Genomic DNA, 72,089 nt, shown 5'->3' with positions numbered 1-72,089 from the left:
CATGATAATCCTACTCCCCTTGCTAGTGATGGGTTAGGGGCTGGGTATGTGACTCACTTGTGTTCAAAAGAGGTCTGCTGGGGACATCTGGGAAGGGTTTCCCCATGGGTTAAAAGACACACACGAGAAAAGATGGTCCCTCTACTCCCTAGACGTTCCTACTTCTTCATGAAGGACTTTACACTGCAGCAGCTATCTTGTGACCAGGACAGGAGGTGAGAAGGCAATGCTGATAAACTGATCACCTCTGATGCTTCATTTTCCAACGCAGAGTTTCTCATTATTTAAAATAACAAACATCTTCATCGTTCATGCCAGTGGTTCTCAGTGTGTTGCCTCCACACCAGAAGCGTCAGCACCACTTGGGAGATTTTTAGAAATCTAGAATTTCAGGCACTACTGTTGACTCTTGAACATCACAGGGGTTAGGGGTGTCGACCCTCTAGGCAGTCAAAAGTCCACATATAAAGTCGGACCTCCATATACACGGTTCCTCCGTATCTGAGGTTCCCGAGTCTGCAGATTGAACCAACTGCAGATTGGATCCTGTAGTATTTCCTACTGAAAACGATCCATGTGTAAGTGGACCCATACAGTTCAAACCTGTGTTGTTCAAGGGTCAGCTCCACTTCAGACTTATTGAATCAGAGCCTCTGGGGAAGGGACCCACCAGTCTATGATTTAACAGCTCTCCAAGTGATCCTGATTCGTGCTCAAGTTTGAGAACCATGGGTTTAAATCCTTTAATAATATCTGACCACAGGGCTTGGAATTTATTTGATAGGCAATTGAGAATTTCTAGATTGTTTTCAATAGAAAACATCGCGATATGCTTATCGGGTGACCTAGAGGAACTAGTCCCCAAATGGCAGCTAATGTTTAGTGACCATGACAGATCACTTGACACCTTTTTGTCTCAGCTATATTTATTATAAAATGAGGTGATGGCAGTTCACAAACCATGTAGGGAACCTGTTAGCCTTCCATGCTAGACACAAATCATATATACACCAATTAGCTCACTGGAAGCTTTTATGTTTTCTCTCTTGGTTGGACACCAAAATGTTCTATTCCATCTACTATGGTTATCTAAACAACCAATTATATGGTGAAGGGTGATAATTACTAAAATATTCTGCTCTTTTATTATGAGGACGGTAAAGTAAAAGGGTGACATGCATTTTCTGTGAAATTTTGAAGCAAAGACTGGAGAAAATGTATGAAACTCCTATAATTAAAATGCTAAGCTTAAAAAGACAGGTTTTCAGAGTATAGGAGATATTTGAGGATATAGAATGCAGCTTTATACTTGACCACAAGTACTATATTGAGACAACATGGGATTCCATCCCTTTGGTTAAAAACAGGCCAATACCCTACAAAGAATACTAGTAAAGTTCATACGTGCATGAAGAAAAATAAGATAACAACGAATACAAGTTTGAATGCTAATTAAGCTTGTTTCCCTTTCTTTGATGATTTTTAATTATATTCAGCTGCAGAGTGAACCAATAACCAAAAATTTAGCGAAGATCAAAGTAATCAATAAATAAGTACATGTAGTTCACCAAACCGTACAAGTTGGTGATTTGAGGTCTACCAGGATGAAGGCACCAAGTAGCTTACAACAGAGCTGTGTTCACCTCCAACAAAACACAACTTTTGCTGCAGCTGTTTTGGAATTATTCTATTTCCAATAATATAATTATGACATTGCTCTCATAAAGGCCACATTGCAAGATCCACTATTTTCTATTCCAGGTTGTTTCCTACTCAACGTGGTTTCTAAGTTTAGCTTAATAATCCATTCCCCTTGACTTGGTCAGGGAAGAAGAGGCAGTCAGTGTAGGGTTTATGAACATTGGCTCTGGAGCTAGTTTGCCTGACTTCCCAGCTCATAGGGTAAAATGAGCTAATATACATAAAGTGCTTAGGACAGTAGCTGGCACAAAGTAAGTACTCAATTCATATTAACTCTTAACAGAGAGCAGTCTTAATCTTTCTCTGTCCTCAGGAGAGTGTCTAGACATTACCAGAAGAGATTTTTTCAAACTGAAATGTATTCAAAATTAAAAACTTACTCCTTAGGAATTTTGAGAAGTTCCCATAGGGAACGTGGCTACTCTTTACCCCACCATCAAGTCCCCAGCACAAACACAATCTTCACTCCCTTGAAAATCATCATTAGACTGAACCTGTTATTCTTCAGACTACTTTATGTCGCAGGAAAGATTATGGATTAGGTTTTAACTACCTTTCTTTCCTGACTATGTGGTTTATTTGACAAGCAAATAAACAAACAAAAAACCCTAAAGTGAGTATAGTATAATTAGAAACAACATAAAATTTTAACAGATTACATCCAATTTTTGTCCATTACTTAATTACAGAATGCTATGAAAATTACTTGGTCTCTCCTATAATCAGTTTCTTTATCTTAAAATGGGGGATCATCCCCCTTCCTCGTTGGATTAGTGTAAATGTTAAATGAGATAATCCCAATCAAAAGCACTTTATGAGCTATAAAGAAATATGTATATATATATATATATATATATATACACACACACATATAATTCTTTTTTTTTTACATCTTTATTGAAGTATAATTGCTTTACAATGTTGTGTTAGTTTCTGCTGTATAACAAAGTGAATCAGCTATATGTATACATATATCTCCATATCCCCTCCTCTGCATCTCCCTCCCACCTTCCCTATGCCACCCTTCTAGGTGGTCACAAAGCATAGAGTTTATCTCCCTGTGCGATGCAGCTGCTTCCCACTAGCTATCTATTTTACATTTGAGAGTGTGTATAAGTCAATGCTACTCTCTGACTTTGTCCCAGCTTACCACTCCCCCTTCCCGTGTCCTCAAGTCTATTCTCTACATCTGCATTTTTACTCCTGTCCTGCCCCTAGGTTCTTCAGAACCATTTTTTTTTTAGATTCCGTATGTATGGGTTAGCCTACAGTATTTGTTTTTCTCTTTCTGACTTACTTCACTCTGTATGACAGACTCTAGGTCCATCCACCTCACTACAAATAACACAACTTCATTCCTTTTTGTGGCTAAGTAATATTCCATCGTATATATATGCCACACCTTCTTTATCCATTCATCTGTCGATGGGCATTTAGGTTGCTTCCATGTCCTGGCTATTGTAAATAGAGCTACAATGAACATTGTGGTACATGTATCTTTCTGAATTATGGTTTTCTCAGGGTATATGCCCAGTAGTGGGATTGCTGGGCCATATCGTAGTTCTATTTTTAGTTTTTTAAGGAACCTCCATACTGTTCTCTATAATGGCTGTATCAATTTACATTCCCACCAACAGTGCAAGAGGGTTCCCTTTTCTCCACACCCTCTCCAGCATTTATTGTTTGTAGATTTTTTTAATGATGGCCATTCAGACCGGTGTGAGGTGATACCACAGTGTGGTTTTTTTTTTTTTAATTAATTATTTATTTATTTATTATTTATGACTGTGTTGGGTCTTCGTTTCTGTGCGAGGGCTTTCTCTAGTTGCGGCAAGTGGGGGCCACTCTTCATCACGGTGCGCGGGCCTCTCACTATCGTGGCCTCTCTTGTTGTGGAGCACAGGCTCCAGACGCACAGGCTCAGTAATTGTGGCTCACGGGCTTAGTTGCTCCGCGGCATGTGGGATCTTCCCAGACCAGGGCTCGAACCCCTGTCTCCTGCATTGGCAGGTGGATTCTCAACCACTGCACCACCAGGGAAGCCCCCACAGTGTGGTTTTGATTTGCGTTTTTCTAATCTTCAGTGATGTTGAGCATCCTTTCATTTGTTTTTTTGGCAATCTGTATATCTTCTTTGGAGAAATATATGATTTTGCTTTATATACCATCTCTCCTCAGTACTTAGAAGAGTGTAAAATAAAAATTTACTGTATGAATGAGTGTTTAGCTACTGGTCCACAGTCTGGCCTCTGAACTATTCCAGGATTTTTGTTTGTTTTATTTTGTTTAGGTACAGAAATGCCTTCATAGAATTTTTGTCTTTTATATTTCTTCTCTGGAACATATTCCTAAAAGTAGTGTTACCAAGGCAAATTGTGTCTTCTTTATGACTCTTATTTCGTATTGTCAGATTACCCTCTAAAACCACTGGGACCATTTATAGCACCTCCAGGAACACATGCTCATGCCCACTTCCCTTGTCAACAGTGGAATGATTTTTATCATTTCACTAATACAATAGATGCAGTAATAATAATCAAATTTGGGAGAATAATTTCTAAGTGGACTTCTAGGGCAATTGGGACAGATTATTTACCCTCAGAATTGATCTGGCACATTAAAAGTAGGTTGGTATTTTATTGGTAGATTTAGTTGTTTTATAGCCATCTAAAACTTGAATTCCTTTTATTGCTAATATGCCTAGACATTTATCAAGGGTGTCCATATATCCACATAAAACATATGGACACTAGATTGTAAAGATATACATTAAGTACACTAAAATGGGAGCACGAGATCTAAGTAAATATTTTCTTCCAAAGGCTGCCATAAGAAGTTACCACAAACTGGTGGCTTGTACCAACAGAAATTTATTCTCTCACAATTCTGGGTGTCGGAAGTGTGAAACCAAAGTGCCAGCAGAGCCATGTTCTGTCCAAAGCCTCTAGAGGAGAATCCTTCCTTATCTCTCCAGCTCCTGGTAGCACCAGGCGTTCCTTGGCTTGTGGCTGCAGCACTCCAGTGTCTATCTGCTTCTTCACATGGCCCTCTCTGCTGCACCCACCTGTCCTCTCCTCTCTGTTTCTTTTAGAGATGCCTGTCATTGGACAATCCAGGATGGTCGTATCTTGAGATTCCTAATTACATCTGCAAAGACCCCTTTTCCAATTAAGATTATATTCACAGGTTCTGAGGACTAGGACATGGACATACTCTTTGAGGAACACTATTCAACACACTACAATAGACATCAATGATAAAGGAGTCCTGCATGGACATGCACATGAGAACTTGGTACCACAAATTTAACCAATTGTTTATGTTAATTTTTCTCTGTTAAAATAATTGGTATGGTTTCTGTCTCCATGATTGGTCAGTGACTGATGCAGCAATAAACTGGTCTTTTTTTCCTCCAGCTTTATTGAGGTATACACTTATACAATGTTATTTGCCAATTAAGGTATATAGCATGATGATTTGACATATGTATATATTGTGAAATAATTACCACAATAAAGTTAGTTAGCACATCTGTCACCTCATATAGTTGCCTTTTAGTGTGTGTGTGGTGAAAACATTTAAAATCTACTCTTTTAGCAAATTTCAAGTGTACATTTCAGTATTGTTAACTCTAGTTACCATGCTATAAATTAGATCCCTAGAACTTATCTTATAACTGAAAGTTTTTACCCTTTGACCAACATCTCCCCATTTCCCCAATGCCCCAGCCTCTGGAAACCACTAATCTGTTGTGTTTCAATGATTTTTACTTTTAAAGATTCCACATATAAGTGAGACTGTATAGTATGTGTCTTTCTGTCTTTTTTCACATAGCACAATGCCTTTAAGTTTCATTCATGTTGTCACAAATGACAGGAATTTCTTTTTTGTGGCTGAATAATATTCCAGTGTGTGTGTGTGTGTGTGTGTGTGTGTGTGTGTGTATGCACATACACATACCACATACCACATTTTCTTATTCACTCACCTGTTGATGGATAATTACATTGTTTCCATGTCTTGGCTATCATGAATAATGCTGCAATGGACATGGAGGAGTACAGATATCTCCTCAAGATAGTTATTCCATCTCCTTTGAATTTACACCCAGAAGTAAGATTGCCGGATCATATGATAGCTCTATTTTTAATTTTTTGAGGAAACGCCATCCTGTTCGTCACAGTGGCTGCACCAATTTACATTCCCACCAACAGTGTAAGAGGGTTCCCTTTTCTCCACAACCTCACCAACACTTGTTACATCTTATCATTTTCATAACAGTCATTCTAACAGGTGTGAGGTGGTAGCTCACTGTCTATTTGACTGGCATTTTCCTGATGATTAGAGATGTTGAGCACCTTTTTATGTACCTGTTGGTCATTTATATGTCTTTTTTCAAAAAAATGTCTATTCAGATCCTTTGCCAATTTTAAAATCAGATTATTTGTTTTTTTGCTATTGAGTTGTATGAGTTCCTTATATATTTTGGATATTAATCCCTACACCTTGCACTTATTTTTTCAATAAACATGAATGGAAGCCTTCTATTTATCTGTAACAACACAGGCACTATATATACAAAGATGAAAATAATAGTTCGTGAACCTGAAAGTCTCCTGGTGACCCACTGGAGGAGGGAATGAGATATAGCTGCTCTCTCTTGCGTGATGACAACAATGAAATATCCATGATATTCTCTCGTATCACTTTAATGATCTTCCTTCCTCTACTTCAAAATAGTTTCAAAAACCTCTGTATTTTCTCAACATACTGATTAACATACACTATTAACCACAATTGTACTCTGATCTTTACCTGTGTTTCTTTAGTTGACATTTAAGCCTTCTACTTTAAACCTGAAAGTTTGATCTGTTAGGTCAGTTATCATCTTTTTTTCCTACTAGATGAAAAGAAATTCTACTAAGTGCCCACAGATACCTCTGGGAGGGCCGGCTCTGCAAATTCCAACTCTTCCAATTCCAGACTCTTCCAAAGATCTCTAAATGGGAGCCACAATCCATCACTGTATGGAAACCAGTGCTTCAGAGATAAGCCCAGCTTTCAAACTGCTGCTTCCCAGACACTATGGACTCTTGCTAGAAAATAAACTAAGTTGGTGTCAATGATCCTAATCCCAAGTTGGGCACATTTCAAAAATTCTCTTTTATCAAAGTTAATGTTGAAATGGTGTCACAGAAATCATTTGCATTCACCTATTTAAAGGGCAAGAGGATATCTTCTAATTAACTATACAATGAAAATAAGAGAAGAGACAGGACTTCCAGAATGGCAGAACAAGGAGCTCAGTGAAAACTCTCCCTAGAAAAACAAAAATTTAACTGAGAAAAAAAATGTTTAACCATTTGAAGTCTCTAGAAAGTGTCCTAGGAGAATACATCAAATGGAGAAACATTCATTCATGAAAATCTACTAAATCTTGTAAGGATTATGAGTCTCTGACTCACTCTCTTACATACCCTTCTTATCCAGCTCTGTGTACAGACCTCTCCACCAGACACTTTACTCCAGGCAGGTACAACCAAAGCCAAGTCACCAAACAAGTAAACAAACAAATAAGCAAATAAAACAACAATTCCTGGGGGGGGGGGATTGGTATCCAGAGCTGCTGCAGTATAGTATCTAAAATGTCCAGTTTTCACCCAAGAATTATGAGACTTGTAAAGAAAAATACAACTGTGACGCATATACACGGGGAAAAAATGCAGGCAGCAAGATCTGCATTTGAAGAGGCCCAGATGGTGGACACAGCAACCAGAGACCTCAAAGCAGCTATTAAAATGATGCCAAGAGAGAAAAATGAAACCACGCTTAAAGAAAGAAAGGTATCGTGACAATGTCTCTTCCAATAAAGATGGTCAATGAAAAGATAAACATTACTAAAAAGAACCAGATAGAAAAATACAAAACCAAAATTAACAATTCACTGGAGGGGCTCGGCAGTAAATACCAGCAGCTGGCAGAAGAATCAGCAAACCTGAAGACAGATCAATAGAGATGATGTGAAGAACAGAGAGAAAAAAGTCTGAGGAAAAATCAAGAGTCTCAAAGGAGTACGGGACACCATACACACAAATCAACATACATGTAATGGGAGAAGAGAAAGAAGGGAAAGAAAAAAATATTGAAGGAAATAATAGCTAGGATCTATATTTACTGTACTACCATTACGTGTCTAAACTATCTAGCCTCCTTAGGGACCCCCTTCGCAGTCATTGGGTCCTGCTTCCATCCTCGCCCCTGGGACCCGCTCCAGCATCTCCATTCCTGAACTCATTCCCTCAATCCCGCCAGGCCAGACTGCTGGCTTTCTGCCCAGTCACTGCCTATCTGCCCTGTCACTTTGGGTTTCATGTCACCTACTCTCTTCCTGAGCCCATATTGACCTGGCAACCTACAAACACCAGTTTCCCCTTTGTTCTACATTTCCCTGTCTGCCAGAAGCAATTCCTTGCTCCTCAGTGGTACCAGGTGCCACCCCTGAATCCCAGCCTTGGTCAGAATCAGGAAGAGAGTTCAGACGTTAAGAACTAAGCCATATATTATCTCTAATTTATAGCAAAAGTCCTGAAAGGCAGGTATCTTCTGCCCATTCTGGAGATAATAAAACTGAAGTTTAGAGAGGCTAAGAACCTTGCCAGTAAATGGGAGAGCAGGGAAATGATCTCTACCTTCCTACTGTACAGACCACCTCCAGGTCTTATGGCACAACTCCTTTATTGTTTCTACTATACTCATGGGTTATAGTGTCTAACAGTTTTCTCTTATTACTGTAACAAATTATCCACAAACTTATTGGCTTAACACAACACAAGTTTATCATCTTATAGTTCTGTCGGTCAGAACTCTGCTTCAGGTCACACTGGGTTCACTCAAGGTGTTGACAGGCTGCATTCCTTCTGGAGACTTAGAGGAGAATCCGGTCCCTTGCCTTTTCAGCTCCTAGAGACTGCATTGCATTCCGTGGCTTTCAACCCCTTTCATGTTCATGGCTAGCTGAGTCTTCCTTCCATAGCATCCCTCTGATGCTGATTCCTCTTCTGCCTCCCTCTTCCACTTTTAAAGAGCCATCTGAAGAGCCTGGGTCACCTGGGTAATCGAGGCTTAATCTCCCTACCTTAAGGTCAGTTTACTAGCAAGCTTGATTCCACTGTTTTTTTTTTTTTTTTACATCTTTATTGGAGTGTAATTGCTTTACAATGGTGTGTTAGTTTCTGCTTTATAACAAAGTGAATCAGTTATACATATACATATGTTCCCATATCTCTTCCCTCTTGCATCTCCCTCCCTCCCACTCTCCCTATCCCACGCCTCTAGGTGGTCACAAAGCTCTGAGCTGATCTCCCTGTGCTATGCGGCTGCTTCCCACTAGCTATCTATTTTACATTTGGTAGTGTATATATGTCCATGCCACTCTCTCATTTTGTCACAGCTTACCCTTCCCCCTCCCCGTATCCTCAAGTCCATTCTCTAGTAGGTCTGTGTCTTTATTCCCATCTTACCACTAGGTTCTTCATGACCTTTTTTTTTTTTCCCCCTTAGATTCCATATATATGTGTTATCATACGGTATTTGTTTTTCTCTTTCTGACTTACTTCACTCTGTATGACAGACTCTAGGTCCACCCACCTCACTACAAATAACTCCATTTCATTTCTTTTCATGGCTGAGTAATATTCCATTGTATATATGTGCCACATCTTCTTTATCCATTCATCTGATGATGGATTCCACTGTTAACCGAATTCCTCCTTGCCTCATAAGGTAGCATAGTCACAGGCTCTAGAGATTAGGATATGGACATCTTTGGGGCCATTATCCTTCCTACCATGTAGAGTGATCCTAGCTAGTCACTATAACGGTGCAGCAATCCCAGTTCCCTCCCCACAGCCCTCCTTATTTTTCCATCCCATATCTTACCTACCCCCACACCCTCATCCTCCAGGAGGTTCTATCGTTCATGGAGTCCTTCCTGTTCCACCCCTTTTCTTGCCAGCACTCCCATCACAGTTCACAGGCGGTCTCCCTCTTTCGTTTTGGTTTCCATACATCCTGGCTCCATGGAAAGCCTAAATTAAACTAAAATGCATGTGTGGACATGTACACACGGCTGTATATAAAATAGATAACCAACAAGGACCTCCTGTAGAGCACAGGCAACTCTGCTCAATATTATGTAACAACCTAAATGGGAAAAGAATTTGAAAAAGAATAGATACATGTACATGTATAACTGAATCACTTTGCTGTACACCTGAAACCTACACAACATTGTGAATCACCTGTACTCCAATATAAAATAAAAAGTTTAAAAAATAAATTAAAAAAAGTAAAATGCATGGGATGATAATTGTTTAACTTGTTACTCCTGCCAGAAATTATTGACATTTTAATAGAGTCCCCAGCCCTGACTTAAAGCAAAAGAAAAATTAGATTCAATCTGATTATGGGGTGTTTCAGGGGTTTATCTGTTTGTTTCTATATATTCTGGGAGCTCAGGTTTTCAATGAATCCAAGTTTTGTCCGTCAGAATGCTCATGGGCTGTAACAGTTAAGCTTTTTGTTCTTGTTGCAAGTGGCACAGCTGGGCTTGTCAGTCATCCTTTTGCTGTGGCCAAGCAAAAGAAAAATTTACTAAGAGAATACAATAGCTATGAACCAGGATTGGAAATAGAGCAAAAACAAAGTAAGAAGGAACGATTAGAGGGTCTTGTAAGGACACTTTCACTGAAAAGAAAAAAATTCTAAAGTGCCAGGGTTTTTGTTTGTCTTGTTTTTATTCCCTGTGTTATTCTCAAAGAAAAGATTGTGAAAGTTGCCAGCTGGCCAAGCTTAGTTTCGTGCCCACCCCTGGCTCTACTATGGCAGTAAAAGGAAAGATTTGGTAGAAGGAAACTAAGAGCTACGGGGGCATCCCTTTAGTTTCATTTATGAGAAAGCAGATATGGAAAAGTGTATCAACCAGAGTTCAAGTAGAGAAGCAGAACCAACAGGAGATATATATTAAGAGATATATCGCAAAGAATCGGCTTACATGATTGAGGGGGCTGGCTAAGTAAATCCAAATTCTTCAGGCCATCTGGAAGGGAAGGCTGAAACTCCTGGGCACACTTTCAAGCTGCAGCCCACATGCAGAATTCTTTTCTTCCCCAAGGGAAGTCTCAGTTCCCTTTATAAGGCCTTTCCACAGATTGAATCTGGCCCACCCAGATTACTGAGGATAATCCTTATTTAAATGCAACTGATCTTGTACTTCTGTAACATCTACGAAATATATTCACAGCAACACCTAGGTTAGCATTCGGTTAAAGAACTGAAGACAGTACGGTAGCCAAGTTGACACATCAAAAGACCATCACAGGAGAGGAGGAGCAGAACAGGGCACCTCAGTTTAAAGACTCACCAAATATTACCCACAATGTGGGAAAGATAATTTACCAAAAGACAATGATGGGATCATACTGGGGAAAAGTCTATGGATGCTGAACAGCCAAAAATAAACGCCCACTATAGAGGCTGGAGAGGATTGCAGAGAGGAGTGGGCAGCTCATGGCAGCAAGGGGGCTCTTTACCAGCCTGGATTTTTCTATCAAACCTCCCTTGACATATGGCCACCCAATGAGCTACTCTATATATCTTTGAGGCATCATGGTCTTACTTATCATCTTTAATTCCTTAATGCAGAGAAACCTTTATGAAGTAAGTAACTTAAGATTATCAGGCACATGGTGAGTTTAGTTGTAGAAATTATTTTGAAGCCATAGATGCCTATGGGAACCCTCAAATTATAACATATTAGAAGTTACCGTTTCAGTCAAGTGCTTCCTTGAGTTAGAAAATCACTGAAGTGTATCAATCTTTCTATTAACAACATATCCACGGGGACTGAGAGAAATTCACCATCCTCAAGGAGAACTACTCCGTGTTATCAGCACAGAACAAGTATGAGACAGACATGATAAACCTGAAGTCTAAACTTCAAGAGGTATGTCTGCCAAATAATAAATCCAGCTGATGTCTAAATTCCTCAGGATTTCTGAAAATGCAGAAAATAAAGCTGAGCTGGAACCTCACCTTTGTCTGTTCCATCACCTGAACTGTTAGGTTTTTTCCTCTCCTACCATTCGTTTTGCAAGTTTGGATAAACTCTCCCTTTCTTTGTTGCCTATCATCTCTCCCGCTTTCATTCCCTCTAAACACCATTTCTGCTGCATCTTCAAAAGCTTATCTCCTCTCCACAGCTGTCTGTTCAAAGTTGAGAGCCTGACACTGATTTAAATAGCTTGAATTGCTCTGAAATAAATTCCTCAGGGCAGAGAACAATTTCTTATGCATTGTCAATAGCTAAATATGGTGTTTGTGTTTCATAAACACAGTATGAATATAAATAACAGAAAGTCCTAAAATAGGGTAGTAATTTCTGTATATATTAATTAAAATCTGATGCTTTGGAGTGAACTCTGAGCACTAAAAATTTATCAGAAGGTGAAGCTCTAGTCTACTGTGTGGGAGAGAGAGTCTTACAAACAGAAAATTGCACATCCTTTCAGCATAATATGAATGTCCAGGGAACTGACTTTTTATTCCACTATGCCTAGACTCTCCATGGTAGAGAATACTGACTGTTCACGATTATTCCTTTCCCCTGTGGCCTTCCTGTGGGTAGAATAGACTTCCTAGCTCTACTGACTTTGGGCTTACCCATGTGATTTGATTTAGCTAGTGGAATGTAAGTGGACATGGCATGAACAGAGGTCTTACATGTGCTTCCATGTTTTGCTTTAGCCTCCTGAATTTCACCATAAGTTCAGAACTCTCTCACAGTTCCAGAATGAGGAGACACGTGGGACATACCTGGATCCACCCAAAGCCTGAGTCCTAATCCAGCTGACCCCAAATGATCTCAGCTAAGCCCAGCAGAGCCACAGCTGACTTATAGACAAGAGAGCAGGAAATAAACATTTATTATTATAAGCCACTGAGATTAAGGGGTGGCTTTTAATATAGTGCATTCAGAGCAGGGACCAAGGAATATATTCCCCAATCCTCACATAATTTCAATGAGAAGAAATGAAACATTAGGAAAGATTGACTCTAAAGAGAAGTCTGCTCCTATTTATACTTTCCTCTGATCTCCCAAGCCAATCTCCTTCCCCAAACTCAGTCTCAGAAAATTTCAAGCCACTCCATGAGATGAGATGAGCCTGTAGTCCTTTTTTCAAGCATTTTGTTGTAATAAAACACCTTGGACACATGCCCAACTAATGAATAACCATTAGTCTGCACAGAGATATAAATGAATACTCCTGGAAGAAACGCTGTTATTCATTGTGGTAGCTTGTCTTCAACATGCCGCCCCCCTCCCCGATGAATCATGCTTCCCAGTATTTATGCACTTGTGTAGTCCCCTTCCACATTGAATATGAGCTAGTCCTGTGAAACCAAAAGAATGCAGCACACCTGACACTTGGTGACTTCTGAAACTATGTTATAAGAAGCTTTGTAGCTCTTCTTTGGATTCTTAGAACACTCATTCTACAGTCCTGAGCTACTATGTAAGCAGTCTAATGCTCCTGCTGGAAAGACCATATTGGAAAGACTGGAACTCATGGAGGAGAGAGACTAAGCTGAGACCAGTCTTCCAGCTGTCCCTCCCAAGCTACCAGGCAAGTGAGACCCCAAAAAAGTGAAGCCTTCTTGGACTATCCAAAACCATCCCAGCTACCAGCTGCAAATGACTGCGTGACACCAGGTGATGCCACACCCAGCCAAGCCCTGCTCAATTCTTGACCTATAGATTGTGAGCACAATAAAGTTGTTTTTGTTTTAAACCAGAAGGTATGGGGTAGTTTGTTATACATAACTGATACCCAAAACATTCATTTACATGCTTTACCAAAGTGACATAATAACTAGTTATAACTATCGTCAACATTTGTAACTGAGCAGGACCCTTTGGGGCTTTCCCAAGAGAGAGCCCCCCCCCCCCATGTCCTTCACCTGCCTCTTGTCTGTAGAAAATCTTTAGCCTCCTAGACCCTCCCTGAGTTCCAAAGAGCAAACTTGATCACAGATGTGAGAAAATGCAGAAAGAAAGGAAACAGCCAAGCAAGATAAAATATTGGTGGTTTAGCCAATAAACAAAGTCAAGGACCTTTAGTTCCTCCTCAAGGGCTATAGAGAATATTCTGAGCCATGTCCTTTGAGCTGTTTTGCAGATACTGAAACCCCCACCAGGTGGAAGAAGTTAACTGTATGCTGCCCACAAGCACATAGACCCCAGACCAGTTGGCCCCAGAAGGTTGATGATGTTGACTCCTGATGACCTCACCACCAGCCAGTCAGAAGAATGTCCACGAGCTGACCACAGCCCACAAACCACCCTTCCCTCACCCTGCCTTTAAAAACCTTTCCCTGAAAGCCACTGGGGAGAACAGGTCTTTTAAGCACTAGCTGCCCGTTCTCCTTGCTTGGTGCCCTGCAATAAACCCTGCACTCTCCTTCACCACAACCTGGTGTCAGTAGATTGGCTTTACTGTGTGCGGGTGAGTGGACCCAAGTTTGGTTCAGTAACACATTTACTAAATGTTGCTATATGTATGCTATGCACCATGAATCATTGTTTAATTTCTTCCTCACTTTAATATAAGCACCTATGAAATATGTAACATAATTATTGCCATTTGGTAAGTGATGAAGTTCTGACACAGTGATATTAATTAAAGTACCCAAAGTCAGATGGGTAGTAAAGTAGTGGAAACAAAGTCTTATCTAGGAAGTATCCCAAGTTCTGACCCCTAACCACAATAATTAATAATTGGGGGAAACCCAGAGCTTTGATTTCCCAGGGCAGTGCTTTTTTCACTTAGCCAGTTCACAGTAACCAGACAGCCAGTTTATAAGCCTTTTGATGAGAGTTACAATGTTGGCATTTGTGCAAAGAAACAGACAGGAAATTAAATTACACTTATTAAAGGAAAGGCTGGTTTAGACCACTTGAAGATCTGGCTCCAAGTTTTTGAGGTGTTGGAAGAGGGGCAGAAGGCCAAAAGAGTTTATGCAAAAAAAAAAATGATATTGCCAGCTGGCCAAAAAAATTAGTATTCACAACAAAGACAACTACTACCTGCCAGTTCAAGAAAGAAACAGCAGAATTAAGAAGAATTATGAAGCAAAGTACTTTTCCTTTCTGGGTGGACTTGTCATGAGGGCCTGATTTAGCTGAGTGTAAAATTCAATTATGTGACTCACTGACTAAGGTTTTCACAAGACTGTTGCCTCAAATATAATTACCATTGCAGCCAATAAGTATGCAAAGTTTTTCTCGTTGTTTACAAAAAATAAAGAATGTGAATCTAAGAAGAGTACAGGGAGTCTAAGATTTCCAGGTAATATGGAAATGATGGATTTTCTTCTTGGCTGTGACTGATAGCAGGAGATCTTCCGATTGTTGTCCTCAGGTGGCCTTGAAAGGAAGATCCCTGACCCAGGGTTCCATCCATTTCTGCCATTGAGAGGGCTTGAATCAGTGTATAGGCCACTGCTAACTATAGAAAATAACAGATCAGTCAAAAGCATGGTTCAAAAAGATACATGCACACCAACGTTCACTGCAGCTCTATTTACAATAGCCAAGGCATGGAAACAACCTAAATGTCCATCAACAGACGAATGGATAAAGAAGATGTGGTACATATATACAATGGAATACTACTCAGCCATAAGAAAGAACAAAATAATGCCATTTGCAGCAACATGGATGGACCTAGAAATTATCATGCTAAGTGAAGTAAGTCAGACAGAGAAAGACAAATATCATATGATATCACTCATATGTGGAAGCTAAAAATAAGGGTGCAAATGAACTTATTTACAAAACAGAAGTAGAGTAACAGATGTAGAAAGGAAACTTATGGTTACCAAGGGATAAGGGTGGGGAGAGGGATAAATTGAGAGATTGGGATTGACATATACACAATACACACTACTATAAGTAAAATATGTAACTAATAAGAACCTGCTGTATAGCACAGGGAACTCTACTCAATGCTCTGTAATGACCTGTATGGGAAAAAAAAACTAAAAAAAAGAGTGGATATATGTATATATATAACTGATTCACTTTGCTGTACACATGAAACTAACACAACATTGTAAATCAACTATACTCCAAGAAATACTTGAAAAAAAAAAGCATTGTTAAGGATGCCTTCAGTTACAGCAAGCAAACCAAACTGAGGGATGGACTACAAAATAACTGGTTTGTCCTCCTCAAAAACTTTGCAAAATTCGAAGAAAGACTGAGGAACTCTTCCAGATTAAAGGAGAATAAAAAGATATGACAATCAAGGGCAACATGATATCCTGAAATGAATCCTGAACCAGAAAAGGAAATTACTATTCCTCTTTTGCTTAATAAGACATCAGTGGAACAACTGGTGATTATCTAATACTATAGATGAGATGACAATATGCTATCAAATGGAATTTCCTGATTTTTGGTTGTGATTTTGATTGTACTGCAAATGTTTTTAGGAAATACATACTGAAGTGTTTAGGGGTAAAAAGACATTGACTTTCTCTCAAATTGTTCAGAAAAAAAAGATCTTTACTCCATCTGGAATTTATATTTGTACTTAATGTAGATGGGAGTCTAATATTATTTCCTCCATCTGCATAGAACATCGAGTCAGCACAGTTTATTAAATAATTCATCCTTTCCCACTAAATTAAAATATTGCCTTTGTCATATATTCTCATATATAATTAAGATCTATTTCTGGAATGTGTATTTTGTTCCATGCATCTACTTTCCATTCCAATGTCAACATCATAGCAATGTGGCTTTATGATTTAGTATCTGGGAAGGAAAGATAGCTCACCTTCTTTTTCATATATCTTTTCATATATATAAAATGTATGTATATATATACACATATATATCCTTAATACATGAAATATATATGTATGTACACTTGTATATGTGCATACATATTAATGTGTATATACATGTGTGTCTATTCAAATGTGTATGTACGTTTATGTGTATATTTTGTATATACATTTATATATATAAATATATATAGCATTTGTGAAAATGTGTGTGCAAGTATGTTGCTATACTTGGGCATTTCCTCAAAATAACCTTGTAATTCTAATTTCAAATGCATTGAATTTATGTGTTCACTTTTGAATGAATTAAAATTTTCATGTTATTCTATTTTTATCATCCAAGAACATATAATACTTTACCATTTAGCTCTTGGTTTTATCCTTACATTAGTCTTTATAATTTTCTTCTTTCTTTCTTTATAAGTCCTGTGTCTGTCCTGCTAATTCCTAATATGATTTTGTCATTATTATAAAGATAATATTCCAAGTCCATTTCTAAATGCTAATTATTAGAATAGAGAAAACGTGCTTTTTGCCACCTTACCAAATTCACTTATTTTAGTAGTTTTTTACTCTTTGCTTTTCTAGACCTGCTGTCAAATCTTAGCAGATAAGATGGTGTTACAGCAATAAAATCTTGGCAAGAACATAACATTATCTTTTCTTTTTCAGTATTTGTATCAGTGTTCCTTCATTTCTTCTCTTACTTCATTTTCTTGGACCTCTAAATTAATATTGAATAAAAATAATAAAAGGTTTTCCTATCTAATCCTGAGTTTATTTTAATGTTGTTTTATTGTTTCAGCATTTAGGATAATTTTTGCCATTGTTTTTTGGTAAATAGATTTTCATTACATTTGGTTTCTTTCTAATGCTCTTTTACCTAATTTTAATAGGAGTGGCTCCTGGATATTAAATATTTTTAGCAGCTTTTAATATCTAATAGGATTATAATAACTTTCCTAAAGTTATATATCACTATTTTTCTATATTAATCCCTACCTCGCTATGATAGTTTAAACTTTTGATCAATTACTGGATTCTACTCACTGATTTTATTTGGAAGTTTTGCCTTTATGTTTGTGAGTATGACATAAGTTTCCTTCTTTACACTGTCGTTTCTTTATCAGTTTTCACCATTAATATGATGCTATTTTCATGAATAAAGTGGGGTAATTTCTATCTCATACTAGGGGATTACCTTAAATAAAACTGGAATAATTTATTTTTAAATATTAGATACAACTTATTTTTGAAATCTATCGACAGGTGCCTTTTTCAAGGCTAAATTTAGCACCTTCTACCACCTTTAATCAACTATTCAGTTGTCTACATTTTCTTTGAAAAATAATTTATAATTTTCTAAAAGTATCATATTTGTCTAGTTTTTCAAAATTGCTACCAAGATCCTTCCTATAGTCAGCTCTTCAGTTTTTCTTCTATTGCATGGTTGTTCCTTTCCATTCCATATTTTTATAATTTCGCCTTTTCATTGTTTTCTATAGACTTCTTAATGGTTTAACTAGTTTTGTTTTTTCAAAATCAGTAATTTTATTTATCCTCCCTCATATTGTGTTTTTGCCCCACTACTTTCATTTTTAACTTTATTAATTTCCTATTTCTTCTAATTTATTTTTTTAAATGGGTAATAAGTTAATTCCCTTTAATTTTCAACTTTCTTCTTTAATATTAAAAGGGTTCAAGGCTACACTCATTTGCTATGAGTATGGGTTTGGCTGTGCCATGTGTTTCCAGTTTGCTTTGCTTTCTATTCTAGTTTGCAATTTTCTTTCAATTCCCAGTTTCATTTAATAGTTATCTAGAAATGCATTCTTAGTTGCTATACATTAAAATTCTGGGGTTAGCTTTATGTCATTTATTCTTAATAATTGTTTCATTCAATTTCTAATATCTGTTATATTATGATAGAAAAGGTGGCCTATAAAATCTATATATGCAAAATTTCTTTGGGCCAAGTAAATGATAAATTTTTGTAAATATTTTATAGATGTGTAGAAGAAAGTATATTCTTTAGAAAGATGTTAAAAATCTCTTTATTACATTTATTTTCCTATGCTGTTGCTTATTTTGTGTGTACAAGATATGCATAATTCAAAACGAGGTATATTGAAGTAATCCAATATATTTATATTTTTATCAAGTTCTCATATTTTTAAGTTTTTCTTTATCTCTCTTAAGAGCTATTGAGTTGTTCAGAGCATTCCAGTTCCTGGTTGGTATACGTTTTTCATAAACTGTACCTTTAATTGTTACCCCTCACGACTTAGTTCTTTTAACCTTAAATTCTACACTGATATTCCTTTGGCCTCTTGTGCTTTCTTTTTTCTTTGCATTTTCTTTATATGACTCTTTAAAATCATTTTGAGTATTTTTCTTGCAAATAACAGTTAACTATATTTTTTAAGTTATAAAATATATAACTATATTTTTTAAGTCAGTTTGATACTTTTAATCAGAGAATTCAGTTTTCATATTTAGTGAAATCATTGACATACTTAATTTTATTCCTTCTCCTTTATTTTCAACATTCATTTTACTTACTTTTCTCTCTTATTTTTTTTGGTTTGATGATTATTGCTATTTACTCTTTTCCTATGCTCATTTGGAAATTTTACCAATAGATTTTCCCCCCCAATTCTTTAATGATTACCTTATCAATATTTCTCTACAATTATTTGAAGTAAAAGTAAAAACTATTTCCCTCAATAAAATGCTCCATGTCCTATCATTTTCCACTTCTCCATAGACTACACATTTAGCATACAGACATTTGTTTCTTTGACCCTTCCATCAAAACTGAAGAATTTGAATGATTTTACTTCCTCAATCTTTTCCCCCTCAGCTCAGGTCCTAGGACTTACTGAGAATTTAATAATTTTAGTTTTAACTGTTAGTTGAATTTCCATTGCAGTGTGTCTCTTTCTCTGTCATATTTATCACATTTGGCATTTATATCACATATTCTCAGCCTGTCATTCTCCATCTATGTCTAAGTAAACACACAAATAAGCACTTGTTCATTCTCAGATTTGTTGTTCACAATTTCCACTTCATTTCACATTTCCTTGGCTTGATTACTCATTTCTTCTTCACTTGTTCATTTAGAATCTCTTCTAGAACACTGTGTTTTCCTTAAAGATTATATTCTATAAATTATCATAAAGTCTTAATTGGATTGTTTGGTCTGCCAGGTCAATTACAGTTTTCTGGGTAAGAGATTCTCAGGTTGAGTTCCTGAACCTTCTGTTGTCTCTAAGAACTATGCTACTGTTTCCTAGATTCCAGTATTGCAGATTGGAAATAGCATAACAGTCTTAATTTTTTCCCCTATGTGTAACTTGATCTTTCCCATACGAAGGTTCTCAGAATTTCCAGGTGTGCTTATGCACCTGTCTTTTCTCATCCATACCCCTGGACCTAAATATTTTCATTCTGTGACTTGGGTCTTTCAGAGACATGCCCTTCTTAAGTTCTATGTGCATTTAGGTGTCCAGGGTCTATCTTCCATGTCACTTATCTTTTTCATCATAACTTCTCTTCATGTTTTTGCTCTGCGTTTTAAGATATTTACTCTAATTGATTTCCTGGACTACCAAGTCAATCTCAACTCTGACCATCCTCTCCTTCAATTAAACCAAAAACTTTTGCACAGAAATTGTTTTTAACTCCAGAAAATCTACTCTTCTATTGCCTTGAATACTTTATTTTTTTCAAGTTGTCATATGACTCCTCCAGTCTCTGTTTCACTAGATGTGCATTCTGGGTTGTTCTTACTAATCATCTTTCTAGTTTCTGGGCACCTTAAATTTTATTTTTCCAGAGAGTCTAAAGTTTAATACCTGGAGTTTCTGAAGTCTGGGAAGCAGTGGAAAGCTAAATGCTCTCTACTCCATGAGTCTCTGAAGGCATCACAAAGAATCCTTTGCCCAATCCCTGGCTGCTTTCACTCACCCTCAGAGGCAAGGAGGACCATCCACCCAGTCAATTCTTCTTGGCCTCCTGAGCACCATGAGTCCAGCCCCCCCACACGGAGATGTTGACCTTCTATCAGTGGGCACACACTGAGGTGAGGTCATGGTTTTCTCAAGCCTTGGCATTTCTGATCCTCACTTCAGTTCCCTCTGATACTGGTCTTTAGGATCTCATCCACCAATGAAGGCAAAAAGCTTCCTACTCCTTTGACCCACCATAACTCCTGCAGAACCAAAGCTTCACTTACAACAAGCTTCTTTCAGCCTCAGTAGTCATTTGGTCCATGTGGGAAAGACAGGTTGGAAATAGGATTGAAAGAAAAGGAGCTGTTGTCTTCCCAGAATATCCCTTTTCTTTACAGTTCTCAATATTTTCCCCATATTTTATTTTGTTTGATCTTTACAACACTGTGAGATAAAAGTTTGAACCCTGAAATATAGGCTCATTGCTATTTCCACTTAAAAAATAACATAGTAAGCAGAGAGAAAAAAAATTCAGATTGGTCCTGCTTAGGTGTGCGTGGTTACTTTCCAACATCAACATACTCAGGTTCCAAGACCTGCAACCAGCTATAATATCTTTGCATATTTTGAGAATGCAATCTCCAAAGGGAGAAAAACCAGAGGTGTGGATAAGTGGACATGGAACAGCTCACACAGTTTGGGGCTGTGAGCTCAGTACCATTAAGATATGCTCTCCTGGCAGGACTGTACCAACACACGGTCACAGTTAACTCTCCTTGTCATCTCAAGTCTAGCACAGCTGGCAGTATAGATAAAGGCACATGGGCTACTCTCTGGGTTATATGAGAATCAAGACAGGTACGGTTATTGAGCTGCATGAGCTTTTTGTATATTTTGGAGAATAATCCCTTGTCAGTCGCATCGTTTGCAAATATTTTCTCCCATTCTGTAGGTTATCTTTTCATTTTGTTTATGGTTTCCTTTGCTGTGTAAAAGCTTTTAAGTTTAATTAGGTCCCGTTTGTTTGCTTTTGTTTTTATTTCCATTACTCTGGGAGATGGATCCAAAAATATACTGCTGTGGTTTATGTCAAAAATTGTTCTGCCTATGTTTTCCTCTAGGAGTTTTATAGTATCCAGTTTTACATTTAGGTCTTTAATCCATTTGGGGGTTATTTTTGTTTGTATGGTGTTAGAGAATGTTCTAATTTCATTCTTTTCCATGTAGCTGCCCAGTTTTCCCAGCACCACTTATTGAAGAGACTGTCTCTTCTCCACTGTATACTCTTGCCTGCTTTGTTGTAGATTAATTGGACCATAGGTGCATGGGTTTATTTCTGTGCTTTCTATCCTGTTCCATTGATCTATATTTCTGGTTTTGTGCCAGTACCATACTGTTTTGATTACTGTAGCTAAGTTGGTACAGCCACTTGGAGAACAGTACGGAGGTTCCTTATAAAACTAAAAATAGAGCTACCATGTGATCTAGCAATCCCATTCCTGAGCATATATCTGGATAAAACCATAATTCAAAAAGACACATGCACCCCAATGTTCATTGCAGCACTATTTACAATAGCCAAGATATGGAAACAACCTATTCATTTAATATATGAATGGATAAGGAAGATGTGACATATATGTATATATATATATGCACATATACACACTGGAATATTACTCAGCCATAAAAAAACAATGAAATCATGCCATTTGCAGCTACATGGATGGACTTAGAGATTATCATACTGAGTGAAGTAAGCCGGTCAGAGAAAGCCAAATATCATATGATATCACTTATATGTGGAATCTAAAAAAAAACAAAAACAAATGAACTTATTTGCAAAACAGAAATAGACTCACAGACTTAGAAAACAAACTTAGGGTTACCAAAGGGGAAAGGGGGTAAGGGAGGGATAAATTACGAGTTTGGGGTTAACAGATACACAGTACTATATGCAAAATAGATAAACAACAAGAACCTACTGTATAGCACAGGGAACTCTACTCAATATTTTGCAATAACCTATATGGGAAAAGAATATGAAAAATAATATAATATATATATTATACACATATAATATATATATGTATAACCGAATAACTGTTGTACACCTGAGACTAGCACAGAACTGTAAATCAACTATACTTGAAGAGTGGGTTTGCTGGGTCATATGGTAGTTCTATTTTTAGTTTTTTAAGGAACTTCATACTGTTCTTCATAGTGGCTGTATCAATTTACATTCCCACCAACAGTGCAAGAGGATTTCATTCATTGCAGCACTATTTACAATAGCCAGGACATGAAAGCAACCTAAATGTCCAACGACAGATGAATGGATAAAGAAGATGTGGTACATATATACAATGGAATATTACTCAGCCATAAAAAGTAACGAAATTGGAGTCATTTGTAGATGTGGATTGACCTAGAGTCTATCATACAGAGTGAAGTAAGCCAGAAAGAGAAAAACAAATATTGTATATTAACATATATATGTGGAATTTAGAAAAATGGTACAGATGAACCTATTTGCAGGGCAAGAATAGAGACACAGATGTAGAGAACAGACATGTGGACACAGGGGAGGAAAGGGAAGGTGGGACGAATTGGGAGATTAGACTTGACATAAATACACTACCATGTGTAAAACAGATAGCTAGTGGGAACCTGCTGTATAGTGCAGGGAGCTCAGCTCGGTGCTCTGTGAAGACCTAGATGGGTGGGATGTGGGCAGGTGGGAGGGAGGTCCAAGAGGTAGGGGATATAGGTATACATATAGCTGATTCACTTCACTGTACAGCAGAAACAACACAACATTGTAAAGCAATTATACTCCAATTAAAAAAAAAAACTATACTTGAATAAAAAAAAAAGACAGGTATTGATAAAAGCTCTTTCTTCTTGATATACATCCTTTTTCAAACTCTAAACAGCATCTAACAAATCTTTAATCAATACAGGGTACAAAAGGACAGGTGTTGGTTTTCAAGGCATTTATTTTTTAGTTAGGATCTACACGTTAAAATTGAAACATGAAGGTGACTCGTGTATGCTCCACTTAAAAACAAGAGAAACTGCTTCTTCTGACACAATAAACCGTAGGCATTTTTGCCATGCTCCAATGTTTGAACAAGTAAGGGAAAGTATAGTGGATATCCCTTTATTTTTGAGATATGCCTCTCACCAGTGACTTGAATAGTGTAATAACTCTTGGTGAGCTTGCGAGTTTCTTTTACCCTCCCTTCTCTTTTCCTTAGCTCCTGTTCAGAGTTATCACCCTGGAGAACTGATGTTGCACACCCAGGATTATAACTTGGTTGCTGGTGACAGCTTAAAAGGGAATGCCTCTTAGCAATTTGTATTCTAAAATGTCCTCCCCTATGTTCTCATGGGAAACCTCCTTAAACAGTTTCAGGTCTGCAGAGTCTTGCAGAAAACACAACAGCGTTCAGGTTTATGGACAGAATGGTACAAGCTGCTCCCTTCATAAAGCAGCCCTCTCTAACCACTTTTTTTTTTTTTTTTTAACTTTTTGGCCACACCCCGCGGCATGTGAGATCTTAGTGCCCCGACCAGGGATCAAACCTGCGCCCCCCCTGCAGTGGAGGTGCAGTCTTAACCACTGGACAACCAGGGAAGTCCCTAACCACCTTTATAACTTACTGTCTCAAAAACACCACAGGAACAATTAGTCCAAGAAAGAGAAATATAAACACTAATAATAAGAAGTAGGGACTTCTCTAGTGGTCCAGGGGCTAAGGCTCTACACTCCCAATACAGGGGGCCCGGGTTGGATCCCTGGCCAGTGAACTAGATCTCACATGCCACAACTAAGGCCCGGCACAGCCAAATAAATAATAAATAAATAAATATTTTTTTAAAATAGTAAGTAATATTTTTTAAAAATAGTAAGTAATAGTAATAAATAAATATTTTTTTAAAATAGTAAGTAATATAATAGTAATATTTATATTAAGTAATAGTAAGTAATAGTACTACTACTACTATTAATAATAATAATAACAGTACAACATGCAACTAAAACTTATTGCATACTTAATATCTGGCAGTAACTTTCATAATTCCTTTACTTCAGAAAACACTTTTACTTTATACTTTCTTATGGTTGAAGAAGTAGAAGCGCAGAGAGAATTAAGTAGCTTGCCCAAAGTATCCAGCTAGAGAGCATGGAATTTGAACCTAAATCAGTCTGACAATGGGGCCCATCCTCATCTTTGTCATACCGTAATTCTGTAGTCATCACAACTTATCAGTCTACAGCTTCTTAATGCTCTGACAGCTTTCACTGGAAATAAGCAATATGATTTATATTGCTAGTAGTAGCTAACTTGAATTTTTCTTCTGCTTCTACTGGTCACCAACTAGCTCCAGGCCAAAAACACAGCTTCTGAGCCTGGATATCCCCCAGTGTAAACGGCTAGATGATCTCAAAAGCTCCCTTCTACCTTACACACCTGTCACCAAGGGTCAATGTGGTAGGTCTACGTTGATGAATCGTAATGTTAAAATACAATTTTGACCATAAACAAGAAGAAATAATACAAAAATATATTACATGAATAAAAAGCTTTCTTTCTCAAGAAACGGGAACCCTATGCATGATGGACTGTGCATATATTTCCTAGGTTTTAACTATTCTTGCTGCACTTTATTGATGAGCCATAATGCTGTAATCCCCAAGGGAAGAATGAAACCCTCACAGTGAAGTTCAATGTGGTATTTACACGCTTAAAATCAGATGCCAGTTTTTTTTCTCAGCCACTCCACGTGACATGAGGGATTTTAGTTCCCCAATCAGGGATGCAACCTGCAACCCGTGCAGTAGAAGTGCGGAGTCCTAACCACTGGACCACCAGGGAATTCCCTCAGATGCCATTTTGCCATCATAACGGGACACACAATGTTCAAATAATTCTCTGCTGCTGTCCCACCTTCTTACAGATGTCAAGATACCAATGGAGAGAGCTACACTATTCAACACTTAGAGAAAAAGAAGAGAAAAAAAAATTTAAATAAATGCACATACACACAGTTTTAATGTATATTTGACAAGAAGAGAATTTCTAGAACTATGTCTCAAGCTGTCATCGCTATGAAATTATCCATCAGGTAATGGAAAAGGCAGAGACTGCCAAATTTCCCCATTTCAGGTCTTCTCTTCAGATGTCAGCTTTGTAACCTAGAGCTTCCACATAACTGTAAATTAAGACGTGTCAGTAGCACTCAAAACAAATATGAAATATTTGCTTTTGAGATGTCTCTTCCCATTTCAAGAAAAAAATGTAGAAGCCCTTTCTCTGTGTTGTCTCACTGCTGCAATAAGACAAGGGAAGAATCCCCTGTGGAAAAAAACTAGTAACAGTGTTATTATTCATTTAGGAATAAGAACATTCATTTTCTTTTATGGGACTGATGCCAGCAGGGGTTAGCTCAGAATGGGTAAGAAATAAGTTCTGAGGGCAAGAAGCAGAAAGCACACCAGAAGGTCAATCTGGGACCTTAAATATTTAAAGCTATATGATTGAAAACACTACAAGGTATTTTCAATCCTAAATACATGTCTTCAAGAAGCAGGTGTATCCAAGTATACTGATCTGTTTTTCTTTCCCTGATGAATCATTTTTTTTTTTTTTCAGTCTCTCTGCAGACTTTTCAAGTTTTATTTTGTAAAACTTCAAACATATGCAAAAGTAGAGAAAATAGTATAATGAACCTCCATGTGCCTATCACCCAGCTTCAACAATCATCAGCCTACTGACAATGCTGGTTTATCTCTGTATATCCACCCACTCCTTCCGGGATTATTTTTAAACAAATCCAAGACATCATATTACAGTTTACCTGTAAATATACATCAGTATGCACCTCTATAAGATAAGGACACTTTTTTTTTTTTTTCCACACACACACACTGTATTTTATTTTTACAAGAGATAAATAGACTGACACCAAGCATTGTACATGGATGACCACAACAAAAGCAACAATGATTGCAATTACCAAACATGAAACACACTCATACTATGTCATAATATTGACATTCAGTCCAGTAATCCTCCACTGTAACAGCTCCTTTACTTTGCAGTGAAAATTGATTTGTATATTCTTTGCCTCTGAGTCCTCGTGGGATTTTTTTTTTTTAATTCAGACAGAAAGTCACAAAAATTATACTCATCCTCATCAGTTCTCTCAGTCCCATGTAATTAATTTTTTTTTCATCTTGATCTTTTGTTAGCACTTTTATGAGTTCATCAGTTTTTCATTAGAGTTCTGAAAATGCTTATTCATTCAGTTCAGCAGTACAGTCAGTTACCAGAAACCTGTATTTGTCAGAGTCTTTTCCATGAATTTCTTGAAGATGAAACCCTTTTATAGGAACATATTTGCAAAATCATCAGAGTACACCCAGAACTGTCTGTAAATGACAAAAGACTTAAAAATGACCACGGTTAAAGATTTGATGAAAGTTCATAATAATGCAGTTGACAAGAAAATTAGTTATTTCTGAGATATACATTTTAAAGTAATAACTAGGATTATTACTTATAACATTATACCAGAACATATAAGATTTTTAGAAATTTCATGTAATGTCTGAAACATTTATATTAACATATTCCCATACATATTTCCATACAAATACAAATATAAGATTTTTAGAAATTTCATGTAATGTCTGAAACATTTATATTAACATATTTCCATACATATTTCCATACAAATACAAATATAAGATGAATCATTTTTATCTGATTAACTAAGCACATTCATATTTTTAGCCATTCAGCAGACATGACTTGGGAATCTACAACGCTGATCAAAACCACACGTATGATAAACCAAACATAGATTTTCTCCTACAGAATTCACATACAAGGCGGAGACAGAATATAGCTAACCACATAATAAAAACAGTAACAGCTAATGTGTAATGAGTGCTTGTGTCAAGCAAATAGGTTCTATTATTATCTCTATTTTCAAGATGCGGAAACTGGGACTAAGAGAAAGTAATTGTTCCCAAGTTTATGTATCTACTAAAAAATTGGCATACAAACTTTAACCTTTAACCCCTACTTTTAACTGCTATGCTACAATCTATTAGTGTAAAGGATTTGTATCATAAGAGAACAATCCAGCATTAAATGAGTTTCATAGAGAAATTTACAGCTGGAAGGATCAGAAAAGATTGTGTGGAAGAAGTAGCATTTGGCCAGGTAAGGTTTGATTCTTTGAAGAATGGGCTCCATGTCAATCATTCCGAGTGAAGCAATTACATCTGCCTGTTTCAGTTAGAAATACTGTAGTCTGCTGGTACAGGAATTCCTATCATTTCCTCCCAGGGGTGTGTATCAGAACCCTCTATACATTGCAGATGCATTTAGAAATGATACTTCACCCTCCCACCATCCCCCAGTACGTACTGTTTTCCTCACAACACATGAGGTAATGCAGATTCTAAAATGGTAAGTAACTTTCCCAGGCTTACCCAGAGAGCAAGAAGATTTGAATCAGGATTATTCTGATATGAATACCCAGGGCTGGTACCTCACCCAAGCCAGGGCCACCATCACGTCTTACAACAAGGGCAAGGGAGAAGTAAACACACGTTGGCTGTTGGCAAGAGTGTGTCTGTCTTCCTTGATGAATGGTTTGGTAGAATTTTTTTAATCAAAAATACCCTACCGATCTCCAGGTTTAAATCCATTGTAAGATAATAATGAAAATGAAACTAAAGGGCACTCAAAGACAGAGTAGGCAATAATGAGCTAGAGGAGAAAAGGAGGGATACAGTCAGTGGGAGAGATGCTTGGTAGCGAACGCTGAGGGCTCATCTAAGAAAACCTCCTTCCCTTCTGGACTTTACCCTTTAAGGACAGCACCATCGGGAAAGCACTATAAGTGCAATGAAATAAGAGGCTTATTCTAGGAGTGAGATCTTAGGTCTTAGTTGGAAGAGCTGGAGAAGGAAAATTACAAAGAAAGGAGAAAAACTCTCCCCAGCGATGGGGCAGATGAACAAGTTTCCATTTTCAGAGACACCTGGAAGCTTGGTGTCTGGTTCCATGGGAAGCGTCGGTTGTTGGTGTTTTCACAGCAAAGTGTCTCAGAGTGGTTGGGGTCATAGCTGGACAAATCCCTGGCCATAAGGAGAAGAGCTGGCCGCTCAGCAGGATGAACTGGAAACTCTCCCCATCTCCACCCACCAAAGCCCTTCACAGCTTGATGGATGCTACTTCACTTTTGCCTCCCAAATCTCCAACCAATTCTAGCCTAACACCGTCCTGGGACGGGGTTGTGAGAAATGGAGTTCTCGCCAAAGCCAAGTTGACAGTGGAACAGAGGTCAGCAAAGTATGGCCTGCAGGTTAAATCCAGCCCATACCTCTTTTTGTAAGTAAAGTTTCCTGGCACACAGTCAAGCTCACTCATTTATGGGTCTTTGGCTTCTTGGGTGCTACAATGGCAGAGTAAGTAGCAGCAACAAGATCATGAGGCCCACAGAGCCTCAAATATTTACTCTCTGGCCCTTTAGAGAAAACATAAAAGACCCTGAATAGCCAAAGCAATCTTGAGAAAGAAAAACAGAGCTGGAGGAATCAGGCTCCCTGACCTCAGAATATACTAGAAAGCTACAGTAATCAAGACAGTATGGTACTGGCACAAAAACAGAAATATAGATCAATGGAACAGGATAGAAAGCCCAGAGATAAACCCACACACATATGGTCACCTTATCTTTGACAAAGGAGGCAAGAATACACAATGGAGAAAAGACAGCCTCTTCAATAAGTGGTGCTGGGAAAACTGGATAGCTACATGGAAAAGAATGAAATTAGAACACTCCCTAACACCATACACACAAAAAAACTCAAAATGGATTAAAGGTCTAAATGTAAGGCTAGACACTATAAAACTCTTAGAGGAAAACATAGGCAGAACACTCTATGACATAAATCGCAGCAAGATCCTTTTTGACACACCTCCTAGAGTAATGGAAATAAAAACAAAAATAAACAAATGGGACCTAATGAAACTTAAAGGCTTCTGCACAGCAAAGGAAACCATAAACAAGACGAAAAGACAACCCTCAGAAAGGGAGAGAATATTTGTAGACGAAGCAACTGACAAAGGATTAATCTCCAAAATATACAAGCAGCTCATGCAGTTCAATATCAAAAAAACTAATAACCCAATCCACAAATGGGCAGAAGACCTAAATAGACATTTCTCCAAAGAAGACATACAGATGGCCAACAAACCCATGAAAAGATGCTCAACATCACTAATCATTAGAGAAATGCAAATCAAAACCACAATCAGCTATCACGTCAGAATGGCCATCTTCAAGAAATCTAGAAACAATAAATGTGGGAGAGGGTGTGGAGAAAAGGGAACCCTCCTGCACTGTTGGTGGGAATGTAAATTGATACAGCCACTATGGAGAATAGTATGGAGGTTCCTTAAAAAACGAAAAATAGAATTACCCTATGACCCAGAAATCCCACTACTGGGCATATACCCAAAGAACACCATAACTCAAAAAGACACATGCAACCCAATGTTCACTGCAGTATTATTTACAATAACCAGGTCATGGAAGCAGCCTAAATGCCCATAGACAGATGAATGGATAAAGAAGGTGTGGCACATATATACAATGAAATATTACTCAGCCATAAAAAGGAACGAAATTGGGTCATTTTTAGAGACGTGGTTGGACCTAGAGACTGTCATATAGAGTGAAGTAAGTCACAAAGAGAAAAATAAATACCGTATATTAACACATATAGGTGGAATCTAGAAAAGTGGTACAGATGAAGCTGTTTGCAAGGCAGAAATAGAGACACAGACATAGAGAACAAACGTATGGACACCAAGGGGGGTAAGGGGGAGTGGGATGAATTGGGAGATTGGGACTGACATATATACACTATTGATACTATGTATAAAATAGATAACTAATGAGAACCTGCTGTATAGCACAGGGAACTCCACTTCACTGTACACTAGAAATTAACACAACATTGTAAAACAACTACGCCCCAATTAAAAAATAAAAAATAAAAGCAATAGGCAGGAAAGGCAGGATTTCAAGGAGGGAAGTGACATGATAAGGTTTGATGTGGCTGATGGTAATGGATTGAACATGAGCAAGACCAGAGGAAAGGCACTCAGATAAAATTCACAGTTCTCTCCATGACTTTGGACCGACTGAGTGTGCCACTTTGGGATGTTATAATATCCAGATTTGAGTCCCTCCTCTGCCACCAATTCTACTTAATATAAAGAGCATAAACACTCATTGACACGACAATTACACCCCAGTGAGCCAAACATGACAAGATCAGACCAGTCCAAATTCAGCCGCATGAATGCTGCAATTATTTTGAAAAAGACCCATATTAAGAGGGTTGGATTGCCTTCCCATCCTAGTTGAGTCATTCATTTTAACTTAAAAACTATTTCAATCGAGTGAAAGCAACTATAACAGATATATGTATATACACATGTTATATGTGGATAAAACATACAATCACTGCAATTTTTCTCTCCACTAAATTAACATGTCATCAAGGTAATATTTTGCATTGGAAACTTCCCTGTAGGGGATGGGTTTTCTTCTATGAATGAAAAAGGGGTTTGAGCTAAATTTAAGTAAATCTTAAAGGACAGCTATCCTTAGCTGGCATCGAGATTATACTGGTAAAAGGAAACAGGACTCTGGGACCTCTATTGTATTACTATAAAACAAATAAAACCTTAAAACAAATAAAACCTTATCTGCAATTTTTTTTTTAAAACAAATTTTTCATAAAACAAGTTTTTAATAAAAAATTTTTTATTAAAAAAAGAAACATAAAACAAATAAAACCTTATAAAACAAATAAAACCTTGTTTTATTAAAACAAATTTTTCATAAAACAAATAAAACCTTATCTGCAATAGCATCTTTGAAAAGAAAAAAAATCTGAAATAATAGTTCTCACCTCCCAGCGATGTTCTGAAGATAACCTGAGATAATGCTTCCTCTGTAATCAGAACAAATTAAAATTTTAGGCTCTCAACAAATGGTCATTCACTAATTTGTACCTTTATTCAAATATTTATTTGAGCCCAGGTACTGAACTGAGTGCTGGGAATTCAAATTATATCAAGTCCCTGTCCTCATGAAGCTTCCATTCTAATGGGAAGAGACCAAAATAAACACCTAAACAAGTAAACGCTTGACATTTTGGAAAATTGTAAGTGCTTTGGCAGAAAATAAAGCCAGGTTAAAGATACAGGGAGTGCCTCCATGTGAGTGTGTGTGTGTGTGCGTATCTGTGTGTGTGTGGAAGGGGTTACCCTTTTATATAACATTGGTGGAAGAGTTCTCATTGATAAAGTGACACTTGATCAGAGACCCAAAGGCACCATGCAAATGCCTAGAGATGAGTATTCTCAGCCGAGGGACCAGCACATGCAAATAACATGAGGGATCACTTGTTTGGCAAGTTCAAAAGTGCTATTTTTTTAATGTTGATGGTAAGCCTTAGCTTTGAGATAGATGTACTTGATCCACTTCCTAACTTTAGAATTATGCCTAGAATTGGGAGGAAGGGTGAGGGGATGTTAGTCAAATGGTTACAAGCTTGGGAAGCCGGCAATGACCAATACGCGGAAACTAGACCTTATTTACTTGGAATTTCTAAAATGAAAATTGCTTATTTACCTAAAATATCAGTGCTAGCTACCTTATCATTTATTTTAAAACAATTATTTATTGAGCGCTTATAATAGGTCAAGCAATTTCCAGCTGCAAAGTCAGGGGATGGTTGTGCTAAGCTCCTTAAAGTCAAGAAGCCTCAGACCCAGGAATACTTCCGGGTGAGGAAATGCACATTTTCCATTAAAGTTAAAATACTCCCTTTCCTACAGTCCCTAGGCCTGTGCATATAAACTAATCTCATCTATTTAGTATGTGGTTAGGAAAACCTCTCACAAGGATTTTTGGTTTTTAACTTTGGCCCCAGAACACTGCCCCTTGACTGTTAAACTAATGTTTGCAGATTCTTTTGAGACAAGCAAAATATGCATCCTGGCGGTCTGATCCGAATTTACGGCCTCCTTTACTTTGATGATCCATTAAATTAAATCACTCTCAGTCAAAGCGGCACTACAAACTCCTCTAGCGATGCTCATGAGTCCTATCCTGTCCTTGGGGAGCTCTTGAAGATTCTATAATCTTTTGATACACTGTCACCAAGTGGTCAGTGGCACTTCCAATAACTCTGACCTACCCTATAATGTACAATGGACTACAGATTGTCTTTTGTCACTTCAAAAGTCCAAAGGAAACAAAGTAATACCCTCAAAACTTTGCAACTTAAATTTTAAAATGTCATTGCCATCTCTAGCCTAAATTGCTCATACTATATTTGATCTACTCAGTAAACACAGAGAGCATCTAAAATAAGCTGGGCTTTATTTTAAGTGCTTTAAAATATTAAATTATTTAATCTGTAAAATTAATAAACAGAAACCTCACTTAAATAGAGTTGGGAGACCAGAAGGGGGAGCTCTCATGCCCTGTGATGATAACAGAGCCCAACAGGAAAAAGGAAGACTGCTCTTCTTTCTGAGCAAAGACTCAGCCAATGAAAAGCCATGGACTCGGGCTTCCCTGGTGGCGCAGTGGTTAAGAATCTGCCTGCCAGTGTAGAGGACACGGGTTCGAGCCCTGGTCTGGGAAGATCCCACATGCCGCGGAGCAACTAGGCCCGTGAGCCACAACTACTGAGCCTGCGCGTCTGGAGCCTGTGCTCCGCAACAAGAGAGGCCGCGATAGTGAGAGGCCCGCGCACCGCGATGAAGAGTGGCCCCCGCTTGCCGCAACTAGAGAAAGCCCTCGCACAGAAACGAAGACCCAACACAGCCAAAAATAAATAAATAAAATAAATAAACCCAAAAGTTTAAAAAAAAAAAAAGACAAGCCATGGACTCTTTGTTTATTACAGTCCTCCCAACTTCCTTTTCCTCTTTATTAAAGCTTTCTCATTCTCTTGCCCTGCAGGGACTTGCATTGTGACTCATCGTGCGCTGGGTGACAATTCTCTGCTGATCCCAAGTGACCCCTTCTTTGCTGGAGAAATATCTAGCAGTCTCTTTTGTTTCGGGTCAGCACATCCTTACAACAACCCTATGATGTAAGTATTGTCACACAGACATTTTACAGGTGGGGAAACTAAGGTATGGAAAAGCTAAGTACTTGCTGAAGCTCATAAAACCAAAAATTCTATGATCGGGAACTTGAACTCAAGCAGCCTGGCTCTTGTTTAAGATGCCCTAATATCAATCACTTGGTGACTATTTTGACCTTTTTTTAAAAATAGATCTTTATTGGAGTATAATTGCTTCACAATACTGTGTTAGTTTCTGTTGTACAACAAAGTGAATCAGCCACATGCATACATATATCCCCATATCCCCTCCCTCTTGAGCCTCCCTCGCATCCTCCCTATCCCACCCCTCTAGGTCGTCCCAAAGCACCGAGCTGCTGCTTCCCACCAGCCAACTATTTAACATTCTGTAGTGTATGTATGTCGATGCTACTCTCGCTTTGCCTCAGCTTCGCCCTCCCACCCCATGTCCTCAAGTCCATTTTCTATGTCTATGTCTACCTCTTTATTCCCTCCCTGCAACTAGGTTCATCAGTACCACCGCCCTTTTTTTTTTTAAGATTCCATATATATGCATTAGCATATTGTATTTGTTTTTCTCTTTCTGACTTCACTCTGTATGACAGACTCTAGGTCCATTCACCTCACTACAAATAACTCAATTTCGTTTCTTTTTATGGCTGAGTAATATTCCATTGTATATATGTGCCACATCTTTATCCATTCATCTGTCGATGGACATTTAGGTCGGTTCCATGTCCTGGCTATTGTAAATAGTGCTGCAATGAACATTGTGGTACATGACTCTTTTTGAATTTGACCTTTTTTATTCTTTCTCTTTACTCCAGTTGTTGAAGGTCATGGAGGGGAGGGGGTGGTATCTGGAGGAACAGCTAAAAGAGGACTAGGAAGAATGAATTTTAAAATAAACTGTATTTTTTTCCTGCTTACAAAGATTACTTATTCGTGGTAAAATTTGCAAATTATAGAAAAGAGAAAAAATAAAAGTCACTGTTCTAGTTACTATTAATATTTTGTTATGAAATCATTCCATTTTTTTCCTGTATATCTGCAAACAAATGTGAGTTTCAGAGTTGGAAACTCTGGACAAAGGCAGTACTTTCTGAGAGTACTGCCTTTGTCCATTTTATAATATATCATAGACATTTACCCCATCATCAACTGTTCTTTTAAACATTATCTTCAGTGGCTGCATAGCTTCAATTCATAAGAATATGCCATGATTTATTCTAATTTTAAAATAGAGACAAAATCTATTTATTTTTTGCAATTATTAATGCAATCACAATATGTGGGTGAGCCCATCTCTGCTTATTTCTTCAAAATATGTTTCCAGGAATGAAATTACAGGATTAAAGGATATATAAGCTTTTAAGGCTTTCTATAAAGTCTTTAATAAATTGCCCTCCAGAAAGACTGTAGCAATTTGGAAGAGAAAGATAATTAATAATTATTTTCTCCTGTTGCAAGCTTCTTTAGATGGGGTCATATCCCATCTACAAGACATCCCAAGACAGAGAGCCACAGGAAGCGTCCTTCCACACAATTCTCTTTTCCACAACTCCCCTCAAGAATGAGTCACATTAACTACAGTTCGATGGCAGCAAACTGCAAACAGAATTAAAGAGAACAAAGTGGGAAGTAGGAGAACACTGTGAGGCTTGACTCTGCATGTTTAGGGCTTAGGGTTTAGAAAAACATTAACTGATTCTGATTAGCCATCTCCAATTTACAAAAAGATTTACATTCTTTAATGTAGGGTTCTCAACTCAAATTTCTAGAGGATCCAAGCAGGTAAAACAGACCAGCAATGCTGACTAGAAGTAAGAAAAAACCAACATGGGGAAATTTTGCCCTGGTCAAGACTTAACCCTCCTGAAGAGCACCCCTCCTTGGCAACAGCTGGTTGGGGCCGTATGAGAATGCATCTCCCCAGCTACAGTTTTCCAATTCTTTTTTTTTTTTTTTGTACTTTTAAAAAAATTGAAGTATAGTTGACTTACCATGTTTCAGCTGTACAGCCAAATGATTCAATTATACATATATATACTTTCTCAGATTCTTTTCCATTATAGGTTATTACAAGATATTGAGTATAGTTCCCTGTGCTATACAGTAGGTCCTTGTTGTTTATCTATTTTATATATAGTAGTTTGTATCTACTAATCCCAAATTCCCAATTTATCACTCCCTTCCCCTTTCCCCTTTGCTAACTATAAATTTTTTTTCTCTGTTTGTGAGTCTATATGTTTTGTGAATAAGTTCATTTGTGTCATTTTTTTAGATTCCCCATATAAGTGATATCATATGATATCTGTCTTTCTGTTTGACTTACTTCACCTAGTATGATAATCTCTAGGTCCATCCATTTTGTTGCAAATGGAATGATTTCATTCTTTTTTATGGCTGAGTAATATTCCATTGTGTATATGTACCACATCTACTTTATCTATTCATCGATGGTCATTTAGGTTGCTTCCGTGTCTTGGGTATTGTACATAGTGCTCCTTTGAACATCGGGGTGCGTGTATCTATTCAAATTAGAGTTTTCGTCTTTTCCAGTTATATGCCCAGGAGTCAGTTCTCCAATTCTTAAAGGGACATTGGGAATCTGGGATTTGTGTGTGTGTGTGTGTGTGTGTGTGTGTATCAATATAATCTTCCAATTTAAAAATATTGGCAACCAATATTAATTGGAGTATTAACCAGAATATTAAACCAATATTAATATTAATTATTAATTTTAAAAATACTGCACTAGATAGAGAACATACTGTTTCTAATTTAATCTTTTAGAGTTCATTCCATTTTACTGTACTCAAGTTTGTTCCAGAATTTTCAACATAGCCAAGGTAGTAGCTATAGAAGAGCAGCTTTCATAACCAGCACTCTGTCAAGGAAGCAACTGGTATAGGTACTTAAGAGGTGCGACCACCTGTCTTCCTCCCAAGTGTTGATTATTAAGATGAAATGGGCTATAAAGAAGGTGGCAAACTAGGCTGAGTGAAAGGAGAAACACACTGAAAAGAACTCCATTACCACCTATGGGTTTATGAATGACTGCCACTTTGAACTTATCTAGTTATAGCTGAAACTTCCTAGGAAGAAAACCCATATTCTCTATGACATGCTGCTGCTGGCTTATCCGTGACAGTCACTGGAACAGCCTCACCATGATTTATTTTAATATATCTCTTGACCTATTTTTATATTCTAACACTGAAAAGTTAAAGTGCTAACTTACAGAGCCTAGGCATGTTATTTTCCAATAAAACACATTTTTAAGTAGCTTTCTATCCCAGTTTCCTTTCTATGGGATACTTTCCATTGTACAGAGGAACTCATTGATCTTCAGAAACTTTGAGAGATGGAAAAAGTCTTTAATGCATTGTAGCCCAGAGGTGATCCTTAACTTCTGTCAGCTTGGAAATCACCTACACTCACAGTGCGTGCATGGTCTCTGATCTTAATTTGTTCCCTTTGTGGGAATAGTATTATGTCTGTTATAAAAACAAATAACACTGAACAAAGCTACTAACGTTTGCACTCAGGAAAAAGTGAGCACTTTGATTTCAATTCTTTACCACAGGAATTCTTTCCTTAGCACCCGCCCAGGTTACTATTCACTCCACTTGCAGCTCCATTACACGAATACTGTTCAGATAATTGAGCTGTCTAGCTTCCAGAAAATGTAGGGTAGTAGGCTTTTCACTGTGCCAATTACTACTACACCTCACTCACATTTATCTAGGCTTGCCTAAAAGCCTCATAATCCTGATTGAGGTAGAGAGTACAATTGATCTAACGTAACACAAAATTAGCTGACCAAAATGGAAAAGCTACTGAATTCAAATTCTCTGGTGCTGGTTCTTTTACACAAAATGGTTTGACTTCTTAAAAGGCTATGGTTTATACATTTTTTATTTTTTGATAATAAAAATCAAAGAAATATAGAATAATTCAAGCCTTGTTTGAGGTTTTAACCTGACTCCGCTTTGCAGAAACTCAAAATGGTTTATATAGCCTGTTCAAGGCCAGTCCAAGTTCCGGAGAAAAAGTCATTAGTGATGGTAAAAGGGGGGAAGAACCCCTCCAGCAAAACCTTAGCACATCATAAGAGTCATCAGAATCATCATGAAATTGCAAAACAGCCAACTGGCCACCAAATGAATTTCCAAGGCGAAGGGAACATTTAAGAAAGGTTTTACCCATTTTAGGCAGCAGTAAAACATCTAATGATTAAACCATAAGCTGTTTCCACTGTGTCCATAAAAGGCAGGAGGAGCACCGGAACTGTTACATATTCTCTGTTTCCTCTTCCTCTAACAGTAACACTCATGAAAAAATCATCAACAATGAAATAGGCAACGGTCAGAGTGGTGAGGAAACCAGGTTGCCTATTTTTAGATCATTCAATTCTTGGACCAACCATGTGGTCCTCAGTCCAGTGAAATGTACAAGGGCCCACAAAAATGAAGCTGCTGAGTGGGTGTACAATGTTCTTAGGCCCCATTTAGGAAGGATCCATCTCATTGCCTTCCATCTGGTTCTTCCAACTTCCTCCCTGACCCCACAATTATTTCATCCCCAAGAAATGAGATTTTCACTACTACCACATTAATCCAAGCCACCATCACCTCTTGCCTGAACTGGTACAACATGCTCCTAACTGGATTTCCTTCTTGATTTCAATTCTTTGCCATAGGAATGCCTTCCTTAACACCCATCCAGGTCCGTATTCACTTGACCTGCAGTCCATTCACAAAGAAACCAGAAAGATCATGTAACATAAAATGAATCATCTTATGCTGTAGAGGGTGTGGAGAAAAGGGAACCATCCTACACTGTTGGTGGGACTGTACAACCACTATGGAGAACAGTACGGCAGTTCCTTAAAAAACTAAAAATAGAATTATCATATGACCCAGCAATCCCACTCCTAGGCATATATCTGGAGAAAACCATAATTTGAAAGGATGCATGCACCCCAATGTTCATTGCAGCACTGTTTACAATAGCCAGGACATGGAAGCAACCTAAATGTCCATCGACAAAGGAATGGATAAAGAAGATGTGGTACATATATACAGTGTAATATTACTCAGCCATAAAAAGGAACAAAATAGTGCCATTTGCAGAGACGTGGATGGATCTAGCGATTGTCATACAGAGTGAAGTAAGTCAGAAAGAGAAAAACAAATATGGTATAATATCACTTATATGTGGAATCAAGAAAAATGGTACAGATGAACTTATCTGCAAAGCAGGAACAGAGTCACAGATGTAGAGAACAAACTTATGGTTAGCAAGGGGACAAGGGGAGTGGGACAAACTGGGGGACTGGGATTAACCTATATAGACCACTATATATAAAATAGATATCTAATGAGAACCTACTGTTTAGCACAGGGAACCCTACTCAATGAACTGTGGTGACCTAAATGGGACGGAAATCCAAAAAAGAATGGATATACGATACGTATACATATAACTGATTCACTTTACTGTACAGAAGAAACTAACACAACATTGTAAAGCAACTATACTCTAATAAAAATCAATAAAATTAAATAAAATTAAAATGTTTAAAAAAAAAAAAGAAAGGAAAACTGTTCTGGTTTAAAAAAAATTTAACTACTTCCAAACTTAATAAAACTTGAGTCTGTCAGCAATATCAAAAAAAATTTTTTTTTTAATTAAAAAAATAAAATTAATCATTTCAAAGCATACAGTTCAGCAGCATTTAGTACATTTACATGTTGTACAACCATCAGTTCCAAAACATTTTCCTCACACCAAAAGGAAGCTCTGCACCCATTAGCAGTTTACTCTGCATTCCTGTTCTCCCCAGCCCCTGACAACCACTAATCTGCCTCCTGTCTCTATGGATTTACCTATTCTGGATATTTCTGTAAATGGAATCATAAAAGAGATTACCTTTGGGGTCTGGTTTTTTTCACTTAGCATGTTTTCAAGATTCATCCATGTTATAGCATGTATCACAACTTCATTCTTTTATATGGCTGAATAATATCCCCGTACGTGCATATACCATATTTAGTTTATTCGTTCTTCAGTTAATGGACATTTGGGTTGTTTTCACCTTTGACAATTTTGAATAGTTCTGCTGTTAATATTTGTGTAAAAGTTTTTTTTGAACACCTATTTTCAATTCTCTGGGCTATATACGTAGGAGTAGAATTGCTGGGCCATATGGTTAACTTTGTGAAGAATTACCAAACTGGTTTACAGAACAGCTGCATCATTTTACATTCTCACCAACAACCTACAAGGGTACCAATTTCTCCACATCCTTACCGACAGGTGTCTTTTTTTTTTAAAGGATCTTTCTACAACTGTAGCTCAGATGATTTAACTGCCCTCCACTGGCTCCCATCATGTAGAATAAAAGTCAGAATCCTTAACATGCCTCCAAGGCCCTAGGAGATGGGAGACATGAATCCCTCCCTCATCTCCTTCCCCATGACTTGCCTTCTTTCTCACTTCATGCCAACTACGTTATCCTTCTCATCAATCCCCAAAAGCACCAAGCTGCTCCCATGGGAGGGTCTTTGTACTTGCTGTTTGGAATGCCCTTCCCAAACATCTCTACATTCTACTTCCTTATTTAAGCCTCAGCTCAAATGGTATCTGTCCTAAAACGTTTACCCTGAAGAAACCACCTACCATAGCACAAACCCACTGCCTGAGCCTGGGTTCCCTAGAAAATAAAACTTGATGCAAGAGTTAAATACTAAAATGTATTATTGGGAGGGGAGGGAGTGGGGTTGAAATCCTAAGGAAATAAGGATATAAAAGGGAAGTGGGATGATGACTAAAAGAAAGCATATGCCAGGAGAGTGTGTTATTCAGCTGATCACAGTCTCTCCAAAAAAAAAGAAAAAAAGAAAAATACAAACCATAACTCGGTCTTACAGCGTTTCCAGAAGGGCTCTGTGAAATTACTGAGTCTCCTAACAGTCTGTCACTAGAGGGGTCAGGGAGAGAAAGAACGAGTCATTTATCTTCGAGCTCTTTCCAATTGCCTGTCTGTCATTATTTAAAGTCTACTTTATAAGGTTTTGTTTTGTTTTGTTTAATTGTGTTAAATACACATGACATAAAATTTATCGTCTTAACCATTTTTATCCACACAGCTCAGCGCTGCTAAGTACACTCACATAGCTTGTAACCAATCTCTCCAGAACTCTTGTCTTCTTGCAAAACTGAAACTCTATACCCATGAAACAACAACTCCCCAGCTCATTCTCCCCCAGCCTCTAGCCACTACCTTTCTACTCTCTGTCTCTAGGAATTTAACTCCTCTAGGTACCTCATATAAGTGGGATCCTGCAGTACTTATCTTTTTGTGTCTGGCTTATTTCACTTAGCATAACGTCTTCAAGTCCCTCCTTGTTGCAGCATGTAACAGGATTTCCTTCCTTGCTAATGCTGAGTAATAGCCCACTGTATTTATAACCACATTTTGTTTATCCATTTCTCCAGTGCTGGCCTTTTGGGTTGCTTCCACCTCTTGGCTATTGTGAATAATGATGCTGTGCTTCAAGACCCCACTTCAGTTTTGTTGGATATATACCCAGAAGTGGAATTGCTGGATCATATGGAAATTCTATTTTTAATTTTGAGTAACTGCCATACTGTTTTCCATTGCCACTGTGCCATTTTATATTGCTACTTACCATGCACGAGGATTCCAATTTCTCCACATCCCCACCAACACTTGTTATTCTCTGAGGTTTTTGTGTTTTTTTTTTAAAATAAATTTATTTATTTTATTTATTTATTTTTGGCTATGTTGGGTCTTTGTTGCTGCACGTGGGCTTTCTCTAGTTGCGGTGGGCGGGGGCTACTCTTCGTTGCGGTGAGCGGGCTTCTCATTGTGGTGGCTTCTCTTGTTGTGGAACATGGGCTCTAGGCGCATGGGCTTCAGTAGTTGTGGCATGCAGACTCAGTAGTTGCGGCTCACGGGCTCTAGAGCGCAGGCTCAATAGCTGTGGTGCACGGGCTTAGTTGCTCCACGACGTGGGATCTTCCTGGACCAGGGCTCGAACCGGTGTCCCCTGCATTGGCAGGTAGATTCTTAACCACTGCGCCACTAGGGAAGCCCTCTCTGAGTTTTTTTTTAATAGTAGCCATCTTAATGGGTTGAGGTCCCACAGGGTTTTAACTTTTCCACACTTGCAAGTTGTGTGGTGCAGCTCTTTCAGGAAGCTTCTGAACAAGCCAGAGGATTCTTTTTTTTTTTTTTGGCCACACCATGCATCTTGCAGGATCTTAGTTCACTGACCGGGGATCCAACCCGGGGCCCCAGCAGTGAGAGCACCGAGTCCTAACCACTGGACTGCCAGGGAATCCCCAAAAGCCAGAGGATTCAAGCAACCATTCCAGGTAGGGAATAGACAAGGGCCTTGGTACTATGCATAGGGTCTCTTTGGATTGTGATGGTGGCTGTGGTAGCTTTATGACTCCAAGATGGCATAAGCAGTTGTTAGGTCCAATCTAGCCAATGAAGTAAACAGCCAGAATGGGTATACCATTAGGTAAGGTTAAGCAAACCCAAGACGGTGCATAAACTGGGTTTAATATATCCATTTACCCTGCTTCATTTCCCCCAGTATATTTGTCATTAACTAAAATTAAATGTTTAGCATATTTATTTCCTTTTTTGTCCACCCCCCCCCCTAAAATATGTAAGTTTCACATTTGTCTTCTTCATCTCTGTATTTCCAGGGCCTAGAACAATCCCTGACTTACATTAGGGAGATGAAAAACCATAGAATGAAAAATTAATAACTTGTCGACCTTCTTTTTGGCTTAAATCAAAATTCACCTAAGCCTTTTCCTACCAGTTATGATGTCTCAGATTTGGTTGCAAGACGGCCATTTCCGGTCAGCGTGTAGAAAACCACAAGAGAGAGTATCCCTCTTACCCTAAAACAAGAACAAACCAGAAAGCCTACAAAAGCATAAAGTTTCAGAGAACTGAGGATGCAGAGAATGAAAAGGGAACTACATTTAATGAGTTGTAAATCCCTTCTGAGGAGAGAAGAGTGCCACTGCTTTTACCCCAGAGAAGCAGTGGGAGAAGAAATCCACCATAAATAGGAGGAAGAAGACACCAGTGGAATCTGTCATGGCTGCATGTGGACGAGCATGACAGATCAGAATAGTGGGTGCCCTGCAACAGAGCAAAGCTCTTCCATTCACCGGTTCCCCAGCTTGGCTCTTCACCAAGTGCACAAAATCAAGGGCAGAATTGCTGAGAGATCTCCCTGAGGTGCACAGGGCCTTCTACAAGTGCAAGACAAAGAAACGCCTGCTGAAGCTTTGGCATGGCAAATCTGCTTGAGCACGACAGGACTTCACGTGGGTCAGAAAACAGCTGCCAAAGGCTGGAGTTGAGGCAGGAGAGCTAAGACACCTTTGTCCGAGGCATGGAGCCATCTCTTGGAAGGCGTGGGGCAGATCATCAGGGCAGAGAGAGATTTTCTGAGATGCAGAAGTTGGAGGCAGGACTGGCGAGTTAAAAGAATGGACCAGCTCCCCAAAAAACTACCAGCCTGGCTATAAAACGGAAGGATTATTTGCAGGGTTTCACTGGGGATCAGATCCCAAAATCTGCTGAAGTCTTGCTTCACCCTCACAGTTGAAGCTAATGGTGAGCTGTTTCTAACCAAAACTTCAACAAAGCTGTAACTCAAGTCAACAATAGGTTAGATTAACTCAGCATATCGGAAACATGACAGAAGAGGAGTGCCCTTTTATGACGCTGATATTTTATTCTCTACCATACTTTATACAAGATATGCAGCACACTATAAAATATTACAAGACATGTAAAGAAGTGAGATCATGTGACCCATGGCCAACACAGGAAACAGTCAATAGAAGAAGACCCAAAAGTTGGCTCAGGTAAGTATGTTAAAGGATAGAGTGGAAAAGATGACGAATGTGCATAAATAAATGCAGAATTTCAGCAAAGAGAAGGAAACTATAAAAAAAAAGAAAGAAATAAAAACAAATTAATAATTAATTCCATGGGCTTATCAGCAGGTTGGACACAGCAGAGAAAGTGATCAGTGAACTTGGGGTCTCTGCACTTGCCCTTCCCTGTGTCCAAAATGCTCTCCTCTGTACCATGTGATTCACTCACTTACTTCCTTTAGTTCATGTCTCAAATGCAATTTCAGCACTGAGGCATAGCCCTTTATTTTTAAATAAACCTACTCCTTTATTTTTCTCGATAACATTTTATCATATCTGAGGTTATAGATGCAGATGCACAAAAAAAGCACACTAATGTGTGTGTATACGTCTACTGATATATAGTTACTTATTTTAAGACTTTTTGTTGGCTTTTTCATGTCAGAATGTAAGCCTTGGAGTTAAGACACTTTGTCTATATTGTTCATTGCTTTACCCCTAGAACCTAAATTCTCTATTGAGAATTGAGAATGAAGTAGCTGTTCAATTGATATGTGAATTATTGAATTAACACATATATGAATGGAGCCAGAGATCATGGCTAACTGCTGTCTACTGTAATTGGGTGTTTACAGTATGGTGCACTTGAAGGGTGGAAAGAAAAACACAAAATCGTACTTCAACAGTTTGCAGTGGTCAAACTTTGAAAACCAATAAGTGCAGTCTTTAAGTAGAGGGTCAAATGCGGAATTCTGTGTTATAAAAGGATAATTCTGGTGGCAGAGTAGTAGAATGGAATTGACAGGCAGGAAACTGAGATGAAGAAAATCAATTAAGAGTTTATCTGCACAGCAAAGGAAACCATGAACAAAATGAAAAGGCAACCTACGGAATAGGAAAAAATATTTGCAAATCATGTGTTTCATAAGAGATTAATATCCAAAATATATAAAGAACTCATACAGCTCAGTAGCAAAAAACTCCCAAACAATCCAATTAAAAAATGGACAGAGAACCTGAATAGGCATTTTTTCCAAAGAGGACATCGTCAGATGGCCAAGAGGCACGTGAAAAGGTGCTCAGCATCAATAATCATCAGGGAAATGCAAATCCAAATCAAATGAGATATCACCTCACGCCTGTGAGAATGGTTATCACCAAAAAGGCAACAAGTAACAAGTATTGGTGAGGATCTGGAGCAAAAGGAAGACTTGAACACTATTGGTAAGAATGGAAATTGCTGCAGCCACTATGGAAAATAGTATGGAGATTCTTCAAACAATTAAAAAAAGAACTACCATATGATCCAGCAATTCCACTTCTGGGTATTTATCCAAAGAAAATGAAAATGCTAACTCAAAAAGATACATGCAACCCCATGTCCTTTGCAGCATTATTTGGCTTCCATGTCAAGACATGGAAGCAACCTAAGTGTCCATCAATAGATGAATGGATAAAGAATATGTGGCATATATATTCAATGGAATATTACTCAGCCACAGAAAGGAAAGCTTGTCATTTGCAAGAACATGGATGGACCTTGAGGGCATTATGCTAAGTGAATAAGTCAGACAAAGACAAATACCATATGATCTCACTTATATATGGAATCTAAGAAAAAGAAAAAACAAAGTCCAGACTCATAGATGGAACAGATTGGTGGTTGCCAGAGGTGGGGGATGTGAAGTGGGTGAAATAGGTGAAGGTGGTCAAGAGGTACAAACTTCCAGTTATAAAATAAATAACTCCTGGGATGTAATGTACAACATGGTGACTACAGTCAATAATACTGTATTGCATATTTGAAAGGTGCTAAGAGAGTAGATCTTAAAAGTTCTCATCACAAGAAAACAATTGTAACTGTGTGGTGATGGATTTTGACTAGACTTATTAGGGTGACCATTTCACAATATATAGATATATTGAATCAGTATGCTGTATAATGAAACTATATAATGTTCAATAATGTTATATCGCAATTGTATCTCAATTTAAATAAATAATGAAACTCTAATGAACTTTTCCTCACATGTACACAAAAATTAACTTGAAATAGATCGTAGACCTAAATGTAAAAAGGAATACTCTAAAACTTCTGCAAAGAAAACAAACAGGAGAAAATCTTCATGACCTTGAGTCAAGCAAATATTTCTTAGATATGACACAAAAAGCAAAAAGCATGAAAGAAATTGATCATTTGGATTTCAATAAAATTAAAAACTCTGCTCTTCAAAGTATTGTAAGAAAACGATAAGGTAAACCATCATCTGAGAGAAAACATGTGAAATTATGAAACGTAGGGAAAAAAGAGGCTCTTGCTCTAACAAAGACGAAAGTTGTTGGGAGCCTGAACCAGCAATGAAGTACACATAAAATGAGGCTTTGGCTTTTCAAGAGATGTTGCAGCAAGAACCAGCAGGTCTTTGTGATAATTAGATTTGCGGGTGTGGAGGTGTAAACGTGAGCAAGCATTCTCAGATGACTTTGAGCTTTCCAGCGTTGGCACCTGGGAAATCGCTATGCCTTTACAAAGATGAGAAATACAGGAGCAGAAGCAAGGTTGTTGGGGAAGATTATGCTTCCTTTGGGTCATCTGAAGGATGTCAGATGAAACTATCTAAGAAGTAGTTGAAAATATGGAAAACATGAAGATGGAACTTATTGAGGAGGTCAAGGCTAGAAACAGTAATTTCAGAATCACCTCTCTCGAGATGGTATTTGAAGCTATGAGAATGGATGAGATTCCTCAGCATTTATCATCTGTGCCTGCCCTTAGGTTCTTACCATGGAGTCCCACGTGCCTGCTATTCTTCAGATCTCTCTCCAGGTAAAACATTAATTTCCTTGAGAGTAGGAATTGTGTCTTACACTTTCTGTATATTCTTCTCTACACCAAAGATTTCCTTCTCAGGGATTCCTTGGTAGCGCAGTGGTTAAGAATCCACCTGCCAATACAGGGGACACGGGTTCGATCCCTGGTCCGGGAAGATCCCACATGCCACGGAGCAACTAAGCCCGTGTGCCACAACTACTAAGCCCGTGTGCCACAGCTACTGAAGCCCACTCGCCTAGAGTCCGTGCTCCGCAACAAGAGAAGCCACCGCAATGAGAAGCCCGCGCAGTGCAACAGAGTAGCCCCTGCTCATCGCAACTAGAGAAAGCCTGTGCACAGCAACGAAGACCCAACGCAGCCAAAAATAAACAAACAAATAAATAAATAAGATTTCCTTTTCTACACCTTGAAGATAGCAGGGTTCAACAAACATGATGGAGTCATTTGTTAAATTATTAATATCCTACAGCATAGATACTTATATTCTTCTGATTCTAAATACTTATTTTTATATGTCTAGAAATGAAATGTATTTTATAATTGACATGGGCTGTCAGTGTGGATATAATTTTTTTTCAAAAATGTTTGTTATATTTTTCTGATACATCTTATGTGTCGCAGAGCAGTAGAAAAAAACCACTGGACGAGAACTTGAGAGATGAGCATTTGAATCCAAGTCTCTCCTCAACTACTTATGTGGTCTAAAACAAATAACCTAAATATCGAGACTTTTATTTCTTCTCATGTAAAACAAGTCCAAACATCCTGCATCTCATATTTCAACAAAGTTGAGAATACAATGAACTTTGAGGCCTTTACAAGTTAGGTAATAGTTCAGATCATAATAGTTGCAATTAACAACTTACTGGATTAACTTACCTGCTCAGGCATTTTTTTTGAAAGCAAGATTCTTAATGATCAGGTCTTTCAAAAAATGCTATGCTTGGGCTTCCCTGGTGGCGCAGTGGTTAAGAATCCGCCTGCCAATGCAGGGGACACGGGTTCGAGCCCTGGTCCGGGAAGATTCCACATGCTGCGGAGCAACTAAGCCCGTGCGCCACAACTACTGAGCCTGCGCTCTAGAGCCCGCGCTCCGCAACAAGAGAAGCCACTGCAATGAGAAGCCCATGCACTACAACAAAAAGTAACCCCAGCTCGTCACAACTACAGAAAGCCCACACCAGCACAACAGACCCACGCAGCCAAAATAATAATAATAAAAAATTTATTAAAAATAATGCTATGCTAACTATTATGTGGAAATCCAAGATCAGAAGTTTAAGTTTTCTAAACTATAGTTTCCTTAGATTGGAACTGCATGTATTTAAAAGACCAATTTAGTCCCTCAGTGGCTTTCTCCAATATTTAATTTAATATTGTGTAAACTGTCATGTAAACAATGCATAGCCTCTTTTAATAATGCAGTCCCTAAATTCTAGGACTAGAGCAATTGTACAATGTATTATTAATATTGTGGAAACATTTTGGAAAGAACACAAAAATTTTCACATTAAATATACATATCAATTTAAATATGTGAAAAATTAGTGCAACTTAGAATCAAAGAAATACATTAATGAAAAGCATGATTTGGAAACTAGAGAGGCTGTGTTTCTTTATTCCAATGTAAGCCTTAATGAACACAACCAGGAAGTTGAACAAACACATCCCATGGGTGGTGTGCTCATAGGAGCTACTCTCCAGTCTCTTGAAACCTGCTGACCTAGTGGTTCACCCCTGCTTACTCCTAGAAAAGATAAAAGCCTAGGCAACTTTATTCCCAAGCATTATCTCAATTCTGTAGCTAAAGAGTACAACCACATCTCATACTCTAGACCCACAGGCTGTAATGTCTCCCTGAGCTAGCCCTTATTAGAGGCTGATTTTTTGCAGAAGTACTTCTCATCACTGTTCCTGAAACCATGAGGATCAAAGTAACGAGAAAGGAAAGAGAAATAGGAAAGTTCTTACTTAACTGGCCATATTTTAAACTAGCTTTGCATTTTGAGCCCGGCAGATGTTTAAAGATAATTCCTTCACTGTTAAGTTATTTTGTGCCTTCTCCAGAGATTTCCCAACTGGGTACATTCTGTTGTTCTTTCCCAAGACCCAAGAGATCAATCCTCCCACTGTTCCCATTTAGCCCATTGATTTTTAGCTACTTATCACACACAGACTCTCTTTGGGGAGCCCACAGAACTTCCAAGAGACTTTCTGGCTGGAATTCAAATGGCTCCCAGCTGGCTCTCCCATGTGGCCATCCTCTGATCCATAAGTAAAACTCATTCATCCTCTGCCCAGAGAAACTCTGGGAGCACAGACCAGTCCAAATCCAGTCACAGCAACTCTATTGACAAAGCAACTAATGATCAGATGCCAGTCCTCTGTGCTTGTACTACAAGAATTCCATCTCAAAATCACCATGGTCCTGATGAAGCACATTTCACTAGGTATGCTCCCAACCCCCTGCTAAGGTCAAGGGCAAGAATCACTGTACACCTTACACCAAAGAAATCCTTTCCACCAAATTTTGAAAATATTTCAACAACCTAATTCTTGTACCACCCTTTTCGGATAAAGTCATCATAGAGCTATGAAAACACTTAATTTTTTCTTTGAAAATTTGCATCTTTTTTATTGAAATATAGTTGATTTAGAATATCATGTTAGTTTTAGGTGTACAGCACAATGATTCAGATATATATTCTTCTTCAGATTCTCTTCCTTTATAGGTTACTACAAAATATTGAGCAGAGTTCCCTGTGCTGATTATCTATTTTATATATAATAGTGTGTATAGATTAATCCCAACCTCCTAATTTATCCCTACCCCACCCCACCCTCCTTTCCCCTTTGGTAACCATAAGTTTGTTTTCTATGTGAAACTCTTTCTGTTTTGGAAATAAGTTCATTTGTATCTTTTTTTTTTCTAGATTCCACATATAAATGATATCATATGATATTTATTTTTGTCTGTCTTACTTCACTTAGTATAATAATCTCAAAGTCCGTCCATGTTGCTGCAGATGGCATTATGAAAATCTGCATCTTGATTTTGTAACTCAGATTAGAAATTCCTCACTGTTATACCTTAATTCTTCATCTGAAACTTCCAGTTCCAGAAATATAAACATAAAATTATATATTACCCTAATGTCATTCTTAAATATTTCACCTGGGCAATTTTTGTTTTCTTGTACTTTTGGTTAATAAACAACAGAAACTTGCTATTTCCTTGACATTCTGCTCCAAGAGAAAAGAATTCCCGAAGAAAGAAAGGAGATGCGTACAGCTTATAAATCAATAAATCTTATGATTTCAACATAATAAGAGTTTGGGAAATTGTCCAGGGTCAGGTCTCTGACGTATTGCTTATATAGAATGTTGCACTAGAGTATATAACCCTTTCATTCAGACTTTTTAAGCCAAACCCAAGTTTGGAAGAAAGTTTACTTCCTTTTAATTTTTAGGTACTGAGGCTGTGTGTAGGGAAAAAACATTACTATCTTCTGATAGATAAACTATACTTCATTTTATAAAAAGGAATTTAGTGAAGTCAATAACATATGTTTCAGGAAAGTGTAGAGCAATTGATCACTAAAACGTCTATGTACATTTGATATAAGAATCAAAGAGCTGATTATGAGAACAATTACAATAATAATATTGGCAATACTTGCCTCAATACTTAACCCATACAATAGTTGTAAGGACAAGTGAATGCAGTTAGCTGGTGTGGAAATTTACATAATCTTAGAACAATCAAGCTGGGCTAGATCATAGTGTACTGACCAAAAAAACCCCAAAATCCAATTGACTTAAAACTGATCAAAGATTCTTTTCTTGCATATATCATGTTATATCCTGCTTACATCATTCCATTAGGATCCAACAAGGAGGCCCTGATACAACAATAACTCAGGAATAATTCAGACTGATGGAATAACCACATCTCAAATGTTGTCAAGTGCTGTGCTGGAGGAAAGAGCTCCGCGGGATCTCACATCAGTAATTAAATCCTCCACCCAGAAGAGATACAACATTTCCTCGCATGATTTATTGTCCAGAGAAAATCACATGGTGCCATCAACCACAGGGAGGCCTGGAAATGCAGACATACTGTGTGCTTCAAAGTCAGGGAGCCTAAAGGATTCCCTAAGAACATTAAGGTTGACCACAGTTTTGTAAATAGGCTCTATCCATATGTCAAGCAAGAGGGCCACTGGCTATACATGGTTACATCCTACCAATTTAACAATAGTATCAGCAAAAAGATAATGTTTCCAGGTACATCTGCCCCAAATAGGGGCCTCATATAAGACTATCCAAGCTTCTGTCAAGAGTCTATCCTCCTTTGGCCACACCTTAGTCACATGGCCATCCCTTTGTATGATGTTTTGTCAATCACATGGCCCTACCTCCCATCACAATGGGGGGCACAAGACCCAGGCTGGCCAATCAGAGCTCCCCATTACAGACCCTAGTAATTCAATCTGAGATGTGATAGGAACCGAGTCAAAACAGTTAAAAACCATTTGTACAGCCTTCCTGACACTACCTAAGAAGCACTGTTGTTTCTCTGTTATCACTATCTATAAAGATAATATAATTCTTGAAATGATGACACCTATTTTTGACTCACGTAAAGCCTGTCTGAGCATGAAACCAACCATGCAGAATGAAAATCTTACAAAATAAAAAAATGTAATCTTTTTTTGTATTTTGAAATTTTTTAATTGAATGAAGTGTCAAAAAATTTAAAGGCTAAAGGCATTAACTACATTCTACTAAAACTCCCCATAAATACTTGAATTCCTGATGAAGTTCTTCAACAAATTATCATAGAGATTTTACTTGAATACCCCCAGTGACAGGGAACTCATTTTGAGATAGACTATTTTATTTTCAGAAATTAAATTTTTCCTGAAATTTGTCTCCTTCAAGCTTTTATCCTGTATCTATCTTATCTTCTGAAGTCATACAAAATTAATCTTTTGCACTGCTGCTCTTCAAATATGTGAGGAAATCAATTATATTCTAATTTCCATTTCCTTCACAATTTCTTCATGTACAAAGTGGAAAAGAAATTTAACCTTGATGACATTGATTAAACCCTTACATCCAGTTACATCTAAAGTAAGCGCTATCCTTGGTCTTTTCATTTAAGTGGCCCATTTACATTTCTCCTGCTTTTGCCTTAAAAACCAAAACAGAAGCTTCCCATTATGCTGCTCACTGAAGAAATATTGCTTTGATCTATATAAGTTCAGATCTAAATAAACTCCTCGGAAAAAATATTGATCAGGGACTTCCCTGGTGGCACAGTGGTTAGGAATTCACCTGCCAATGCAGGGGACAGGAGTTTGATCCCTGGTGTGGGAAGATCCCACATGCCACGGAGCAACTAAGCCCGTGTGCCACAACTACTGAGCCTGTGCTCTAGAGCCTGCGAGCCACAACTACTGAGCCCACGTGCCACAACTACTGAAGCCCACGTGCGCCTAGAGCCCATGGTCCTCAACAAGAGAAGCCACCGCAATGAGAAGCCTGTGCACTGCAACGAAGGGTAGCCCCCGCTCGCCACAACTAAAAAGAGCCTGCATGCAGGAGCGAAGACCCAACGCAGCCAAAAATAAATAAATAAATACATTTAGTAAAAAAAAAATATTGATCATTCCAAAGGAGTTTGTTGACTTTAAAAAGAATATTAAATGTTTCAAGTTATTTTTGGTCACTTTTTCTCAATTATCCCTGATAACAGAACCTTTAATGATGGCAGTAATAATTTTACGTTGTTCAGAAATTCCAGTTCTTACATAACCTAAGCCTATAAATTACAAAATATTTTCTCCTAGAAAGATAAACTCCAATAGAACATAATGTATTCCCCTAGAATCTTCAGTTTTAGAAAGGGGCCATGTCATATACAACATCCCAAATCTTTTACAATACTGCCATCTAACTTTTTCAGATCTTAGTTGATAAAGAAATCTTTTTTTTTTTTTTAATTAATTAATTTATTTATTTTTGGCTGTGTTGGGTCTTCGTTTCTGTGCCAGGGCTTTCTCTAGTTGCGGCGAGTGGGGGCCACTCTTCATCGCCGTGCGCGGGCCTCTCACTATCGCGGCCTCTCTTGTTGCGGAGCACAGGCTCCAGACGCGCAGGCTCAGCAGTTGTGGCGCACGGGCCCAGTTGCTCCGCGGCATGTGGGATCCTCCCAGACCAGGGCTCGAACCCGTGTCCCCTGCATTGGCAGGCAGATTCTCAACCACTGCACCACCAGGGAAGCCCAGAAATCATTTTTTTTTACATTCTTGATTTATGCTTGAGGACCCCAATAAATTCTAGTTTATCACCAGTTATATAATATGCAACTATAAATGTGAAATCAAATGGAGTCTCCAGGGACAGTGTATTTTTTTAGCCCCCTTATTCTGTAAATGTCAGATACAGTAACTAGTGATCTTCAACATACTAGCACTAAAGATCTATTGATTAATTATAAATAATGGGTATCTGTTGACTGTTTACCACTTACTTCCATGCCTTTACCTAGAATCTCAAATTTCTTTTCTATCATAGATCACAGATCGTTTTATTGCTAATCGCATTGCTTAGCGTAATGTCTCAGGATGTGGGCTCTGAAATCAGATTACCTGAGTTTAAACACAGGATCCATTATTTGCTAGTTATGCATCCTCCTGCAATTACTATACTTTTCTGTGCCTCTGCTTTCTCTTCTATGAAATGAGACTAATAGTAGCTTACTCCTAGATAGTGGCGGCACATAAAACAATCTATGAAAACATTAAGAACAACATGTGACATAGAGGAGATCAATATAAGTATGACATATTGCAATTCTCATTATTATTATACATTCAGAAAGCCCTCATCTTACCTATGCCTGATTTCCAAATTACCTCTCCAAAATGACTTCCATGGAAGTATTATATTTCCCTAGAAAACTTACAAATAAAATCATGGGAGTCATGATTTAGAGATCTTTAGAGATTTTAAGAAGTTGTAGATTCTAAAGAGTACAATAAAAAATGTCAGAAAATCAGATATGAAGTTAGCCTGAAGGAGTATATTGGCTCCTTAAACATTCTGCCCACCTTCTTCCTGTTCACCCCTTCCCGTTTCCCATCTAACCCTTTCCGTCTCCCTCTATAGAGCCTAAAGTCTTATAAATCACAATGCATCTGCATTAAATCAGGAAACCCTTGGGAACCTGCACATGTTTCTTTTTATAGAGCCAGTATTGACTTTATTATAATGTTACTTATATATACAGAAAAATCATAGTAGAAACTACTTATAACTATTGCTCTCATTCAACAATAAACCAAATTAAAACTCAAAAAGTTACTAACCAATAAAATATAATTAATTAGCAACAGTAATGTAACACAAATGATGATGTTATTTTGCTGAAACTAATCCAGAAGTCACAACCAAATATGCTACTAACTGCTATGGCAGAGAGAAAATTTTGAGTTCTACACTCTTCACTACTTGCTGCTTTGCTATAATTCGATTTTCTCAACTCTCTTTTCTAATGGAATAACTGGGAAATCTTTGTTGGAATAACCTTCAGGGAAGACACGTGGCCTTCACTTGGTATTGGTTAACTTTGTTTTTTACTTGTTAGGACCTGACAACTGATGCAGTGCTACTCAATGTCAAACAGCCAAAACTTCAGGCACTGAAATTTCTAAGCAATATCTTGTTATAAGATAAACATTCTCAGATGCAAGGGGAGAAAAAATGTTACATTTAACTTTATTTTAATTGAAATAAAAGTAATAATATCATTATTTCCACAGAGAATTGTGAAAACATGTTACACAAACTCCCAGACCCCAGTCTTCATGTGTGGGCTATTCCAATAACATGGCTTTCTTCTTCCCATCTAGCTAATCAAGTAGAGAGAGAATTAATATTTTTACTGGAGAAGTAGGTCATTTTGAAATGGAGTGACCAACGTGTCCCAGTTTGGCCAGGTGTCTCCCAGTTTTAGCACTGGAAGTCCCATGTTCTGGGAACTTCCAGGGCAAAGCAGGAGGGTTGGTGGCTCTCCTTTGGAGCACGGAGCACTTAGTGTGTTAAAGGAGGTTGGCGTCTCGTTCCCCAGTGGGAGACAGATGGGGATAAAGTGTGCCTGAATATCACCAGCAGCCTCCTCCTTACTCAAGCCCTACATCTCATGAGAACCTAGTTAATTCCAGACTTCCCTACCCATGTCCTGGAACCAGGAAGAACTTAGTCTTCCCCTGGCAAGACAGCAAAGTTTAGAAATAATCTCAGAGTATTCCACATAAGAGCAACAGCTCCTCCAGCCACTTTTTGAGTAGGTCACCCTACCACCTGATTTGCTTCTGGCCATGACCCTTGGATCTCCAGGTTTCTTCCCTTTAGCCTGAGTGCTAGCACTCAGGTGAGGGAGATTTTCTTGTACCTCAACTCAGTAGGGCTTGCTTTCAGGCTCCAGACATCCCCCCATAAAGAAACTATTGATCAATATCTTTTATGAATATAGATTCAAAAATCATCAACAAAATATTGGAAATCAACCTAGTGACATATCAAAAGGATTATTATATGCCATGACCAAGTATGATTTGTCTTCAGAATGCAAAATTGGTTCAATATCCAAAAATCAGCTCAGGTGATACACCACATTAATAGAAAATTCTAAGGAATCTACTAAATTTTTTTTAATTTTAAATAAAATGAAGTAATAAACTATTAGAATAAAGGAGTCCAGTGAGTTTGAAGGATATAAAATCAACACATTAAAATCTATTTTTTATACAGTAGTCGTAAGTAAACTGAAACAGAGATTAAAAAAACAACTGCATTTAAAGTCTCAATAAAAATGACTTAAGAATAAATTTAATAAAAGAAATGTAAACTTATACTCTGAAAGCAGCAAAACACTTTTGAAAGAAATTAGAGAAGACCTAAGCAAATGGGAAGACATCGATGTTAAGACATTAATAATAGTGTTAAGATGGCAGTACATCCCAAATTGGTCTACAGAGAAAATAACACATTACATAAAAAGTGACAATTCAGATGACTGACAATTGGTAAAAACAAACAAACAAACTAAAAACAACAGCAACAAAAAACACACAAGAAAACAGAAACAGAAACCAGAACAGAAAACAGAGGATACTTGTGTTACATTTTTATTGCTGCTGTGACAAATTACCACAAACTTAGTGGCTTTAAAGAACTGAAATGATAAATAATTTAAAATAATTTTCTTATTTGATAGTTTTGTAGTTACAAGTCTCACATGGGTCTTACTGGACTAAAATTAAAGTGTCTGTAGGGCTGCATTCCTTTCTGGAGCTTCTAGGTTAGAATCCAGTTCCTTGTCTTTTCCAGGTTTTAGAGGCTGTCCACATTCCATGTTTTGTGGCCCCTTTCCTCAGTTTTCAAAGCCAGACACGCTGCACTTCTCCAACCATTTATCCACAGCTGGATTACAGCTGGAAAAAGATTCTCTGCTTTTAGGGACATGTGATTAAGTTGAGTGCACCGGATAATCCAGAATTCTCTCTCCACTTCAAGGTCCTTAATTGCAATTAAGTTGCAAAACTGTAAATAAGGTAACCTACTCTCAGCTTCCAGGCATTAGAACGCAGACATCTTTAGAAGGAAAATCAAAACGGAGTCCGCGTTGCTAAGACCTCCGAAGTGAAGCCAGGAGGCCAGTGAAGAAGTGTGACTTATGCACATTTCAGCCTGGATGGAATCTGACCTTTTGACCATTTATTGTCCTAACAAAGGCATCCAGCAGATCTGCCAGAAACTCAAGATACTTATCAGACCCCTACCCTTAAATAACTTGTGATTCCTCAAGGACAATTATTTCCTGACTTGAGTCAGAGTCAATCACAATTCACACTGGGCAACTTTAACAACCTTGTGATCTTTTTGCCTTTATGAAATGCTGGCTCTTTCTCTTCCCTACAACACTGTCTGTTTTACCCAAATATGTGTCTCCCAAATTGCAGTTCTTAAGACCCCAAATAAAGCTCTTGTTCTTTGCAGCCTTGATACTGATTATTGTTTGACGTATCTTTGTTTGACGTATCTTTGAGGGGCTATTTTTCTGCCTGCCACAACAGTGCAACAGCAGTTTTAAAGCTCTGGGAGCAAAGAACTGTCAATCCAGGATTCTACATTCAGCAGAAAATATCTGGGAATAAGACAAGAAAAAGAAATAAAAACTGTACAGATTGGAAAGAAAGAAATAAAATTGTCTCTATTTACAGATAACATGCTTGAGTATGTAGAAAAATGCCAAGAAAGCTCCAAAAAACTCTTATAACTGAGTTTTCACGAGATAAAAGATTGATATAGAGAAACCAATCACATGTCTATATATCATCAATGAATAATTTGAAATTGAAAAAAATTTAAAGCATAACTTAACAATAGGTACAAAAAACGGGATTCATATTTGCAAGGTTAACAAAATATGTGTGGGATTTATGTACTACAAATTATAAAACTCTGATGAAAGAAATCAAAAACCTAAATTAATGAGGAAATGTTCCATACTCATACATTGGAAGGCTCAATGTTGTTAAGATGTCAACGCTTCCCAAACTGATCTATAGACTTAATAATATCCCAATCAAAATCCCAGAAAAATTTTTTGTAGATATTGACAAGCTGATTCTACAATTACTGGAGAAAAGCAAATAAATTAGAAGCCAAAACAATTTTGAAAATGGAGAAAAAAGTTCAAGAACTTAACCCTACTTGATTTGGGGGCTTGCTTAACACTACTTGATTTGGGGGCTTGCTATATAGCTCAAAACTATATTGCATTGGTGAAAGGATAGATGGCTAGACACAAAAACAAATGCAACTGACTAGAGAATCCAGAAATAAACTCACACAAATATACTCAATTGATTTTTGTCAAAGGTGGAAAGTCAGCTAAGCAGAGAAAGAATAGTTCTTTCAACAAACAATGCTGGAACAATTGGATATCTATATGTCTCACACCTTACACAAAAATAAACTCAAAATGAATCATAGATCCAAATGCAAAGCACAAAACTATAAAAATTTATAAAAGAAAAAGAGAAGATCTTCATGACATTGGGTTAGAAATGTGTTCTTACATACAACACTGAAAGTACAATCCACAAAAGAAAAAAAGTAATCAGACTTCTTCAAAATTAAAAATTTTGATCTATGAGAGACACTGTTAAAAGAATGAAAATACAAGCTACAGGCTGGAAGAAAATTCTTGCAAATCTAACAAAAGACTTGTATATAGAATATTAAAAAAATCCTCAAAACTCAATTTAAAAAAATAAGAAAATGAGGTCAAGATAGTTAACACAACTTCACCAAACAAGATATACAGGTGGAAAATAAACATATGAAAAGATGTTCAACACAATTACCCTTAAGGAAATACTAATTGAATGCACAATGAAATACTACTTACATACCTATTAAAATGTCTGGGAAAAAAACGGACAATATCAAGTTCTGGTGAAGAATCAGAGCAATTGGAACTTACATGTTGCTGGTGAGAATGTAAAATTTTACAGCCACTTGGAAAACAGTTTGGCAATTTCTTATAGAGTTAAACATACAATTACTATGTGATTCAGTGAAAATGTATGTTCACACAAACACCAGTGTGTAAATGTTTATCACAGCATTTTTCATAATTGTCAAAAACTGGGAATAATCTTTCAACAGAAAAATGGACATATAAACTGTGTTATACCCATACAATGAAATATAACTCAGCTCTAAAAGGAATGATCCATGATTCCACTTACATAACATTCTGGAAAAGGCAAAACTATAGGTATGGAAAACAAACCTGTAATTGCTATGGTTTGGGAGTAGGGGGTGGGTTGACTAAAAAAGGGTAGCATGAAGAAATTATTTGAAGTGATGTAACTGTTCTGTATCCTAATTATGATGGTGGTTACATAGCTCTATACACTTGTCAAAACTCATAGAACTATACATCAATAATCATGAATTTTAAGGTATTTAAATCAAATAAAATAAATGTTGGCCAAAAAAGAGATCATGAATCGCTTTTCTTCAATAAATTTGCACATATACTGATGACATTGGCAATATTCCATTAATGCATAATAATAAGCCCTAAGGTATAATGTATAATAATTTAAGCTTCTATGGTTTGAGGTTAAATAAATATTAAAAGTGCCATCTCTATTTAACTGGGTCTGTCAGCTGTCCACACTTGTACACACCCATGTACCTACACACAGACATGTACACACACACACACATCGTTATACACAGATTGAATCCTTTAACATAATCCACATGGTGCTGTGTGATCTGGCCCCTGACTATCTTTCTAGCCTCATCTTTCAGTGTTCTTTCTTTGCTTAACAAGTAAATATTCTCTTCCTGGCATACGTTAGCCTATACTGTTTTCTTGAAATGTTACTTCCTTACGGACCCCCGCTTGGTTAAGTAATCCCCGTACATACTCTCACTGCACCCTGTGCTTTCTTGTCAACTGCCTATCACAAGTGTAATTAATTACCTTTTTTGTGTTGATCTATTAGATGTTTCTCTCCCTTTTCCACTCATTGAAAGTTAGATCTATGTTGGCAGAGACTGTGTCTGTTTTGATTTCTGCTCTATGCCCAGGAACTAGCACAATATCCAGCTTATAGTACACACAATCAAAAATGTGTTAAATGAATGAATAAATGAAAGATTTATTCAATAGCTATTATCTTACAGGCACTTATGCCTGTAGTTCAAGGTGGTAGAAGTGCTTCATATATGGCGCCAAAAGCAAGTTAAGACGTTCCAATGAAAATAGAGGCCTACTCTCAAAAATGACATCGCGCATACCAGCAGTTCTCTAAATTTTTGATTTCAGGATCTCCTTTCACTCTTACAAATTATTGAAAAACTCAAAACACGTTTATGTAGGTTATACCTATAACTATTTAGTGATATTAGCAATTAAAGCTGATCGTCTTATTAAATATTTAATTTTTCATTCTTTTAAAAATACCAGTAAAATGACATGAATTAAAGTTAACATTTTTATTTGAAAATATATAGAGAAGAGTATCATTGCTTCAAATTTTTGCATATCCCTTTAATGTCTGACTTGTTAAAAGACTAGATCCTCTACTTGCTTCTGTGGTCAATCTGTTGAATTAACTCCACTGCACACACATAAATGAATGAGAGTGAAAAAGGCAAATAACATCTTAGAAATATTACTAGGAAAATAGCTTTAACTCACAGACCCCTTGAAAAGATCTCTACATTACATTATGACAATCACTAGTGTAAACAAATCCCAGAGAAATGCTTTATCTAGGAAGAATATATATAATTAAAATATCACGATGTCTATTGATTGAACACTTAGTTATACCCAAATGGTAATTTGTACTGAAAACACAGTTTGAAGATATAACTTAAAGAAAAGTCAAGCCCAGGCCCAAAGAGAAGCCTCATCTTTCCAACTTCAGTTTCTTCAGTTATGTTTTCTTAATCCTCTGGAGGATTCCTTGCTTTATTAAAATACGACGTTAATTTTTTTCCTTACCTTTCTCCTTAGAATGCAAAAGCAATGTCAACTTCTCTTTAGAAGTGACTAAACCTCTAACAATTTCTGAAGGAAAAAATTAAGGTAGTAGTTCACAAATCGGGCAACAAATCAGTATCGCCTGGAAAGCTGCTGGCGCTTCATGGGTCTCAGGACATCTTCATGAGCACACAGCACTGAGAGTCACTGTCTTTGTGACTCAAAGGCCCAAAACTCAGAGTTCATGGCATGCCTTCCTAATTCCTCTATCTTCTTGTAAGGAGCCCCAGGAAGGAATAAAAGTTTGAACAATAGCAGCCCTCTCTGCTTTTACGCATTATGGCAAAATGTGTATTTTACTGAAGATGTATCTCTGTCTTGGAAGCTTATAGTCGCTTCAGCTGTTCTTAGTTGGTAGTGTCTCTCTTGTGTATCTGCAGACTTCAGGCCAGGCCGGTTCCACAGGCGTGCACACTGCAGCTGCACAGGACCTGGCACCCAGAGGGACCCTGCACTTGGTCCACGGCTCTGCTGTTGCCGTCCTGCAATTACTAAGAATTGTTTAACAAGGGTCCCTGCATTTTCATTTTTCACTGAGCCCCATAAATTATATACTGGTCCTGATTCTAGGCTAAATCATGAATTGTAACAATTTGAAGAAGAACATGTTGACATTATTATTATGACGAGACAGACCTCAAGCAGTCTGCTATACAAGAAGAGGTTCCAGCCCTAAGAAAGTGAGTCCTGGGGACGTCATGTGCAGCATGGTGAATATAGTTAATAATACTCTGTTGTGAATTTGAAAGTTGCTGAGACAGTAAATCGTAAATGTTCTCATCCCAAGAAAAAAAACTGTAAGAAAAAGTGTGGTGATGGATATTAACTAGACTTACTGTACTGATCATTTCACAGTATATATGAATATTGAATAATGACGAGGTACACTTGAAACTAATACCATGTTATTTGTCAATTATACCTCAATAAGAAAAGGATATAATAAAAAAAAGAAAGGGAGGGAGGGAGGGACAAAGAAAAGGAAAGGAAAGGGAAAAGGGAAGGCAAGGCAAGGCAACCTACTGATATTTGGGGAGAAAAAAAAGAGATTCCTAGTGATTCACTACAGTCTTAAGCCCCAGCTCTTCCTCTTCCTTCTTCTAAAAGCCCCAAGCCACAATTCATAACCTCTTCTCCTCCTCTTAACAAGAGGTGGCCTACCTCTTGTATTCATGGTCTACCTTCTTTTTACTGTCAGGAGCTACAAAAGGATTATATCAGTGAGGTTCCTAGCAAAAAGCAGGAGCTCATGCAAGTTAGGATAATAGGAGAGGAGCTTACAAACTGTGTACAGGAAAACCAGAATGTGCCGTTGAACCAACCCAGAATAACGGCAATGACCCGTGGGCTTGCAAGGAGTCCTGTGGAGGAACATACTTTGAGTGAGATACTGGACGTTAGTCAAAGAGGCCAGTCAGAGGCAACTTGAGCCAGAAAAGTTAACACACTTCTTTTCCCTCCTATTGATCCACAGCCTTGGTGATCCATTGGCCAAACCCAACCAGAAGGTAGGGGGCAAAAAAAGACCATACATTTAAGCCTTACAACTTGGTTTCCTGGGGCAGAAAAAGGTTAGAAAGTGGGTCTTGAGACGAACAGTGAAATTACCTATCACAGTTAACCCCTTTTTCCTCTCAGTATTCATGCTTACCCTTCGTGCAGGTTGAAAATTCACGATCCCAACACAGGAAATGTTTGAAGTCCCGCTGGCAATTGTATGATAGGGTGATGTCAACTCAGTCATACTCCCATCGCACACCTCACACGCTAGCCGATAGTGGGGTTCTTCACGTAAAGGAAAAGGAAAAAGTGAAAAAATGAACAATCGTTTTGTTCTTTCTGCGCCTGGTTCCTAAGACCTAAGTTTTTAATTAGAGCTTCCTTCAAAATTCATCCCTGTGGGAAATGAATCAGTGGTCTTATCTTTACTGGGTTGCCACATTCTTTTTATTAACCAGAGCCTTGAAAGGAACGCCAGTGAATTCCTTGGCTCCCAGAGATAGTCTTTTTTACCACCACCATAGGAGAACAATCCAAATTCTCTCTGATAACTGGCATCAATTTCCCCTGCGAATTCAACGATGCTATTCTCTACCTGTTGGTGCAGTGGCAGAAAAAGCCCAGTATGTAGAGAGGAGCAGCTCTAGCCTCCAACTCATGGGAACTATACCTACGTCACCTGGTGGAAGAATTCCTCCCTTGAGCACTAGGACCCCCAAACCCACTGGGCCCATGGGCCCAGCAAAGAGCAAACAAACATGCTTACAGTGGATCATTAGGTGTGACAATGCAAGTTGCCACTGCCACCTCCACCCATTGGTTCCTGACCCATGCATTCTGACTATAGGGTAGAAAGCATGACACGTGTACTACATGCATGCGTGCAAGCGTGTGTGTGTATATAAGTGTGTGTCTGTGTACGTATATTCCAGTTCTCTTTCTTCTTATCTACTACAGGTGAAGAATCTTGATAAAAGGATCTTATAAGGGCTTCAGTAACTGTTGTATTTTCTGATGCGTGTGTTTGTGTATGTGTGTGTAAGACAGACAAATGAAGGATCCAAGCTCATCAGGCCCATTTAAGATGAATGGATTCACTTAAAGATGTTTAAGGCTGTAATTAGCTCACAAATTTTTATGTCCAAAACACTGCATAACCAACAATGGGTTGTATAAAATCTATTATATAGACAGAAAGAAAAAAATGAGTAAACTGAGCAAGGAAAATGAAAATACAACAGAGAATGCACAGACTCCATTAAACGATTACAAGTTTATTAGAATTTTTGAATAGAGGACATTTATCAAGTCACTAAGGTAATAAGACTGTCTAACATATCAGTTCTTGACATGTGTGTCTTCCAAAGCCCACAACTTACATACATTTCTTTTGATATTAAATATTATTTACAATAGTTAACAATGATTACCATATACTTAAGCCTCTTTTCTCTACTTCCTTACTAAATTTTGCAAAATTGCTTTCCTTATGGCCTTTAGCCTTGTATCTTACTTTGCATATCAATCTGGTCTCAGTACATTGTAATGAAAATGTCTGGTTTTAAAAAGGAACACTAAGAAATCTGTTAAGTGTTATGTTCCAAGAATAGTCTCTCTTATGGCAGGCAAAGGAACAAAAATATGTTGTTTTACATTGTAATTTCACTTCTATTTGACCAACGAAATGTCAGAAAGAGGGACACAAGAATCCAAGATGAGGGAGTTTCCTGGCAGTCCAGTGGTTAGGACTTGGAGCTTTCACTGCCGGGGGCCTGAGTTCAATCCCTGGTCAGGGAACTAAGATCCCGCAAGCCATGAGGCGCAGCCAAAAAAAGAAAAATCCAAGATGGTTCACTCATTCATATATTCCTCTATACAACATTTTGGAACACTTATATGTACCATCCATAGGAAGCAATAAGGATGAGTAGGGTTGACAGATAAATAAAGAATAGTCTTAGCACTCAAGGGGCATAGAAATACAGTACGAAGGATTCAACACATACATGATGAATAACTAATTAACTACAAGTATGTGGTAGTGATCATTTCAGAGGAACAGCGTGCTATGAGAGCTCAAAATAGAAGGCCACTTTTGTCTGTGGGTTTAAGGAAACCCACCTTTGGGGAGAAAGTTCTCTCTGAGAAGAAGGAGAGAACAGCTGAAAAATGGCCCATGAGTTAAGAGATTGATGAGGCAGAAATATTGATTTAAAAGCCATTTGCTTTGAATTACTAGTTAAAACTAGAAGTACATAAAATCATCCATGGAAAGAATATAAAGATAAAAGAGATAAATATAAAGATAAAAGAGGCTTATGCCTTATCTTGGGATATGTAGGAATTTATTGGTTGGGGGGCTCAGGATTAAATGATTAAGTGAGTACACTTAGCACTGAGAAAGAAAGGCTCAAAGATAATAAAGGTAATATCCTATGATGAAAGTGAAAGTTTCAGTGAGAATTTCAACTGATCAGCCCAATTTACTGCCTTTAACAGAAAGTGATGTTCTCAGCATGCAGTAGGAGCTAGTCCTGAACCACACAGCTTACACATGGAAGATGTCCTGGATCTTCTAAACTCCTTTACACGTTGCTGGGGGTATCTTTAAAATTATTTCTTTTATTTTTTTATTGAACTATAGTTAATTTACAATGGTGTGTTAGTTTCAAGTGTACATCAAAGTGGTTCAGCTATATATATATGTGTATATATATATATATATATACACACACACATATATAGGTGTGTGTGTATATATATATATATATATATATAATATATATATTCTTTCTCAGATTCTTTTCCTTTATAGGTTATTAAAAGATACTATCATTCCATGTGCTATACAGTAGGTCCTTGCTGTTTACCTATTTTACATATAGTAGTGTGTACATGTCAATCTCAAACTGGTTATTTATCTCCCTCCTTCTCCTGCTAGCCCCATTTGTAACCATAAGTTTGTTTTCTAAGTCTGTGAGTCTATTTGTTTTGTAAATAAGTTCATTTGTATCATTTCTTTTTAGATTCCACACCTAAGTGATATCATGATATTTGTCTTTATCTGAATTACTTCCTTAGTATGATAATCTCTAGGTGCATCTACATTGCTGCAAATGGCATTATTTCACTCTTCTTTATGGCTGAGTACTATTCCATTGTATCTATGTACCACATCTTCTTTATCCATTCATCTGTCAATGGACATGTAGGTTCCTTCCATGTCTTGGCTATTGTGAGTAGTGCTACCTTGCTGTTTATCTCACACTCTTTGGCACTGATTGTTTCCATGCTTCTGGCTCCATTTCCCTCTTGGCTCTACATCCAACCCTTAAATTTGGATTGCTCTCTAGCTCTGTGTTTTTGAACATTTCAGCATCCACAGACCAATTATTCAGCATTTGGTGTACAGATAGATCACCAATTTTATATAATTTTTAAAGCCTTTTGAAGACAATAAAGCACTATTGGAAACTACTACCACTTGTACGACTAGTTTAACAGTGATGAAGAGTAAAGTTTTCTTTCAGCAAATTTTTCAGAGCAACTGTATGTGAAGCAGTGATGAACAGCTTGAGGCATAGGTCAGATTTTCTAATCAGACAGTTTCAATTTCTTTTCTTAGTCTTTATTTCTGTGAAATGTGAAACTTCAAATTTACATATGTCATCATCATTGGCAGCAATGGCCCAAACACGGCCTTAGAAATTATGGAGAGATGTCTTCATATTGTACTACTTTAAGAACACCATCAGATGCTAAGTTAATGAGTATAATACACTTCCAAATGGAAAAGTTGCCTATTCCTACTTGTGAAATAATGGAGAACGGCTTCCTAATTTGTGTTTTGATTGCAAATATTTGGCTTTAGAAGGTCTTTTTTTATAGTTGTAATCTAAAGCAAGCTTTCGATATTGTTTGTAAAGATGTCCAATCTGTCAGTGTTTTGTTTCTTCAGCGAAAAATGAAAATCATAGAGGGAAAGTGGCGTCGGTGGGTGGTGGTGGTGGGATGAATTGGGAGATTGGGATTGACATGTATACACTAATATGTATAAAATAGATAACTAATAAGAACCTGTTGTATAAAAGAATAAATAAAATAAAATTCAAGAAAAAAAGAAAAATGAAAATCATAAAATATAAGAGAGTGACAGTTCTTTAAAATCAAACAATCTCTGGTTGTGTGATCTTCATTACAAATTCTGGTATTTTATCAAGACTTGTAAACACTGACATTGAAGAACATGAACATGGTTTTACTGGCATTACCATTGTTATAAAATTTTTTTAAAAATTATCCCTCATTTTAAATTCTCGTGGGTGTATTTTTTCTCTCCAGCCTGAAATATTCATATATCCACATATGGCTGCACAATAAACTTATTACAATATGTCCATTGCCTTCCAGGCTGACTCAAGATCAGAATAAGTATTTTCATTGCCAGCTGTTTTCTGTAAACCAGCTGGTCTACGGATGGGCATGTATGTCATCTGCCTTTATTTACAGTAACACCCATCCCTCTCTGCACACAACTAGTGCTGTCTTTTCACTGCTTCCCAAAAACAAATTTCTAATGTACAACATAACTAAAAAAAAAAATCATTAACTCCTGGGAGCACAGGGTTTCATTGAAAGAGAGAACAAAAAGTCATCAATGAGAGCCAGAAACTGATCCAAAGGAGTCACTGCTGTGGTTTCATCTCCCTGTGAATATCTGCTAATACACACATGAAAGTAATTGTACTTTCATGTTGACTGCCTTTTATATTATAAAACAGCTGACAGCATCATTTGACAGAGGAATTTTCCAATTCCTCTTCTACTTTCACTTTGAGCTTGATATTGAATCATTTACCTCTGGTCTGGTTTTATTATCTTCCCCCAAATTGATGGACTTTTTACCTGATTTGTTGTGAGGAGTACAACTTTGATTATGCGACTGTGGTTTGGCATTTTCTCCATGTCAAGTGACCAAGTTCATTAATTTCATATTAAAACAGATGATTTTTCCCTTGTTTTGGGGAAAAAAATCAATTGTTTTCATTTAAAGATGAGTGCTTTATTTATAAATGATGTTAAATATTCTGATCAATGGCATTATACAGCTGACTAACAAATTCTCATACAAAGAACAATTGTTACCACACCAATAAAATACAATATTCACATGTTCATTATCACATTTCCTATTGATGGCCCATATTTGGGGGAAATAAATAAATTCATCTTCAGCAACACTCCATCGTCCATCCAATACCTGGCTAGAGCCACTTTACTGCTCTGATGACGTAAGTTTCCTTTTCTTTTCTATCTCTCCTTAATTCTTATCTTTGGTTTCTAATACAAGCCTTGGGTCCTCCTAATACTTCTCTGGCTCTGAGGTTCAGCATGCTCTATCTTACCATTTTGAAATCATTCCCTGTCCCCAGAGCTTCTCTGATGATGGTGAGAAGTCTAGCGCTCCTCAGGGGGAACTAGTCTGGCCAGCCTGCGGGCCCTCCCACTAACCAAGGAGGGTCAAATAGTTCATCTGTAGTCACTGCTTTGCTGCACTATTTATGGAGGTCCTTATACACATACTAAATCTAGGCTGGATGTAATGGCAGCATACCAACTGGTAAGGTAACTACTACTTGCTAAATCTCTCAGGGTATCTTAACTGCATCTGTGAATCCATTTGAATTATGTCAGTGAAAACCCTTCCTCTGACTGATAACCCAGCTAAGTCCAATCTTTTTTCCATCCTTCACACTTTGTGGGATTTTAAGAATTATAATACAATAAATGCTCATCACGAAAAAAATTTACCAAAAATTTACATAATGCTTTAAAGAATGAAGTGAATTTCTATTCTCTTAAAAAAGGTGAAGTGCTGAGGACTTCCCTGGTGGTCCAGTGGTTAAGCCTGTGCTTCCACTGCAGGGGGCGCAGGTTCGATCCCTGCTCAGGGAACTAAGATCCCGCATGCTGTGTGGCCAACAAGTAAAAATTAAAAAAAAAAAGATGAATTAGCTTCTTGTATCCTGTTTCATACTGAGACATCTGTATCCTATCTGAAAAAAATTCACGGAAGTTACCATTCACTATACTTTCTTTTCTTTGGACAGTTCTCTTATTTTATGAGAGGAAGTTGATACATTAACTCTTCAAACCAACATCTTTTCCCTGGAAGTTGGATTTAATTTACTTAAAGGCCCAAGGGCAGAATAATCAATAGAAGGTTCAACTGAAAAAGTTGTCAAGAACATGAGTCAGAGAGTATTTCTATACAGGTCTACTTAATCATCTGTCTTGATTGAGTGGACCAATTAGTTGATTGAAGAATTAATCAAGTCACTGAATTAAATTATTTTAGCATATGGATGGACCAGGCAATTAACTCAAACGAGAGAACTAAGGGTAGGGAAAGAGGAAACTATGGCCAATTGAAAAAGGAAGGTTTCAGTCAAAGGAGACAGCTACCATCCTTAGTCCTCCTGTGAAACCTGGAGACTAGCTTTGTCATACATTTAGATTTATCAAAAGTCAGATATCCGAGACTTCCCTGGTGGTCCAGTGGTTAAGAATCTGCCTTCCAATGAAGGGAACTCGGGTTCAATCCTTGGTCAGGGAACTAAGAGGCCACATGTCGCGGGGCAGCTAAGCCCCCGCGCTGCAACTACTGAGCCCGCGAGCCACAACTGGAGAGCCGGCGTGCCACAATTACAGAACCCACGTGTTCTGGAGCCTGCACGCCACAACTAGAGAGAAGCCCTCGCACCGCAACTAAGACCCGAGGCAGCCAAAAATAAATAAATAAATGAATAAATAAATAAATATTTTTTTTAAAAGTCAGAAATCTGATTTTAAAGCAAGGTACCCCAAATTTTAAGTTGTCAATAAATTTAATTTCTAAAATCATGACACTGTTCAGTGAATAAATGACTTACAAGTTAGAGATGCCTACCCGGTCACCTGTTTCTGAACTCTCCTTTAGAATCAGATGGAGAAGGGGCAACCATAAGTGTTTTTGCCAATGCACTATGTGAACACACATATTTTCAACAATGCCCACCTCCACAGACACACAGAAAATGTCATCATAAATAACATGTTTCATATGAAGAGTAATAAGATATACCTATATACGTGCATACATATGTGTGTATATGAATGGGTGTATGTAATCCTTCCCTAGTCGTAGCCTGAATTGGGAGTGAACAATGGTGCTCCCAATAAAGCAAACCTGGCTCTTACTGTACAATCAACAAACCCTCTGAAACCTCTTCAGTGTTTGAGAGGATTCATAGAGTGTTTCATATTCTCAAAATCTCTGATCACAGTCTTTTTTTTTTCTTGACACAAGGGTTTATTTTTTTGTTTTGTTTTGGGGTTTTTCTGTTTTTGTTTTTTTTGTTGTTGTTTTGTTTTGTTTTGAAGTATAGTTGACTTACAATGTTGTTTTAATTACTGCTGTACAGCAAAGTGATTCAGTTATACATTAGATACATTCATTTTTTTACATTCTTTCCCATTATAGTTTATCATAGGATATTGAATATAGTTCCCTGTGCTATGCAGTAGGACCTTGCTGTTTATCCATTCTATATATAATAGTTTGCATCTGCTAATCCCAAACTCCCACTTCACCCCTCCCCCAACCCCCTTCCCCTTGGCAACCACCAGTCTGTTCTCTACGTCCGTGGTTCTGTGCCTGCTTCACAGATAGGTTCATTTGTGTCATATTTTAGATTCCACGTATAAATGATATCATATGGTGTTTGTCCTCCTCTGGCTGACTTACTTCGCTTAGTATGATAATCTCTAGTTGCATCCATGTTGCTGCAAATGGCAAAATTTCATTCTTTTTTATGGCTGAGTAGTCTTCCATTGTATATATGTACCACATCTGATCACAACCTTTTAATACCTAGTTGTGTCTGTTGTCTCTTCCTCTTTTATCCTTTTCCTTATCTGATGGTTGTTGGGTGATCCTTATCATGCTCCCACAGCAGCCCAGGACTTCACTCCATTCATTCTGACTCAATCAACAGAGATGAGACAGGGGGATTCTGCATTTGTAATAAGCAACCTGCAGGATTCTAAAATAAATGGGCCTTTGACATTCTGACAAATACAAATACCTATTCCTTCCATTTCTAACCTCTGTCTTGTTCCCTTGGTTCTTACTTACTTCACCCAGAACTCTACACGCTCCTTCAGTCTGAGGACTGTCTTTTCCTCAATTCAGAAAAACTCGCATCCGCGAGTCCGTGTCTCCTACGTGCCTTTCCTTCTGCGGAACTCGAGGCCTGCTCTGACCCTCAGCTCTAAGGCTGGGCCCCACCTGCAGCAGGCTCTTCCTGATCGAAACTGTCTGCCTGAATTGCTTCTTTCCATTGTTCATGTTGTGTTCTCCCTACAGTCTGGGACACCTCTGCTTGGACTTCTGAGATAAACCATCTCCCTAAACTTCTTCCCTCCAACTGCTTCTGGGGCCTAGCCCAACCTCTGCCCTGTCCATTTGGGTCTGTCTAATCTCTAGGGCCAGTCATTCCCAACCTGGCCCTTTAATAATGATAACAACAACAAAAATCTCCCATCCAGCCCTTCTAAGCTCTAGAGCCAAGCAATGCAGCTGCCTTAGGGACCAGGAGAATTAATAATCAGAGAAAGACTCTGAAAAGTGTAAGTCATGAGGTCATGGTTAACCATCATACACATTAAAAAAAGGCTTGCTCTCAATTTCATTCATTCTACAAATATGGATTGGATTTTTTTTCTATGAATGAGACACTACACTAGGCACAAGGATAGAGCAATGATCAAAATAGACAAAGTTCCCTATTTTCAGCAAGTTTTCATTCGAATGAGGGAGACAGGTAATAAACAAGGAAATGAGCAAATACTTAGTATGATGGTGCCATGAAAAAAAAGGGGGATTTCGGGAGTGGCAAGGGTAGGGGTAGGAATAAAGGGAAGGGTTGAATTTCACATAGGATGGTCAGGGAGGACTCAGTGGTGAGATTAAGTGTGAGTAAAGACATGAGGGAAGTGGGGGATTAAGTCATATAGGTACTGGAGCAGAGTTTTCCAGGCAGAAGAAAGAGCAAGTGCAAAGGGCTTGAGGAAAGCACGTGTTTGGTGACTGTCTGAGGAAGAGCAAAGGATGCCAAAGTGACTGGAGTAGAGCGAGTGAGAGGACAGGGTCAGAGAGGGGGCAGGGGTCCAGAACATACAGGACCCCACTGGTCACCGTAAGGACTTTGGAGATTATTCTGAGTGGAATATGGAATCATTGGAAGGTTTTTAGCCAGAGGGTGACATAACCTGACATATCTGAGCAAAATTACTCTGGTGGAAGTGTACGCTACAGACTCAGTTAAACAGAGATGGAAGCGGGAAGACCAACTGGGGAGGAGGTGGCAAAAATCCAGAAGGCAGATGATGGTGGCTTGACCCAGAGTCGTGGCAGTGCTGGTAGAGAAGTGGTAAAACTCTGAATGTATTTTCAAGGTAGAGTCACCTAGATTCGCCAAGGGATTAAATGTGGTGTGTGAGAAAAAGAGAAAAGTCAGGATGACTCCTGATTTTGGCTTAGGCAACTGACAGGCTAGAATTGCCATTTATGTAGTCGAGAAGACTACAGGAGAAGCAGAATTGAGTGGAAGAAAGAATTCAGTTCAGATATGTTACGTCTGAAATAACTATTAGATGCAGAGATGAACACGTTCAGGAGCAATCGCACTTAGATCCTGGATATCAGAGAGTTTCAGGCTGAATATATAAATAAATCGGGTGCTATCATCATATCAATCATATTAAAAACTAGAAGAATTAGTGAGATTACCTGACGTTGATTGAAAGGAAAAGCAGTTCAAAGAATGAGCTTAATGATGACTCAACATTGAGAAGACAAGGAAATGGAAGGGGAGGGGAGAAGGAGGACCAGCAAAAGAGAGAGAGAAGAAGCAAGCAGTGAGAGAGAAGGAAAACTAAGAGAGAGTTGGTGGCTAGGAGCTGAACAGAGAACGTGCTGCAAGGATAGAATCAACCAGATCACATGGGGTTGAAAAGTTAAGAAAGATGAGGACCCAGAATCGGCCCTTGGATTTATCAGTATTACAGTCACTAGGGATTCTGATGAGGGCTTTTTGAAAAAGGTGATGAAGACTAAAATCTGTTTGGCTTTAGTTCAAAAGAGAATAGAATATTTAGGCAACACTTTGAGGACTGATTTCAACTTTGTTGTCAGTACAGCTTTGTTACCACACAACCTCCTTGAAATATTCTGCCTTTACGAAGTGTTCCAAAGTTCTGTTTGAGAAAGAGTGCCCTTGGTATTTATATATATATATATATATATATTTTTTTTTATTTAATATATATATATAAAATACATATTATTAATAT

The sequence above is a fragment of the Balaenoptera musculus genome, chromosome 4 (genome assembly GCF_009873245.2).
Source record: "Balaenoptera musculus isolate JJ_BM4_2016_0621 chromosome 4, mBalMus1.pri.v3, whole genome shotgun sequence".
Taxonomy (NCBI): domain Eukaryota; kingdom Metazoa; phylum Chordata; class Mammalia; order Artiodactyla; family Balaenopteridae; genus Balaenoptera; species Balaenoptera musculus.
This window is presented reverse-complemented; position numbering follows the sequence as displayed.